Below are 72,089 nucleotides of genomic sequence, written 5' to 3' on the forward strand. Positions count from 1 at the left end.
CCATGAACATGACTTTTTTTTTTTTTTTTTTTTTTTTTTTTAAATAAATGATGGCTAGGCATAATTTTTCATGATTTGATTAATGAAAAGTACCTATTTTCTTAAGTAATCAGTCCCTACTCTCCAGCTTCACTACCAAAAATAGATATAAAGATCTTATACCTATAGACACCATGACCAGGCTTTTTTTTTTCATAAGAAATCTTTTTTAGTATGAGTTTTCATCAACTGGAAAAATATTTTGGTTAATAAAAGGCTTGAAACATGCAGTCAGCTGGATCATTAAAGGAAACAAACCCTCTGGAAAACTACATTTTATTGATTTATATTCCAAATTTCTCAGGACTTTTTCTTCCTCTTCAGCAATTGTTTTTAAAGTGGGCACAGTTTGTCTGTGGGGAAATAATTGGTTTGTTAAAGATTTTCCTGCTTGTGTACCCACTACTAAGTGACAAAATACCCAGTATGGTAATGTTTAACTATATATACCCATATGCAAATGTACATGGGCTGCAGACTCCCTTTACAGTAAATAGAAAGAAACATGTACTCATAGCATGCAAAATATATCACCACAAAATAGATGTCCGAAAAGGTTGCACAGATTACAACTAAAATTGTCCTTTTCTCACCGCTGATTGTGAAAATGTGGAGAAATATACACAGATGTGTACTACTTAAGTGACATATTTACTCGCTAATTTTTGAAAATGAAAAAGATCATAGCAAATAAATACCCACAATAATGAGCATTCAATGTTATTAATTTTTTTTTAAAGGCTATTTATACAAAGGATAAGGAAGCTGAGTAATTAAAATGCTATACTGGAAGAGGATTCCAATAGAATTCAGCCTGAAAATCTTCAGCTGTTGTTCCCTGTAAGGAAAAGAATTGAAAAGAATCCAGGCATAAATTTCAGCTTGGCACTCTCTGAGATATCCTCTTTGTTGTTTCCATAGTTGTTGCATTCTAAGTCATCATATCTACGGACTTCTTCAGTCAAAACTGGATATCTTATTTTAAATTATTCTACTTTATATCTTCAGTAATAATCTTTCAGAAAAACACAACTTTGTGACATCTATTTGCTTATACATGTGATATTGTTGTTTTTTTTTTTTTTTTTTTTCTGTTTGCAGAAAAATATATTGTTCCATGTTAGAAGGAAATACTACCTATTTCTTAATAATGTTTGTATTTCAAAAGAATCTCTTGAAACAAAATAAAGATTACAGAATGAACTGATACCACAAAAATCTATTGCCTATGATTTGCCAATACTTAGAAGTATATAGGCAACACAACTTGAATTTTAAAGTGAGAACATTTATCTAGACGTTATAGAGATGATTTCCATAAAACTGATGTAAACTTCATGATTCTTACAGGTCCCTTCCAATTTGGGATTTTCTGTGATTCCATGATTCCAAACTGATTACAGACGCACAAAAAAAAAAATGCATAGACAAGTTCGTTTTTGCCCTAAATTGTCCTAATGGGGAGATCAATCAGCAACTCGTTCAGTTTTTATTTCTGTTGTATTTAAGAAATGGTAAATGTTTCAGTGAAGCTGAATGCAAAACAATGACACAGTGGTGAGCAGCACATGGCATCTTTGCTGGGAATAAGGACTGGCCAGGGTTATTCTAGTGAGGTAATGCATGATTAAACACAAGGTTAAGTGCAAGGTTAGAATCACTATTGTATCTCACCCAGCTTCAGATGTCTGTGTCTGAGCTGGGCACTTCCTGTTTTCTTTCTATTAATGGGAAGAAACTGGCACCTCCAGAAGGTGATTCAATTGAACCATCCTGGTCATATCTTTGACGTGAAATGACCATACTTACGAGATGCTGGCATTTCTTCTGAAGGAAATCCAAGGTGACTCGATCAGGTTTGGGCAGCTGAAACTAGGGCAAATGGATCCTGCTTGAAGTTGTATTCATATATGTTTACTTATTTACTGTATCTGTGCATGGGATATGTACATTTTTGCTATTGACATGAAAGAGAGAAGCAAGTATCCAAGAATTTTCCAGCTGAGTCAATATCTGCATGTTAAGACTTAAAAGAGACTAAGACTTACATAAAAGAATAAATAAAGAAGTAATTACTCAACATAAGAAACTTAAATATTTAAGATATATCATGTGGTGTAGAAAGCATCTTACCAAATTTAATATGTCTATAATGTAGATATTGTACAACTAAATTACATGAGATTCCACAATAATAAATGGAAAGGAGTAAGTACAACATCTACTTGATTTTAGCTATCTGAAATGCTTTAGTTTGAGGTAATTTACATTCTAAATTTTTTTTTTTTGTTAATTCTTTATAATGTAGTTATTGTTCATTTTTCTACAATTTCTAGAACATAAAAAAGAGGCTTTGTGTGGCCTTGGAACAAGTTGCTTCAGCTCTCTTGACTTCAGTTTCTTTACCTGTAAATGAAAGCAAAATTAAATACATTTAAAAATGTAGTAATTCGCTGTTGGAGTGCCAGCCCAAATGTCTCTAAATGCCCAGCTTTAACTCTATAGTTTCACCATTACTGAAATGAAATTCTTTTGCCATACCCACCATAGTATGCCAGCTTTTTTATCTAACTAGAACACACACACGGGACAGTGCCCATACACTCAGATAAAAACATTGTGTTTATTGTATTTGAAAACAGGGAAATAGCAAAAAGATCCTGGCCAGAAGCATAAAGTTGTTGATGTTTTTATGTATTCTTGTAAAGATGTAAGGAATGGTAAAGGTCTCTTTAGAAAGACACTCTGAAGTCTGCTTCTCCCACCTTCCCAGCGATCTGCCAAATCACTGTTCTCAGAGTTCAGTCACCCCTTCACAGTTACTGAAATTGGCCTTTTCCCTCAAGACTTCTGATGATCATGAAGAGCTTGCCTTTTCCACAAAACCATACTTTGACAAATAGACCTTAATGCCAAGGCTCTCACATATGACTAGTCACAAGGTAAACTTAGACATTCTGGATACAAGAGCCTCTTACACTTATATCAGAAACACTGAACATATTTCTTCTTAAACAAACTTGTGCAGTTTGCCTTAGTACCTTAGTACTCTGCACCACTGATGCATCACTTCCCAAACTATTTATTTTTGGTGTTTTCTACCTGGACGTTCTCTGGCTTGAGAAGAATAAAGGACTTTCAAGAACACACATTTCTTCCAAGTTTCTTTCTAGGAAAATGAAGTCTCCCAGGACCTGTGAGTGGTGCAGAGGTGTTTACTACATCAGTGTGAATCACTTGAAAGCAATCTGTTTTGTTGGCCACAAAATTTCTTTCTTTCACACCTTTGTTGTTGTTTGTAAGTTTGTTTCATTTGAGAAGTTGTAAGAATTTTTTTCATTTGAAAAATAAAGCCAAAATTTTTATGTATTAATTACTCCAAGATCTTTGCTGTTGAATATGAAGGAGATACATATGTATTTATCATGTTGTAATATGTATTTCAGTGGTTGCAGAGTCTCCACCTTGGAGATTTTTGAAAGCTGGCATAGTCTTTGGCAATCTGCTCTGAGTGCTCCTGCTAGGTGGACTGAGAAGTCCCTTCCAATCTCAGCCATTCTCTGATCTTCTATGATCTTCCATCCTCAGACAATGCAAAGACTTCTGATGTCAGAGATGGTGTCTTTGCACTTGCCTTGATAAGTCTTTCTTCCTGAATTTGCCTCATCAGTTTTAGAGCATATGAAAATTTTCATCAGCAAAGAATGTGATGGAATAACTAAGATTTGCATGAAGAAAAATCACTTTTAGCATGTGTTTTACATACTACATCCTAATGGCAAAGAATAAGGAGAAATCTGATAAATCCTTCCCAATTCACCTTCTCTTTTTAACTCACAACTATCAGCTATTATCAGAATCACTTACACTATTTTGGAAGGATTTTTTTTTTTCATTTTCCCCAATGCTTAATGTCTTACCAAGACATTTTGTTCTTTATTCAGCAAGTTTGAAGCACGAGAAACTGCTATTTGCATTGAAGTGAAATTGAATGTCAAGGTCTTATTTATATATTTATTTAACTGTGGATTAATTAGTGAAGTTGTTCAGAGAAAGTCAAATTCAGTACAGTTTGATTCTTCATTAGTGATTATTTGGACAGGGGGTAGAAATCAGAGACTACATCTTATATTCGAGTCTTTTGTGTAGCTGGGCCTTTGAGAATTGTCAGAGCGTTGTGGAAGGTTAATAAGATTTTTTGAATTCTAAACAATGTGTGTCTTTTCACCTTATCTTCTGTATACAGTAGAGAGGTTCAAATTAATAGAAATGTGAGCAGAGCTATTACAATTGTCTGCTTTATTGTCTGCATTATCTCTCTGCAATGATCCGGAGCTGAAGAACTATACCATCTTCTCTGCTGTGCAGGACAGGGAAAGCAAGAGTGGGGTTGTTCTCGTGCAGACTGATGGGACAGCTCGTTTTTGCCCACTGCAGTACAGGGGTCCCCTTCTTGAAAATCTTACAGTAATAAGCAGATGCACAGGGAGCAGGCTGGGAGGTTAAGGAACATTCCTTTTCCACAGCTTCTCACGTGGTGGCTTTTGTTTCCACGTCTGCTACAAATTATAGTCTCAGTCAGCACGGTTTTATCTGATCTGCTTCTTCTACCAGAACTACAGAGATAAGGGTGCTTCAGGCAAAGCAAAAGTTGTGGACTTTCAGAACTCAATAAAAATAAAAACTTGTGATTTTTAGGATTTTTTTGACATAGCTGAAGGTCTACTCAGCCCAGCTGCTCTTGAAGCCCAAAGGAGGTAAAGCTTACCCCAGGTTAAGGTAGGATTGAAAGGGAAAAGTCTTGTAACATATGAGATTAATTTCTTCTGTATGCATTTTCTCCACTAGAACTTGTCACGTTTAATCACATTTATAGCCCTTTTTCATTTTAAAAGCTATTATGTGTTTCATATGTTATATGAAAAAGTCCACTGTCTGTTCCCATCTGAAAAGTATTGATTTACATTGGCAGATTTCTGGAACACACTAAAATAGAGGTACTGTTTTCCTCACTGTTCTAAATATTGAAATAAACTTCCTTTTATTAATCTATTAAAGGGACAAATTTATAAATAAAATAAAATGCATTTGAAAAAAGAGAAAAATATGTGTATGACATACTTAAGTGATACATAGGTCCCCTGCTATAGGGAAGGGAAGGCGAGGGAAGGGAAGGGAAGGGAAGGGAAGGGAAGGGAAGGGAAGGGAAGGGAAGGGAAGGCTTCATGAGACCCCATCTGACCTCAGCTCAGGAGCTTACATGAATTACTGAGCCTCAGAAGGTCCCATCTGGTTTGTACAAACATACTTGTCCTGGCTGATTCACTCCTTCCTTTTTCAAATGTAGTTTTTGACACTGCAAAACCATGCTTGCTTTACCACTAGAAGCAGTTCAGACCTGCGTTGTGCTCTCACTTTATTTAATATACTATTTGATGTCCTATTTCCCAAAACATATGCTCACACAAAAAACATTTAGGAGCTTTCATTATTCTCGTGTATCTCCATAGAGCTGGATGAATGGAGCAGGACAGGTCTATGAGAAGGATGTGAAGGCATTCAGGAATGGAGAAACACTTATCAGATACAACTGCATCTGAAGAGGAGCTACTAAAGTGGGCATCCCCAGAGGAAGGTTCCCTCAAACCAACCTGCAGACATAAGATTATTAGTGGAAAGAAGATTATACATTCATTAAAAAACTAAGATTATGCAGCTGCTAACAACACAGCAGGAGGTATGAGGAGTAAGGATGCAGGTTGACAACAATGGGTGAGCTAGTCTAAGTGCCCTTACAGAGAGCAATGACTGGCCTTGTTTCTCCTCAAGCTGTTTCTACTGCTAGTTTTGCATGAACTGGAGTGCTTGTCTGACCCCTCAGAAGGACAAATAAGCAGAATGTGGATAGTTTTTCATCAGACTGCTGAAAAACTTTCTGTACTTTCAGCACCAGTGAGCTGTTAGATGAAACAGGGAATTCCTGAACCAATATGCTATTATCCACCCAGTTAATTCTAGGCACTAGTATTCTATCAAGGTGAAAAGCATGTATCAGCCACATAGTAGAAAAGATTTTGACACTTTTCCTCTAAAGGGCATTCAGACTCACCAAAATTTCCACTCTGCTCCAGAAAACCAGAACCCTGGCAGTTTTTCAGCAAGGAGCCAAAAGCAGAAGTGAAGCATAAGCGGTGCGGAACAAAATTATAGAAAGTATTGCTTCAGCATCCCCCTTAGTTGCTGTCTTGTCATCAAGACTGATGGGCATCAGATAGGTTTTGTGTAGCCAGCAGCAAAGATCTAAATTGCACAGATCAATACATTAGTTGCCTTGCTTTGGATGGCAGATCTGTTATTCCTTTTATCATATTCCTACATATTGACTCTAATTCCCACTCAGTGTTTTCAGACCAGTGGCTGGTGTATACACAGCCTCTAGGGCTCCCAGTGTCCGATCAAAAGGTACTGTGGCCACATTGTTCATTGCATGGGAGTTCATTGTAAGAGAATTGGACTAGATGATCTTTACAGGTCCTTTTCAACTCAAATGATTCTATAATTATACGATTCTGTAATAAAAACACTGATTCTGTTAAACTCAATGGTTCAATGATGTTAAAACCGGCAGATTAACTTCAAGTCAGCAGGCTTTGTAGCCAATGAGATATCATCTGTCCACACCTTTCTGTTTCTGTTAGAACATGAACATGCATTTCTCATCTTTGCATACTGCATAAAAGCAACAACATCTATAACACCGGCTCAGCCTTCTCTGAGCAATTCATCAATGCTGAGACTAGGGATTCAAGCATGGAGCAGGTTAATGCTGTGATCAGTAAGGGGGTTGATTCAATAATGCAGTGATTGCTCTTGATAAAATTATGCCATAACATAATTTTAGCCTAGAAAGCCAATTACATACATGAATTTTTCTGCAAGGGTTCAGGGCTAGGGCTGGCACAGGGTGGCTTCGACTCGCTGCACATGCCGAGCTTAATCGAACTTTGTCCTCACTGAATTTCAGATTAAGGGCTGACATCCCACTCACAACTGAGTTCACCTGCGGGTGTATCTATCATATCATCAGCTGTGCTGAGAGGATATTAGGTATGCTGCTCCTGAGTTAAAAGTTGATTACTTACAGGGCTCAGAATCATTTTTCAGCCTGAGGCCATGCTCCTTTCATACATCTAAATGGGTGTTTAAGACTTATTTCCAGATATCATACCAAAAAAGGTGCGGGGGTATTTATCTTCAGCTAAAAAGCGTGTGGGAGCTCCTAGTCTGCTTCTCAATAAAGAGCCAAATTCTTACATTCCAATCAGAAATGTGTTTTCTTCTCACCTAATGACAAAAAATTAATTATAGATTGAAAGTGAATATTTTCCTTTTCCTTGCAATAAAATTTAAATACTTGGGTTTTGCATGGTTCTCATTGCAAGATAGGATTCTTCATCTATATCTTACCTATGACATGCTCAAATATCACCCTTCTGCTTCCATCACTGTTCTCCCTCTTCTGGGGGCCAGGCACCAGATTTGGCTCATGGTTAAGCCATCAAAAATACTGTTAGCTCCATCTGGAACTTGGGATGTGGAAAGGGAAGAAAAACCAACGCTTAGTCCTTCAGCTGCATGAAATACAAGCTCAGCAGGAGCTCAGGCAAATGTCTGAAACACAGTGCCTTGTGTAGTGCATAAGGGTGCTGATGCTAAACAACAGCAAGGAGCGAGTAGGGATCAAAGAGCATAATTTAAGCCTACTGGTTTGTTGAGTTGAATTTCCTGGCTGGATAATAGCCATCTTTCCTTACCCTCGTCAGTGCTCTCTCATTGTCAAAAGGTCCTTGTACTCATCTGCCTCAAGTAGCTATGTATTATTCTTCTATTTTTCTCTATACTTAATTTTTTCTCTCCATTAAAACTGGGCAACATGAATTGTCTCTCTGTTTATCCAACTTTTGTTTCTAAATGATTTTATACTTGGCTTTTAAAATAATTTCAATTAAAAGCACATTTTGATTTTCCCAATTTTTTCTCTGCTTAACATAGACAATTAAACCTCTAAAAAACCCACAGAATTCCTAAAAATTGCTAAGAAGTGATATTGAGACACACTATCTTCACAGTATCATCCAGATAACCCATTAATATTACCTGAAAGTTTGATTGCTTCATTCATTTCTTTGCTTCAGCAGCCTAAAATTGAAATTTCCAATATTATCTCCTAAATGTGAGTTAACTCTGGTCAAGAGCTATTTTTGCACTATTTGTAATTTGATTTGTTCTTTTTCCTTTGCTCATAATTACATCAGAAAATCATGAGTACTGTCCATGTAAACAATTTGGTATAGCAATTGCAATGATGCTGAAAAACTAATCCTAAAACCACAAGAAAAACAGCATCTGTATGTCAGGAAGATATCTCACTATTCTGTATTTGTGATGGTTTTCTTATCTGTAATTACTGACAACTCTACAAAGCACTTAAGAATTTTCTAATGAAAGCACATCTTAGGTCTTAAATATTGTTGTATTACTCTGCTTCACTGAAATCAATCCTTCAAGTGACCCAGTTGCAAATTTTTGTGTGGAGTTAAAACTCAGAGCCCCACGCTAGGTTGTTCCTGGAGCTTTCCTCTACAGGATCCAAATTCATGGTCATTTTTATTCTAGAATTAGATAAACCTGGGTAGGGCCACCAAATTACAGTATGTTTTTGGATATGGTAAGTGGTCTGCTACAACCATGCTGATCTTGTGGAAAGCCTAGCATTTGTCGGCCTTGAATAAAAAAGTCTTGACTCATTCTCAGATGTTGGGATTCATATGTGATAATGAGGTTTCAGTGCATGCAGCATGATGATGTCAATCCACTGGCAAAATTCAAGACAGTTCTCAGTCTAAAGTCTGACTTCAGCTTATACACAAACTTCAGTTAAAAATAAATGATGGTTCTGTTAGAGTTCTGTCACAGATATGGGTTGAATGTTGGGTGGTCATTTGTGTAGCCAGGAGTTGTCTGGTCCCTTCCAGCTCAGATATTCTAGAATTCCATGATGATGGTCTGAAGGAATGGAAAGTCTTATGAGGCATTATTAATGACAAGAATTTGGCCTGGATGCAGCACATCAGGTGTGACTATCTCATGTTTTGGTGACTCAATCATGCAGGGGAATAGGAACATATATTGTCTTACTTATGGTTGTTTATAGATGGAAAGGTTGATTTTCCAAATACTATCTGAATCACTGACAGTTAATTAAAGGAAGCCTCTGCTTATTGGTAGGTCAAGAAGGGCGGCATATGTTTCTCATCAGTCACATTTCTCATTCATAGTTTCTCATTCATATAGTTTCACAGAAGATTCTTCTGCTAACCAGCTGCTTCAGAAATGTGTCATATGACAAACGTCAAGACTTGTATTCTTTTTTTCTTTAACATTGAACATAAAATCTCTATTGAATATGAACAAAAGATATTGAATGCGTTTTTGTGTGTAGCTGTCTGCTTAAATATACATTTAAGTGCTATTCTGGTTCGCTCTGAGGCTTTGCCTCAAGCCTTTCTTAATCCCCACAGTTTTTCATTGAACATTAGAAAATACATATCATTATCCTCCGAGATGGCTTTCTTCTCATGTATAGCAGTTTTGTACTAGCCTCCACAGGAGGAACACTAAATGAAGTAGATTGCAAAGGTTTCCCAAACAGCCAGGAAGAAAGAAAATAAAAGAAATCAAACAAGCGGCATTTCTGTGATGAAATCTGTTTTACAAGCCTAGCATGGGAACAAGGAGAACCAGACAAACAGTAAACATCAGCCTGTGGTTAGAACTATTTCTGAAAATACAAGTCTTTTACCCTTGCTATTTCTGCTCCAAGAGCCCCCATCACAGGCACCGGCACTCAGAGATAATCTCCCTGAATATCTGAGGCGTAGAAACCAGCAGGATTAAAGCACCTCGTGCTCCTCAGCACGGTCATGTGATGACCTGCTGATCCCAGCAAAAGGCATCGTTTCCCAGCAGAGATCTCACTTAGTTTCCTAGGCATTGTTCCTGCCTTCCTGAGGTTCTCTGTAGTCATTATTCTTGTAGGGAAAAAATAAGAGATGAAAGCAACTGCAACAATGACAACAAAACTCCTGCAGTTTTAGTAGTAACAATGATAGCTAAAGAAAACTGCACAATTTAAGTGCAATTTGCCTACAAGTAAACCAACAGCTGTCTCTGCTTCAAGAGATAATTTCAAAGTAGGTATAACTTCTAATAGTTTTCGTATAGCTCCGCTATTGCAGATCAGGCTTTCTTAGAAGAAGAAAAAGGAGTGAGTTGTCTGGAGTAATGTACTGAGCAAAGCACATAGATTTGGTGCTTCCTGATGGGAGGAAGACAGAAGCCAAGGTTTGGTTTCCAGATCCTGATAAAAATACTGTTGTCAAATCTGATAACAAATTGTGTATATTCCAAAAAAACTGAAGAGATTTGGATGCAGATTTTGGCATGGAGTTATCTATTTAAATGCTAGACATAACAGGGGAATGAACATTATTTTTTCTTGACAATTTTTCACTTTGTAGAGTTACTTTGCCATATGCTGGTCTGGGAAAGTCAGCTTAAGCTGAAATATAAAAAAAGACCAAGCCAAATAATTTATTGTGCCCCCCTCCTATCTGCACACTAATAGTCATTTTCCCATTTTTTTGTTCACTGTCCTTACTTAACTGATCAAATTTTCTGGATCTTTTTTCAAACAATAATTTACACAAAAGTATATTATCAAACAATGTTGCCTAATAGCCAACTGTTGCTCCCGTGTCCAGATTTTAATCTTACTTCTTCTCCAACTGCAACAAGAAAGCAATCATGTGCTAGGCAGAAGATTAAAATTTTGCAATAATTGCCTTCATTTTGAAACCTTTAGGGGGTGGGGAAAAAAGTCAGTTGGCTTTCATCCACAACATGTGATAGTCAGATTAATCACAGAAGTATATTCTGCATGTAAATGCATCCAGGGTAGGAATGGGGAAGGACACTGCAGGGTGCACAGTAGCAGAAGTCAGTGGTGAAGCATTCCCAGTTGGGTGGAGAAGTTTCTTTCACACTCAGGTCATTGGAACAGTCAGAGAGAACTCTCCATGCACTGAAGCATAACGCTGATGCTCTCCTGCTGCTCTGTAAGGATGTTTCTGTTTGCCATGGGCTCACTGCTGGTCATCCTTCAGCCTTCTACTGGGCAGTTCCCCAGAGTCTGTGCGAACACACAAAGCTTGCTGAGGAAGGAGTGCTGTCCTCCCTGGGCTGGAGATGGGTCCCCTTGTGGGGAGCGTTCCAACAGAGGAACCTGCCAGCACATCCTTCTCTCTCAAGCTCCTCTGGGACCACAGTTTCCTTTCTCAGGAGTGGATGATAGAGAGGATTGGCCTTCTGTGTTTTACAACCGGACATGCAGATGCAGAGGCAATTTCATGGGGTACAACTGTGGGGAGTGCAAGTTTGGCTTCTCGGGACAAAACTGCACTGAAAGGCGACTCAGAACGAGAAGAAACATCTTCCAGCTCACCGTCAGTGAGAAGGACAAGTTCCTTGCCTACCTTAACCTAGCAAAGAATATCCCTAGCAAGGACTATGTCATTGCTACTGGCACATATGCTCAGATGAACAACGGCTCCAACCCCATGTTCAGAAATATCAACGTGTATGATCTCTTCGTCTGGATGCATTATTATGCCTCTCGAGACACACTTTTAGGTGGCTCCAAAGTGTGGAGGGACATTGATTTTGCCCATGAAGCTCCTGGTTTTCTGCCTTGGCATCGTGCTTTTCTGCTGCTGTGGGAACGTGAGATACAGAAGATAACGGGTGATGAGAACTTCACCATACCCTACTGGGACTGGCGAGATGCAGAGGACTGTGTAATCTGCACTGATGAATACATGGGTGGCCAACACCCCACCAACCCTAATTTACTCAGCCCAGCATCATTTTTCTCCTCATGGCAGGTAAGGACAGGCAAAGGGATGAAGGTAAGGGGAGGGTGAGAGGATAGGGCAGAACTAGGGAAAGGGAAAAGCTGATCAAGCTCCAACTATCCAACCTGACTTCAGGTACTTAAGAGAGGTGCAGAATCTGGAGAGAAAGTAAACTGCTTTCCAGATTTTATGTGGATCTTCATTTAGAGTATTCATTCATCTCTCTAGACTGTAGAACATATTTCATTATGAATAAAAATCAGTCTAGAGGGATGAAAGTCATGCTTTTGTTTCCAGGCATGAGCTTTAACAGACTGAATAGGACTGTGTGTGCTGGAGCAGCCAGCTGAGTTAAAGAAATGTTTATGTATGCAAATAGCTAGCAAACAATCACTGCAAAATGGTTGGTGACTGAATGAAGTAAATGGTTCTAAGAAGATCTACTCCTCTCTGTGACTTTCTACATCAAGAGTTAAAACTAGCCAATTAGTCTTGTCTGCTTTCAACATAAATAAGCAAATAAATAAGTAAATAATCCTTAGAGCGTGGAAGAAACATCTGTGCTGTTCACCTCAGTAGTTCAAAAGAAAAATAAGAAGCGATCTTTGTTGCTCAAAGGAAATAAGTAAGTTCGAGAGCTATGCCTTCCACTTACAAACACCGTGAGTTAGTTTGTAAGCCAAGATTACATATTTACCTAGGTGATACAGTCTCATATATTCAAACTATACTGTGCTGTTCTAACACTGAGAGCTTCTAGAGTTTATTTGGCTCTTGCTCATTATTATCACAGTGCCTAAAATACAGCAGCAGAGGTCTGTTGGCTTCTACAGATGTACTCCATAATGACAATAACAACAGTCCCTTCTGGCACTGAAGTCTATGATTATGTTGGTGTAAATCGAGCTCTGTTCTATTTATTTCTGTACCAACAACCCAAATGAAGATTGAGCAGTGCTAGTGATTTAATGGGAAGTGAAAGAGATACAAGCCAGCAGCTCACTGATATTCTGGCCTTACAGAACAACGACTAACTGGGGCTAGTGGGCTGGTTTTGTGTACTTAATCTTGACTTGTGCCCTCTAAATAATGTGGTCTACGTCTAGTCCTGTAAACTCAAGCATTTCCATCTACTATAACAGACCTATTTGAGGATGTTCTCTGGCACAAATTTTGTATGCATTATATAAATACATATGTGTCTAAACATACATACTATGTTAAATGTATGTGTATAATTATATTTAGTTGTCCCCCCTCATAGGTACTTTTCAGGGACGATTTCTAGTTGGCTGTTTGAAGTTACATTCTTCAGGAAACTAAGATGTTGTGTTTTATTTTTAGCATAGCTATGGATTATTTCATGCTGTTTGGTCTGATTTTGGACTTGGAGCAAGGAAATGGACTCAATGATCCTTATAGGTCCCTTCCAATTTGACATATTCTGCAATGCTGTAATTTGGTCTCAGTGCCCAGGAACATTCCTAGCCACATATATTTTATCCATAGACATAAAATAAATAGAGTCAAAAAACACGTATTTTGATTTAATATATAAAGATTACCCTTATTTCTAATAGTAGGAATCAAGATGAACTCTACTGACTAAATTGGACTGCATTATCAGAATGAAGTGGATCTGATCCCGGTCTGTGCGCAACTAAATAGAGAGTTACAGGAAATGGTACAAGTGTTAACGTGGAATAAATGAAACTAGAATTGAGCTGGCTATATTTGTCAAGTGGAGCTTTTAGTGCAGTGTACTGGATGAGACAACCAAAGCCGTAGGAGGTAGGTTGTATAAAGGAATCAGCAAGCTGCTAGCAACATTTTCTAAAAGCCCTGGAGGGATCGGATAGTTAGATTTAGCTCCCTTTTTCAAAGATATTATTAACCATATCCAAATTCTTAGAACTTCTCTATCCTAGAGATAAGAACCCAAACGCTTTGTCAGTCGCAGTGAATATATTTAAGAATTAGTCAGTTTATAAGTTTTCATTTAAGGTTATTGTCGTAGAGATATCATGGAAACAAACACATTTTATGAAATCAGTGGCTTTAAAAACACATATATTTTATAACTTCAGTAGGCACAACAATGAATATTGTTCTATATTTAAAATGCATTCAGTGTCAGTATCTATGACTGCAATCACCTAAGTTCTTTGATGAAGCTTTCCAAGTCATTTCTGAAAGTGAATGTTTATCACTTATATTTTTCAGTCACTTCTGGAAACGTTATACTTTCCAAAATAGCTTCCAGTTTCCAAAATAGCACAATTTCAAATTCAAAGGGGGTTATTTAACTTTAACATCCACTACCAGCTGCCTTATCCAGGAAAGAATGACCGAGATTGAACAGAGTGACATTTTCAGTCAGTGAGCATGGGGTGAAGATGCAAAACTAACTGATATTTCTTTATTGGCATTGAATCCAATTTTTAACACTTGCTGACGATGGAATAACTTAGTTGATACAGTTGCTTTAAATAGCAAAAAATAAGAGATTAGAATCTCACTCCAGAAAATTGAGAGGAAACAAACACAGCCTTAACGTCAACCACAAAGCATAGATCTGCTGCAGAATATGTTGATTATCTAAGCTCTGTAGATAAACAAGAGGATTTAAAAAAAAAAAAAAAAAAAAAAAAAAAAAAAAAAGAGAGAAAGAGAGAGAGGGAGAAGAGGAAGATCCAGAAATGTGGAGGAATTTAGGTTTTTCATAAGCATACAGATCAAAAAGAGCAAGAGAAACCTCTTGAATAACGTGTTTGAAATGTAGTGTCCTTTTACAATATTAAGTCTGTTTCTAAAGCATAACGAAACAATGTCTGCTACAGGAGGAAATTCTTCTCAAGATACAGTTATGGAATTGTTTTTAAAAGGCAAAGTGTCTATTTGCAGAACAGCATCTATCTTTTTTTTTTTAATCCCTAAAGAAAGGAGAAAATACTTTATTCCATTGAGAAGTTGCCATGGCAACATGGATACCCATGAATACATGCTGAAATTCTTGCTTTCCCCTTACTTTTATTTGGCACACTGCTGTTACCACTAAGCTGAGTGAATTATCAGTCTACATTTTCCTGATGTTTACCATCTAAGTGAAACTTTTGATTCCTGCCTCTGCTTTAGCCAGAAAGTTTACCAGGGATCTTTAGTAGTTTTGTTTGCTTGCTTCTTTCATACTTCAGAGTGGGTAGAAAGGATTTTCCTATGCTTTCAGACACTTGCTTTTGGTGATTCAAATGTTGCATTTAGATTTATTTAGGAGTGCATGGCACCTTTACCAAGTTTTATAATTCCACACCAATTTATCAGAGGGCAAGGTGGGAAATGCAGCTCTTCCATGACATTTTGAGAGTTTTACTGTTTATGTCTATAATTATTCAAGCTAATGAATTTGCTAAAGAAATAATTATGATGCCTTGCTTAAATAGAAGTGGGTGAAATTCCACTATCCTCTTCACCAGAGACAATTTGGGCTGCCCAGAGAGGTTGTGGATGCCCTGTCCCTGGAGGTGTTTAAGGCCAGGTTGGATGGGGCCCTGGGCAGCCTGGTTTATCATTAAACGTGGAGGTTGGTGGCCCTGCATGTGGCAGGGGAGTTGAAGATTCGTGATCCTTGAGGTCCCTTCCAACCCTGGCCATTCTATGATTCTGTGGGGAACTTACTGAAGTCAATGGAGCTACAAATATAAATATAAATAAATAAATACCTAAATAAATTTTAAAAGCCTTCTGCAATTAAAAGCAGAATATTTCTGCTGGGATTTAGCATCAGATTTCTGGGTTTTATCCCCCATGTGCTAGACAATCAATGAGGAAAATAATGCAGGAGAATATAAATGCTGTTTTAGATTTGTAGTTGTGCAACCAGGCTACACCACTGACTTCATCCTCCATCCCTTGAATTTTCTCTCTCCTAACACAAAAGTTATTTGTGAGAAGTAATTGCATAGCGTGGAGGGCTGCCTACTCTCAGCTGTGGTGGTGCAAGCCTAGAGCCAACTTTTTGATGCAAGCAGTAAGAATTTCCCTTAGCACTTCTTTCTGTATCGTCCTGTAGAACTACAAATGGAAAGATACTACAAATGGGAAATACACTCCAAAAATACCAAATGGATACAAGGCTCTTGAACTAATAATGGCAGTACTTTAGATCCATTACTTGGAAATATGACTTGATAAGAAATAATAATTTCTGTTATTCAGGCACTGTTACTTAATTCTAAGCACAGCTTATCACGGAACTGTACTGCTAGTTGAATAATCTGAGGGAAGAATTCGAAGCACTGTTTTCTGTCCACCTTTAAAAAATGGAAATTGTAGAATGGCTTAGGTTGGAGAGGACCTTAAAGATCAGCACTTCCAATCCCATGCCACATGCTAACAGCCACTGGATCAAGCTGCCCTGAGCCTCATCCAATACAGCCTAGAATGCCTCCAAAGATGGGGCATGAACAACTCTCTGGGCAGCCTGTCCCAGCACCTCACCATTCTCTGAGTAAAACATTTTTTCCTAACATCTAACTTAAATCTACCTTATTTTAATTTAAAGCCATTTTCTCTTGTCCTATCACTTTTGGACTGTGTGAAAAGTCGGTTCCCCTCTTGCTAGCAAGCATCCTTCAAGTACTGGTAGGCCACAATGAGGTCTCCACAGAACCTTCTCCTCTCCAAGACAAACAGGCCCAACTCCATCAACCTTTCTTCATAGGATAGCTGCTTTCGTGCTCTGATCATCCTCTGGACCTGCTCCAACACCTCCACATCCTTCCTGTACTGGGCACCCAAGACCAATACTCCAGCTGGGGCCTCACGAGGGCAGAGGAGAATGGGACAATCACCTATCTCTGATGGTCTGTTGATGCAGCCCAGGATGCAGTTGGCCTTCTGGGCTGTAAGGGCACACTGCTGGCTCATGTCTAGCTTTTTGTCTATCGGGAGTCCCTAGTCCATCTCTGCAGAACTGCTCACAATGAGTTCTTCTCCTATCTGGGATTGCTCCAACCCAAGCGCAACACTCAGCAGTTGGTCTTGTTAAACCACATTAGATATCTGTGTGCCCACTTTTCAAGCATGTGCAGGTGATTTCTTGACTCATCATCCTGATTTCTTTTGCTGGAGGATGGAGAGCTCTTGTGCTCTCAGAAAGGCATCCTTAGGGTGCCGCCAGCTATGTTATGTTTCTTTGTCCCCATGTAGAGTTTTCCAGGAGATTTCATCCAACAACTCTTTATACAACCTGAAGTTTGCTCTCCTGAAGTTCAGAGTCCTGATTCCACTCTTTGCCAAGCCTGAGTTCCTTGAGATCACAGGTTTGACCAGGACATGGTCACTGCAGCCTGGGCTACCTCCAAGCTTAATATCTTTAAAATTCTCCTCTACGTTGGTGAGCAATAGGTCCAGCAGTTCTTCACCTCTTGTTGGTCTGTCCAATACTTGAACTAGAAAGTTATCATTAATGGACTTCTGGGCATTCTGCTCCCTCATAGGAAGCAGAGAGGCGACAGGAAAGCAAGAGGGAGCAAGGGAAAGGGTCTGCTCCAGAGGGCTATTGGGATGGAACAGCAGGCACGGCCCCAAACGGCTGGAGTTCAAGGAGTATTTGGACAGCACTCTCAGACATTGGGTTTGGGTTTGATTCCTTTGTGGAACCCACAGTTGGACATGATAATCCTTGTGGGTTACTTCCCATTTGGGACATTCTACAGTTCTGTGGAAGAACAAACAAACAAACAAACAAACAAACAAAAAAATACTCAAAATTATAGAAATTAACAGCTACTGAATTTCACAAAAAAATGCATTTTCTTTCTTTTTATTTATTTGTAATTCACTAGAAAAAAATCCTGCCTATAGAAAGATGGGTCTGAGAATTTGTGGTGGATACAGATACAGCAACACAGAGAGGGCACAACTTGGAGACAGAGAGATCAGGGAATCACAGTCTATCAAGCCAGAAAGACTTTATGAATATTGCAGCCCTAATTGATACCAGAGTTTTCTACTCCTCCCCAGCAACATTTTGAAGTGTTGAGTGCAATGTAAGTTATCCACCAGTTTTGGGCTGCCTCTGAGCAAATAGACAAAACTCATCAACTTCTTCTGGAGGCTGAGAAAATACCTTGCAGGGCCTGGGTTTGTTTTAGAGCTGTCACTTTACATTTGTCTCATCTATTTGTAGCCTTCAGTCTCATAGCTCTTCCAGTTAATGCTTATGCTGGAAGGGTCACAGAGATAATTAATGACCTTTCACTTGCATAAAGAATGCATATAAAGGTTTTTAGAGTTTCTTCACAAAGTTTTAGTTCACAAATTTTCTCTTTTCTTTGTCTGTTTTATCTTCTCACATTCAGGAGTACATTAAGAATTAAGTATAAATATACACGATCTCTTAGAAACCATTTGGGCTGCTATAGACACAGCACCTGCTAAAGTGCTGCCTATAAAAGTAAGCTCCCAAAGTACAGTTTGTTCTATTGTAGATTTGGGGATTTCCGTGTATTTTTCCTCTTTGGTGAAGAAAATGCCTGAGCTTTGCCATTTAATTAAGATTAGATTATGTCTTACAATTATGCCTACTAACCATGTCTCTCAATGCCACATCTCCACATTTTCGGAACACCTCCAGAGTCAGTGACTTCACTACCTCCATGGGCAGCCTGTGCCAGTGCGTAAACAGTCTTCCTGAGAAGAAATTTTTCCTAATGTTCAACCTGAACCTCTCCTGGTGCAACTTGAGGCCACTACCTCTAGTCCTATCTCTAGTTACATGGGAGAAGAGGCCAATCCCCACCTCACCACAACTTTCCTTCAGCTGGTGGTAGAGAGTGATAAGGTCTCTCCTCAGATTCCTCTCCTCTGGACTGAACAATCCCAGTTCCCTCAGTTGTTTCCCATAAGATTTGTGCTCCAGACCCCTCACAGCTTTGCTGCCCTTCTCTGGACACACTCCAGGTCCTCAATGTCTTTCTTGTAATGAGGGACCCAAAACTGAACACAGTACTGGAGGTGTGGCCTCACCAGAGCTGAGTACAGAAGGATGACCAAATGCACCAAAGGACGGCTTGGAAATGCCCATTTCTCACCCCTGAGAGAGGCATGATGTGCCTCACAGGCAAATGGTTGCTCTGGCTGCACTCCAAAGTGTTATTTTATGCTGTATTAACCTGTAGCATAGAACCACAAAAATGTTCTGATACATCTTCCAGACAAGGGTAGATCTGTGGTTTGTGGGCTCATAGGAGGAACAGAGTTAGGAACTGGCTCTCTGAGGAAGCAATATGCAGAGGTGCAGATTCAATTCTTACAGCTGCACTTCCTCAGCAACCAAAGGAATTTCAGACCACTTTTTCAGTGAGCAGCCATTTCAATACCCAATAAAATTATTCACCAGCTTTTCCAGGTGTATGTTACTTTTCAGGTACATGTCTCTATGTAATAAGCAAAAATAATTTGTCACTCAAAACTCCAAAGCTTTGAATTTAAAAGTGGTAGATAAAAGACTGAACTTTGCCAAAAGCAATTCCTTTTACTTCAGCCCAGGGGCTGGCCTGTGCAAGCAGGAGCAAACTCAACAGCAGCAATGCTTCTGCACATTTACAGCCTGTTTTCTAAGAAATGATACAAAGAGCTGTGCAGAAGATCTCAGCTGCAGTGCATCAAGGGATTTTTTTTTCTTTTTTTCTTTCTTTTTTTTTTTTGACACGAAGCCCATGAATGTTGCTGTGCATTCTGGACTGCCATCTACTGGTGTTTGCTCTGCTTATTGCTTACATAAGTTGTTCCTCAGAGAATCTTTGTAACAATGTCTGTGTAGCCAGTGGATTTGTGCATACAGACGCTGGGTGCAGTTTGAATGTGAGGCTTTTTCAGAGTGAACAGAGAAATTTGCTCAGAACTGTTCGAAAATGGAATACAAAATGTGTTTAAAGAGCATTTTGTTAGTAGAAAGACCTCATACTGAAAGGGAAAAAAAAGGCAATGCTATGACCTATTTTGTGTAAACGTTATGCAGATTAAATCCAGAAGGATAAAAAAAGATGCTTTTGACTGCCCTATGTGCTGTTACTACTAACACTTCACCTGACTGATAAAACAGCAAATAATATTTTCAGGATAGAACTATAACTTGTAACACCTAAATCACACCCTTATGGAAAAGCACCCAAGCTCATTTTACAGCCAGACTTCAATGTTTGGTTCAGGGCAGGCAAGGCACAGTTACTTTCACTTACAGGCACTTTAATTCCTGCCCCTAATGTGGGCATTTCATGATCATTCACTACCAGATACGTTACAGCATCTTGCTTCTGTTCACTTGGTCAGTTAAAAAGGGCTACACAGAGACACAAATTGAATAAAAAAATAACACTTTAGGCATTTATAAGCCTCCTAACATTGAGTGTAATTAAATCACACTAAAAACAAACAAACAAAACAACGGGGCCATGTTCTTTCGTTTAGATATATTTGAACTCATGCTTGAAGGCTCCCTGAGTGTCTGAGATGCCAGTTGTGAAAGCAATGCATGATTCCTCTTTATGATGAGTGGGGTTATATCTCTGGGTAGTGGGCAGAGGATGAAAAGACAAGAGATGACAAGGCAGCAAAGCCAGGAGAACTCTACAAAAGGACTGGGGAAAACCAAGCTAGAAAGAAAGCTTTTGTGATTGCAGTTTCTGAGCCAAGTGCTGACTGGGAAAAAGAGTTGAGGCCCACCAGGCAAGGCTCACCAGTTTTCTTCACTAGTGCATTTATAGGGACTTGAGATTGTGCATTCTCTATAAGCAAAAAAAAACACTATAACATCTCCCACATGAATCATCCCCCTGCTTTCCTTTTAACTTCAGTTGAACTTCATTAGAGTAATGAGAAAACAGTCATCAAAACAGCTGTGTAGCTATGCTTTGTGTTTTCAAGTGTAGGTCTCTCTATCTTGCTACCCCTTCCTTCTTGGTGAAATCTGAAAATAAATTTCTTGGAAGCACAATCCTTGGGAGATCTGCCAAAAGAAATTGAGTTCTGTGCATGTTAAACCCTGCTGGACAATCACCTTCATCCTCCAAAGGCACCTTAGCAGTTTTAATATACCAGGGCAAATTTCAGTTATCAGAGCAGTCTCAATGGATAAATTTCTCTGATAAGCTTTCTTATCTCAAAAAAAAAAAAAAAAAAAAAAAGAAAAAAAGAAAGGAAGAGGAATTTATTCATGAGATTCATATGATTCATATTCATAAGCAGCTTATCATTTAAGAACTCCAGATCCTTAAGAAATCTAGGTTATATCACCAGTCCTGTCACACATTTTCTACGTGGACAACTCACTTGGGAAATTATTCTTCTCTTCTCATCTCCTTCCAGTATTCCAAAAGTTTGTTAGGCTGTGAAGCAGGTTGCTTTTGACTCTGTCTTAAGTGACTTCAGAGGCATATCCATGCCTCCAGGGTGCGATTCATCCCACCCTAATGCAGGAACAGAACATTAAGCAGAACATTTAATTTTGCTTTCCTTTCTAACTGCAGTCCAGAGACTGTTCCTACATTGATTTTTTTTACACATTTTCTTTCACTATCTTAATCAATGGAGAGAGCTTGGCACCCCTGGAAGTAAGTACATCTCAGTTACCAGACATCTGGTTTGGGAGGGCTGAATCACACTCTGGAGATGCTTCTCTCTATTGATCGCACAGGTTGCCCTAAAGTGTTTCTTCATTCCTGGCAATTTGTACACAATTAGCAGTGGCAAAGTAAATCTCCCATTCACTTCTTTCCATCATGGAGAACCTCACGTTCCTCCACCTCATTCAATGCAAATATGGTGCTTTCACACACATTCTCCATTGTTTCAGTTGATGAAACAAGGATACACTCCCAGGATGAAAAACTTTTGAATGTTAATACTTTTCCAATATCCATGAACACAGCACCTCAGATTTTGATATATGTGCATCTTCTTGTGAAGAACATGGTATTTTCTCATTTTGTACATAAAAAATCATCAAGATACAGTGAAACTAAGTGATTTGTCCATTTAGTTTGACAAAGCACAGATAGATATTTTCAGACCAAATTACAATTGTTTTCATGTTCCAAGTCAACAATTTTCTCCTTTACTGCATACGTAGACAAGTCCATGATTATGGCTTTGTTCAGGAGCCTGTTGAAGCCAAAAGCCTCATTTTTGCAACTGCAGCAAAAGGTTTAACTCTGTTTGAATCCTGCTGCACTGATTGATAACACTGAATTTAGCTTTCATGAGTTTCCAAGTGCAAAAAAGGGTGATAACATTATCCCACATGGACAGTCATTGGTGCATTATTTCAAAATTTGCACCATAGTAGGGTGATGTTTTCCATGAAACATCTTCTTATATTAAAATATTACATAGACAATTTTAAATATATATTCTTGCAACAACCTTACTATATCATATATTTCCTTCACTTCTTCCTAACATAGTAATCAAAGTATCTCTTTGTTTGTTTTCAGTTTTTTTTTTAACTGCAACTTTGCTAATAGAAAGTGTTTTGTACAGGTAATCTGCACTCGATCTGAAGAGTACAACAGCCAACAGGCTTTATGCAACGCCACTACTGAAGGGCCTATACTTCGAAATCCTGGAAACAATGACAAATCAAGGACCCCAAGGCTCCCATCTTCATCAGAAGTTGAATTTTGCCTGTCACTCACTCACTATGAATCTGGATCCATGGATAAAATGGCCAATTACAGCTTCCGAAACACTTTGGAAGGTAACGCTTCACTCTGCTATGACATTTCTGTCAGTAACCTGATTGTCTCTAGGATTAGAGCTTTTAAATTTTAGATGTTTTTAGCTAATTTCGTTATGCACAACTCATAATTATATAGCATAACATACTATAATGTAAAATTGTATAAATATATATTGTATTATGCCATATATAATTATAAAATAATTATTATTATTAAATAAGTATTATAAATAATACTTACTCCTATCAACATACAGGAAGTACCATGTTAAAAATATCGAAAGCACAGACTAGACCAGACCCTAAATCCATCTACTATGAGACATTGTTTCAACAATAGTTAGTACCAGGCACAGAAATGTATCTGCATAAAAACAGATAAAAACAGATAATCTAATAACCTACTTTCCCATGATTGCAACCAAGTCCATGCAGACTGCAGGATTATCCTGAGTCTGTCTTCCAGGGACTGTGCTGAATGTCAAGGGTGAAAGAAGATGCTGCCACTTGGCTTGTGTATATGCATTCAGCAACTCGTAGTAGCTTCACCCCAGAATCCAAGGATTAAGGATGACATTATACCTTGAACATTAATCATACAATCACAGAATGGTTTGGATTGGAAGAGACCTTTAAGATCATGTAGTTCCAATCTTCTGCTACAACACCTCCCTCTAGACCAGGTTGCTCACAGTTCCATCCAGCCTGGCCTTGAATGTTCCAGGGAGGGGGCATCCACAACCTCACTGGGCAACCTGTTCCAGTGTCTCATCACTCTCACAGTAAAGAATTTCTTCCTGAAATCTAGTCTAACTTCAGCATCTTTTGCTGAAGTGTTTAGTTATTCATCTCAGTTATCTAATTAGCCAATCCACTATAAAGGTTCCTAATTTGCTGATAAACGAGGATTCTTTTGTAAATAGAATTGTTATTCTTAATTATCTATTGACCCAATCTCTTTCAAAACTTGCTAAATTGCTAGTAAACAAGGCTAGCACATTATAGTTACCAAATACCATTACTTCCCTGCTGTATTATTTATCTGCTGAATCAAATTGGCCGTATTTTCATTGATATGCCAGAGCTTTTACTTGCAGGGAAGCCACAAGGACCAAAAAATACAGTATAGACTTTGGTGTGAGGATAACAAAGCAAAGCTTTTAATTGTCTGGTATTACTCTTGATGCAATATGCAATGCCATAAAGGGGAAGGAAAAAAAAGAATCTGTTTCAGTACTAAAAAAAGGTTAAAAAAAAGTGAAATATGCATTCTGAAAACAAAAGAAAATAAAGATATTTATTATTGACTCCAGCTCTGAACAGTTTTTGTTGACAGTTGTGGTTTTTACATTTGAGAAAAAAAAAAAAGTTCAGGAAACAAAAAGGTGGCATAACTTTCTACACATTTTTCTCCACAACATATGTGAATAAATGTGAAGAGTAAAAATGGAAAAGTAGAGAAAAGGGAAATGAAATAAACAAGACAAAAAATCATGAGTGTTGCTGTTAGTATTGTAAACAAAGCCAAAGGCACAGTGTATAGAGCCATAGAATCAAAATGGACCCTTCACTTTCAAAGGCTTAATTTCAGTGTTGTGACAACTCATTAAATTGTACCTTGACCTGAGGAAGCACATAACTCTCCCAAAGAGGAAGCCAGGAATTTATTTAAATTCTAAAACCAGGATCAGGGTTTTTGTCTGATTAATTTATCATTCTTTTCTCTGTTGTCTCTGTCACATTAATGTCATGGCAGTCATGGCTGATCTTTATTAATATACTAGAGTCACCAGCCAAGCACACTATGAAGAGATCATGTTTTATCTGAACTGTGGCAATGTCTCTACATCCTGAAGAAACTCTTGTAGATCAAATTTTCCTCCAAGTGAGCTTTCCTGTTCTGTGTAACAAATCTCTAGAATCGGAAGAATGTTCGTATTTCTACTAAGATTGTGAAGCTCCAGCTTATTATCACTAGGCTAGGCACCAATGAGCTCTCATGGATTTAACGTGATTTAGATAACACCTATAAGCTTGGGACAAAACGACACGTCCTTGAGGATGAACACAAGCCAGATATGATCCAGAAGCTTAGGTAGTTACAGAAGTAGCATATATTATCTTGGACATAGCGTTGCATGACCTCTGGCTGCATCCATTTAGCCTATAGCCAGGATAGAGTGAATTTATATCTGGTTTTTTTTTATCGAGATGTGCATGCATAATAGCCTTTTTAGAGTGCCTGAATGATTCCCCCAGTGTAGTTCAAAGAGCGAAGGAGAGAGATGGAGCAATGGGGAAGCAATGGGGAAGGCCCTTTGCAAGTCCTAGGATCAATGTGGAGGAAGGCTAAGAGGATGCACTACAGTAAGAAAAAGCTCAGTGGGAACAGATTGAGACAATAAATGTCCTGTCCTTGGACATTCCATAGATGTGAAACCAAAAGCAAAACTCCAACTCAGTACTACAATTCTCTCTCTACCAGGGGAAATCCTGTTAAGAAAGTAATGTTTCCTGTAGTCCAACTCCCAGTGCCCTTACCATATTGTTTTATAACTTTAATAGCCTAGCTGAAGGAGCTCTATCTACGGTTCTCCAGAGCTGTTATGAAAGAAAATGAAGTTCAATAGAGTGCAGAAATAGCTCCTCCTTGTAGCCTGAACTATCTATAAAACCAGCTAGTCCTAAAATCTGTTCGCTGTTTGTTTCATAAAAGGCATTTTTAACTCATTCTCCTGAAAATTATTACAAAAAATTGCTGAAGAATAGGACATTCCTTTCCCATACAACTATCATTACTCTCTTTAGTGCTTCCACAATGAAAATTGTTTCAGACCATAGATTTTAGTTTTTAATTAAGATTCTGCTTCAAGAGCACCTTCAGGTTTTCCTCTGAGTGTATTCCTCATTCTCTTAAAATGCATTAAAATTGAAAAGTAACAGTAATTAAAAAACTGAGAGTTCCAGAATAATACCCAGATCTTGCCCATCAAATTGAGTTACTGCCTTCCTGCCTGCGAAAGTTGAATAGGATATGTAATACAAGACTTCTGAATACTCTGAGAACTTTTCTATTCCAATATGGAGTTAACTTGTTTTAAGACACTTTTTTTTTCCCCATTGAGATTATTTTTAATCTGAATTATTTCGACACTTAAGTTTACACCTCAGGACCATAAACTTTTCAGTTTATTCAACTAAAGACAGTGAAGTGCAGTACCTCGTCAAAAATACATGCTAAGATTGAAACAGACAGTAGGAAGTCCTTTACTAAAAAAAAAAAAATAAAAATCACCACCACCACCAAAAAACTCACAATGAATAAATAAAGATACATTTTGGTAGCTCTTTTCTTACAAATGATCTGCTTCACTTTTTGTTACATACAGATGCCAAAATGAGACTGCTAATTTGCTTCCGTTGTGCTATACTGTAATGGCATTCTCACATATTTGCTAACAGTTCATAGATCCTAGCATTTATTTCCTTCTTTTAAATCCTTCTTCACTGGTTTACCCAAGTTTGTGCCAATACAACTAAGGTCAAATTCTAATTTCTTCTAGATCCAAAGTAAATCCAAAGTAACTCCCTTTACTTAGTGGTGCTACTTTAGATTTACAAAAGATGAGCAGAACCAAGCTAATGATTCTAATGGAGTGGCTCTTGATTTACACCCATGTGAGATTTACTCCTCAACTTTATTTCTGTAATGGAAAAGAGCTGTGATCACTTAGAAGATGAAGCCAGAGTATTCCAGATTTAGAAATCATGCACTTCTGGACAAAACTTCATGCCCTTCCATGTCTGAGCATCCATGTGAACTGGAATAAGCACATTTTGACCATCTAAGAGGTAGTCATCAGCACCACACTGAATCCATGTTTGCCTGAGAGATAACACTGCTATGCAGACACAACTGATGTCAATTATGAGTAACCACAACAAAAATGATCAGCTAAGGTCAATATAGTCTGTTAAAACAACCACCTAGTAGAACTGAACACTCAGGATGTCCTCTTACTCTGAAACAGTAGTTTCTCCTTTGAAAAACAGTGGATTAAAAGCAGGTGGCCTATTTTTCCTTGGAGGTAAATATTTTACTTAGGATTTGTTGAACAAAGGTCCTAACTGGAAAACACTACTGACTTCATCAGACGCATCTTGGATACAAGAAGAGTACAGAAAATCAGTTGATATTATAAGCAATAGGTGAGGATCAGCTGACTGTAAATTAAGATTTGGGCTTCTTTGTGTAGGTCAGCTTTAATGTGACACGTTCTAAGAATTAGAGGTAGTAAAAAAAATACTTTTTTTCCACATGTAAGATGAGTATATTCATGGCAATTTCAAATGAAGATCAGTGCCTCTTAAATTTTCCACAAATGGACAAAATAATATTCTTCAGATTCTAAAACTCTATATCACTTTGATTATTCATGAATTAACTCAGGACACATAGTATCAAGTGCCATAGCAGTCCGTTGTCTGATACAATTATGTATTGTTACTCTTGTCCTGTCATGAAATAATGGAACAGAACATCAAGCACTTCAAAATGTAATTTCAGTTTAATAGAACATCCTGTAAGATCCTATCCCATGAGATATTTTCATCTGGAAAACTTTTCTCAATATTCTCACTGTAATCCATATAGCTAACAAAAAATGGTTTCTCAAAATGAAGTTTTCCAGCAGAAAACTTCTAATTAAAAAAGTTTTAGCCTACAGCCAACATCTCTCATCCGGCTTAAATTCTCAACCTCTGAGTAAAGCTGGGCTGCACACTGAGAAAGTGCTGTCAAGTCACAGAGGGTCCTGAACAGATAACCAGAAAGACTGTTCATCTCAGATCACAGTGAAGTTCTGCAAGAATCATTATAAGTAAAAACCCTAGGTGGTGGTGTGGTCTAAATTAGATAATCACAAACTTTCATTTGCTACAGCCCTTTAGGCCAAATTCTGCAGATCTTGCAGTTGCTTCACTTTAGAGTGGTTACAATAATAACATTGCTTGAGAAAATATGTTTCCAATGGCTGAAAGTCTCCACCACTGTAAGTCAGAAGAACACCACTAGCTTCAAAGACCTGTAAGGGTATGGCCTTAAAATTTTTATACCTGTATCTTCTTTCCTGTTTTATGGCATGTGCATCTGTCTGTCCTGAGCTTCACCCAAATGTAGAAACCTTATTAAAATGTCATGCCTGTCCAGAGTGGCACTATGTGTAATCAGTCAGCTGCACTTGGATATGCAATATGCAGAGCAGAATTTGGCCTTTAAAGTCCCTGATGCCCCAATAACAGGCCTAGAAAGTCATACAAAACTAAATTATATTTTTTAAGAAAGTTTTGAGGTTTAAAAACAAAACAACAATAAATATTTCACAGACATCAGTAGTATCACAGAGGTTTGGCAGTCCATTAAAATAATCAGAGGAGAAAGGACTTCTGGAATGGTTCATCTGTTTCTGTAGCACTGAAGGCTTCTAATGCTCTCCAAGGTCTGCATACCCTTCACTAAACATACTTACAGCACTTCAGACAGTGGCAAATGAGCACTTGAGGGAAACAGTACCTGCTTGAAATACATAATGTTTGATAGATTATACAGGAACGTCTGTGGACTCTGACATTAGACAGTAAAATCTAAAGTTAGTATAGTTAAATTCTCTGTTAAAAGACATATACTTAACTTACTGCATTTTTAATGAGAACCACCTATATATCATCCTAAAAGAGTTAGGCAGCCTTAACTGTGAGTGACATGATTAGCTCCTCCTATAATAAACTTTGGGCTAAATTCTCATCTGATTTAATTTAGCCTGGTTCTATTGAAGTTGCTTCAACTTCATTGAATCATTGTTACTGATCTACAAGGTTATAAGTAGGAGCAGAATCACATTTATAATCACTTACAAATATGATTCTTCTCTCACTAAAATCACTGGTAACACTTAAGTCTCTTCAGTGATGTATGCCCTACTGGCTATTTCTAATACTCCATAATTAAATGAGAACGTAGAAGGATGTCTGAGTGATTCAGCTTTCTATACTGGCTGGATGATTTAATAGCTCACTACCTCCTAATTCTCTGTGCAATTTCCTCAGTCCTCTAGCCAGTCACTCTCACCACCTTTTGGTACTGAGAATCGTTGCATAAGATACTGCATGAGTATTCTGTCAGTTCAGTGAGTTAACTCAGTTCACGGAAGGGTTAAGAACAGCTGCATTCAGTACATGGGAGAGGATGGGCACACACACCATAATGCAAAACAGGTGGAAGGAGCTGCCCTGTTCACAGGCAGTGATATCAGTTTGCCTGAAAGAAAAGATTAATATCCAGACAAATAAAATGAATTAATATCAAAACTACAGTTTTATTCCTGCTAGCTTTAATGTTTGTATGGACTTTCCTAACTTCTCATGGTGCACCTTTGAGAATGACTTAATGCACCCCAATTAACTGGGAGATGGGATGTTGGGGTTATTAAAAGCATCCCAGTTACTTGTGAGCATATGATCATTGCAATAAATTGCTGAAATTCATGAGTTTCATGAAAGTTGACTAGAGACAGAATGTTCTGTATATTTTTTTCTAAAATATTAGATAAAGTATTTGCAGTGCATTGAGAAATTTTTGAAAGTATCTAATGTCTGGTATGAAACATATAATCATAGAACGGCTTAGGTTGGAAAGAACCTTAAAGATCATCAAAATCAAGTTGGAAGTTGGAAGCTGATGATCTTTGGAGTCCCTCGCAGTTAGTTTGGAAGGGACCCCAAGGATCATCAAGTTCCGACTTGAGCTTGATGATCTTTAAGGTCCTTTCTGACCTATGCCATTCTATGATTCTATGATCAAATTCTAGGATCTATGATCAAATTCTATGATCAACCCTGCAATGGGTTGCCAACCACTAGATCTGTCCTTCTGCCTAGACCCTGCACAAATCTATCTTACCTTCAGTATATTATAATGCAGCTGAATATAAGTAAAAGAGTAGTTTCAGAATGATATACATATGTATCTTTTTCAGTTAAGATTCACAGAGATTCCCTGGTAAGGAGTATTGTTAAATCAACTAACTCCACTCCAGTGGTCACACACTATGGCTACCTGTAAGGAAGGCCAAAATTGTTGCAATCAATTCCTATCAATTCTGGTCAAAATGTCAACATGCATTATTCTTCACAGAACCTTTAGAAATATATTTTATTCTGTTTTTTTTTTTTTTTTTTTTTTTTTGGCTAGGTGGCAGCTAGGTAGTATAACATTCCCTATCAGGCAACTTCCTGTGGGCAAGATTTTCCCTTTGAGAAATTCTGCCCATGTTTATACTCCCATGCATCATCTTCAATAATCCTGTTCCACTTTGGATGTACTTGACACTTGCAGTTATCTGTAAGCATTAACAGGATTGTTGCTCTCTCCTAAATCCAGATTTACCTTACCTTGAAATCTTTTCATCATCAGCCGACTCTACTTCTTCCAACTCTCCTGATTATGTTTTCTTCTCTGAATTACTTCGAATTTCTTGAAATGTTTTTCATAATATTGCCGTGAAAAAGATAGACAGTTATTATTATATATTGATTCTTAGGTGTCACAGGGTGTATTTGACCCTTAGTGTAATAGATAGGCTTCATTTAGTATATAGTGTAGTATTGAAAAATGCTGCCCTGAGATATGATGGATCCCCATTCCTGGAAGCATTCAAGGTCAGACTGGACAAGGCTCTGAGGAACCTGATCAAGCTGTAGGTGTCTGTTCATTGCAGGGGGTTGGACTAAATGGCCTTTAAAAATCCTTTCTCACTCAAATGCTTCTACGATTCTATGAAAATTCTCCAGGACTTTTCACCAAAAGATTTTGCTTAAAGAGGTTGCTAGACAAGGCAAAGCCTCATAAGGGAATTTAGAAGCACGAAGAGGTGAAAATAGCCCACCAGCAGATCATTCTCAGTGGTGTCTAATAGTCAAGTTTGCAAACTGACAGAATGTTATTTAGTAACAAAACATCAATGGCCACATGTCAATCAATACCTTCTGTGAATCAAGAATTTCCCAGAGAGTTTTCTCTTTTTCCCATCTTTGATAAAATGTGACAATATTGGGAAAACACAGAGCAGCAGCACAATATGCATACTGCTCAAAGCCCTTTTTATTGGATTATTGATTTTTTAAGATGTTTCAATATCCCTACATTATGTTTTCTCATCTTACAACATACAGAAATTGTGTTAATATGACACCTTTGTGAACCAGAGATGGCAGTAGGGCTAGCATCAGGTTAAGATGTTTTCTTACAGAAAACCAGAGAAGTTCCACGTAGTTTAGCTGACTTTGATTTTGAGTCCTTAAAATTAGGGAGGAGGCTTGTCTGTTACGATGCTCAGAAAAGGTTACCAGCACCAAAGCTGGTGTGTGGGGAGGCTACCACACCAGATCAGAAATTCAGGGTTTGCTCTGTGTGACCTACTTGTAAAGCCTGTATTCTAGGAGAGATTCAAAATAACAGCAGTCCACAGACTTTCATGCTCAAGAGGAAAGGTGAAAGAAGATCATCAATTGATTATTAACCATATACACATGCATTAATATTTTACTAATTATTTACAAACCCCTTTTGTGAAGATAATAGCATGTATTGCATTGTCTCCTTTGAATTAAAGAATGAGTTCTGTAGAGATAAGTGATATTAAATGGCTGCATATATGATGAGATACACTAGCCTGTTGTACCTTAGAAATACCTAAGGACAGAGAAAAAAATGAAAAGAAAAAAAAGAGTAAGTTTAATGTGAATAAACATACATGCATAAACACCTGCAGGAATTAGGTTTCCTTTTTACAGTCACACAGGATGGATGTAGAAATTTAAAAATATAAACCAATTAAGCAGTACATTTGCTGACATGCTGCATTAGCTACATGGCAGGAGTTTTAATTTAGCTTACTCTAATTTCGTCTTTGCTATGCCTTTGAAATTTATTAATACTCCTTTACATGTTTTCTGAAGCTCTTGTCTAAAATGCTGAAAGTAAATGAGTTGAAATTAGGTGCTTTGATCTTCAGTGTTACTGGTGAAAGAATTCTCTGCACTGTAGTATCAGCATGTGATTTTCTCTGGAATATACAGGCTTTGCTGATCCACACACTGCGATATCAAACATATCTCAAAGTGGTTTGCATAATGCCCTTCACATCTACATGAATGGCTCCATGTCCCAAGTACAAGGCTCTGCGAATGATCCTATCTTCATCCTACACCATGCTTTTGTTGACAGGTGAGTTTAATTCTACTTGGTAAACCTAATTTATTTTGTGTTTCTACAGTGCAGTTTTCACTTACGCTTCAAAACTGCAAATATTTTACATGCACAGCATTTTCAGACATATAAAATCATCTTAGCTATTATTTGAGATCAAGTGTCTCTCCTGACCTGTCTTTACATTCATTGGATTAAGCATCATTTGAAAAGTTGACAAATGTAATCAGCTTTTATTACCAAGGTAAAAATAGTCCTTCAATGATGTCATAGTAATTGATATATATGGATGCGTATGTCAAGAAGTTTGGACTGAAAGTGTATGACTCATTTTAACAAGACTATAATCAGTTGGAGTAGTTCCTTAATATTCTAAATGTCAGTGCTCTTTTAATTTCTATTCCATAAGGAAAACCCAAGTGTACAATCCATAAAGAATAACAAATTGGTATTTCAGTGTGACAAACAAAATTGTGACTGTCTCTTGCTGAAAGAGAAGACTGCAGCTGTGCAGGTGGAAAGAGAAGTAAACAGAAAGGTACCATGTTTATTAATAAGAGAGGGTAGGGGAACAGAGCTCTGCAAGAAGAGATTGAAATTACTATGGAAAGGAGGACATTCCAAGATTTGATGGTGACCTTAACATTTTCAGTATGTCCCTATAAAGTATGCGAATGGCTACAATTTACTGTGTACTGTACTACACATAACTGTGAAAACTGAAGAGCAATAAAAAAGAAATACAAACTGCAAAATCCATAAAAAAAAAAATCTTTAAAAGTATGTGAAAAGATTCTTCTAAGTCAGGTGGCTGCCCAGATAATTTCGAGCAGCAGTAATGAAACAAGAACATTCTCTTCAGACCCTTTTATATCTGTCCTGTGCACCCTATGAGGGCAGCAGTGAAACCCCCATTTAAAATACATAATGCAACTGCAACAAACAAAAGGAAGACAGATTGACATTAGTCCAAAATCTAGACCCAGAAAAGTTCTTCAATTTATTTCATTTTTTAACTAGCAGCACTCCTTTTCTTCAAAACCTCGAGCTGTTCTCCTAGAAAAAGATTCTTATATGTGTGGAAGATTGGCTTGTTCTAACCCTTCCTTTTTGACTCATCCTGCATTTACTAAATCACTCCGTCAAGTAACTACATCATGAGGTTGTGTGTTACTTGTCTTTCCAACCTTCTTTTACTCTCCCACTGTGCGCTGACCATGACTTGGCAACGGCAATACTTAGATTAATGATGACTCAAGACAAACTCTTGTGAGTCTTTCATGAACACATGTGCTCAGAACTCTACTGATTGAGCCCCTGCCTGCAGGATGATAGACAGACATTCAACCAAAAACCAAAACGGTTTCTTTATCCAGGTTTCCAAGGCATGCAGCACAAAAGGGATGCAGATTATATTCTCAAACATCATCTTGCAGGGAACTTCTTTAGTTCTAGACAGTTTATACTAACGCACTTACATAAAACTTTATCAAACTTGAACAAAAGGCTGTATATATGGAAGATAAAGTTTGTTTTTTCCACTCAGGTTACATAATTAATGAACCTAATGGCTGTGTTCTTCATTGTTCATCCAATTAAAAACAAGCATCAAGTCTAGGCAGGTCACCGAGGCATCACTGGATTAGTTCCTTTGTAGGGTGACCCTGCTTTGTTCTACTCCTAATATGTAGGTTGTAACTAGACTTCTGGAGGTGTCAGTTTTGAAACTTTGCCAAAAACTTTCCTCAGAACGTTTTAAAAGTTAAACAGCATAACTTAGCTATGATTATATCCGCCCATTGACTGCTTTACAGGGTGGATGCACCCTGGGTTTCAGGTGCAGTTACAAATTTCAAGTTTGGCACCTGGAAATTAACTTTCCAGTGTCTAGGCTTTTAAAAATGGCTTAGTTGAACACTCAGAGAAAGGGAACACAGAAGGGAACACATTATTCTCTGCAATATCAAAAGACATTGTTTTCCTTAGACATTCACACTTGTATAAGGCCTACGCATCTCTTAGCTCCCACGCAGTGCAGAGCTTAAGTAGCACCTTGGCCTTCATGCTGACCCCTCCCGCAGAGGAACTTCACTTATAGTCATTATAAGGCCCTGGAAATACTTTTCATAACTGCAATTGTCATCCATTTTAGAAGGCAAAATTATTTGCAAAAGATAACATCATTAAATCCTACTGGTACCAAGAAAGTAAATCACTGCACCAGCACTGCGGGGACAATGCAGAAATCCATGATGCAACCTCATCTTATCTGTGGCAGAAAGAACTCTACCAGTCCTCTGCAGCTGCTGTGTATACGGGTTTCAGTACACACGGATATGAAAACTGATGATAATGCTGCCTTTGTGTAAGTGACAGAAATGAATTAGCATGATTAGGGTTACTTAGCAGCCTTATCCATGACAGATTAATCATGCTTTTAGTTATAATTTATAAGTAGGTGACTGATAGGTACGTACAGTACATTTAAAAGAATTCTGTTTCTCTCCTACATAGACATTGATTATGAAAGATTGCAAAGAAGTTTTGAGATGCAGGGAAGAATATAAAGCACAGAGGAAATGGGAGAAAAAGCATACAGGAGCAGAAGCAGTCTTTTAACTATCTAATATTTACACTAAATCTGCAGAAGACAATATCCCCTCTAGAACGTGCTGAGGACGTGGAGGGTTGTGAGACAGGAGGTTACTGGCAAAGGGTGAAGAAAAACTGCAGGCAGCAACCACAGCTCTGCTGGATCTTACAAAACAACTCTGTGTCAAAAAAAAACAAAATGGCCTGGAGCTTTGAGCATCAGTTTAGGATCCAGAAGGGGGATTCCTCACACCACTACAAGTTGCCTGAGTGAAACTGAGCATGTAGTTTGCTTTCCCAAGCTCACTTCTCCTGGAGATGTGTTTTCTTCCCATTGAATTCAACAAGACATACCCAAAGACTTTTGAGGATCTGTTGATCTGAGCTTCAGCTAGCCCATCTGTAAAGTGGGTGATACTAAATGCCCACGCAGCAGGGATGCTGTCAGTGTAAATGCATTAACGACTGTGAAATGCTCAGTTATGACCATAATAGGAATGATAGAAGTAAGGCAATAGATCATTGAGACTGCTTTTCCATGGAAACATATGGTACAGAGGAGGATAAACAAGTGTATACGGAGTCTGCTGACAGGTGTGAGCCAAATGTCAGGAGCTGCTTTCCAAACTGAGCAACAGCCAGTTCCCATCTGCTGCCCTCAGCCCTTCCTACCCAGGCCTGGTGCCTGACAGGAGGGAGGGATGGAGGGAGCAGAGATGTGGAAAGCACCTTTCTCAGGAGGAAAGCGAAGTTTGGCTTATAAATGCTCTTCTTTTTATGTCATTCTCTTTCATCAATGAAGAAGTATGAATGTATTCAGGCAACATCTTTCTTAGTACTGATAAATCAGACTCCTCGCCTTCTTATTTGCTGGGAAAGATCAAACCCCAAGGTTTAGTAAAAATAGGTGACCACTGTGAGAATTATTAATTATCAATCATTGATTGTTAGTTGAATCACTTAGAAAGAGAGAAAGAAAGAGAGAGAGCGAGAGAGAGCGAGAGAGAGCGAGAAAGGAAGAAAGGAAGGAAGGAAGGAAGGAAGGAAGGAAGGAAGGAAGGAAGGAAGGAAGGAAGGAAGGAAGGAAGGAAGGAAGGAAGAAAGGAAATAAAGAAAAAGAAAAAAAGAAAAAAAGAAAAAGGAAAAGGAAAAAAGATGCAAATAAGCTATATATTCAGCAAAAAATGAGATTTTTTTTTAGCTGTGTGAAGCATTTCTCCTAATTGCAAATCTCTTTGCCATTCAGATATGCTCTACAGTCAGCACGAGGCAATAACAAGGGAGGAGTCAGCCCACTCAAGCTGCAAGGAGCAGCTGCACAGTCAGTGAAAGCATGGGCCCACAGTTGCATTTGAGCTCACAGGGGTGTTTTCTGAGCTCTGAAAAGGCATTCTTTCCTCTGTGATGACTCTTTCAACCCCTTCATCCTTACCTCTCCACAGTATCTTCATCCGTTCTCCCTGCACCGTTGTCCTTTTAATGTTTTTGGCTTCTTCTCATTTCTGTACTTCTGTACTTTCGTACTTGTCCAGTCCTTGAATTCCATAACCTACCCCAATAATGTCCTTTGCAAAGAGCTAAGAAACCCTAAATATCAATGGGAAAAATAAATTGCAACTGAAGATCTCCATGCTGCTTTATACTCTTACAGCTACTAACGCAGTAGGGCTCCAATTCTCATCTCATTTCTGAGTTCCGTAATACCGGGCAAGGTTTATCACAATAACATGGGTGACTTTCAAAGGCACTAATTATATCATGAGCAATTTAGAACTGATTTTCCAGAGGCACACAGTATAATACAGACTTTTGGTCTCCTGCTTCTGTAAAGTTTAGTCTCCTCTTTGGGAACTTTTCAAACTATGCATCCATGGCTTCAGTCACTGCTCTTTCCTTTACTGTGACAGTGGTAGAAAAGCTAAGACATCAGTAAGCTGAAACCTTCACCATCTCACTGGTGAATCACTGTGGCATCATTGCATAGCTGCTTAGTTCTTTTTTGCATGTCTGCATCCATCTGTTGTCCCTTGTCCCATGTGTAAATTATAAGCTATGTCATTAAGGGACCGTCTAATTGCTCTAGTCTGTGCTGTGCCTGGCATATACTTAGCCTCTGACTATGCTTCTCAGGTGAGAATATGAGCAACGTGAGCAATTGCTTCATTTACAATTCTGTGAGATGGCAATGACAAGAGACAGCTGGGCATCTCTGCATTGATCTTGTTGGTTCAGTAGTGACTATTGCTTGCTACCTCACAGGGCAAAATATTTGCATTCAAAGAGACAAAATTTCAGCTCTTCAATTGGGTACTTTTGGACAGGTGCACTCTGCCAAAAGCAATCCAAGTCATGTATAAGATCACACAGGGAATGGAGAGACTTTAACTTATTTATATACATGCATGCTTCCAAGCAGGAGTAACTGCCATATATCAGTTTCAGCACTATGTGAAAATGCCACTAATTCTACCTGTCCAAATGTCCCCATGCTGCTCAGCAACATCAGCTGCCACAGACTCCTTTGCAGGATGGAGAACTGAGAGCATTAGGAAATGCCATACTTTGGCTCATGTCAGGATCTAACAATAAAATGTTCCTTATCACATTGATTATCAGTGAAGTGACAAATTAACAAGTGCATCTGAAGCAATCTGTTCAAAAGTATATTAGTAGTCAAAATCTGCACATCATGAATTGCATGCCAGCAATAGCCCACTGCAGGCACTTTCAGCCCCTTTAGGCTCAATATACTCACCTTCATGTCAGTTTTGCCTTAATTCTCCTCAAAAAGTTAACACTGCATCAGAAGTGATTTTGTTGGAAAATACTTAACAAGAGGAAATGTGCTTTTCTCTCCCAGGATATGTCAAAATAAAAGCCTCTTATTTTAATTCTGTTTTATAAACAACATTTTCATTTTCTCTTAAATGTCACCTCAGGCTTCGGAAACAAGCAAACAAATAAACAAAAAAACAGAATGAGAAAACCCAAGTTCTTCTCTTGTTTTGAAATGTTGACAGGAAACAAGATTTTTTTAGCTCTTAAAAACTATTTGCTTTGAGAGTTTGGAGAATTTTGAGTGAAATCATTCAAAAAGAATCATTGGAAATTCCTGTATGGCAAAATTAGGTTTCCAGACATAACATGAAATAAGAGAAATCATTCTTTATCCTGAAGTGTCTCCAGTGCAAGACACCGTGAGCAAAACATGAAGCCAAAGAAGCAGTATCCCCATTAAAAATGGAGGAGTCATTGCATAAATGCAAAATGTATGATTAATTTTCTCTTTTGATATCAATACAGCAAAACTCATTGCCTTCTAAGGTATGTTTACAGAAAACAAACAAACAAACAAACAAAAAGCAGATGGCATAGGGTAAAAGTTGCCCTGGTAAAAGTTTTTCTGGAACTGAGTAAACTATGGCATGGAGTTGTGTAAAAGCTAATAGACAAAGAGAGGTCAAGAGGTTTGCATTAGCAATACACCTCCTCCCAAAGTCCTTCTGCATCATGTCAGCTCAGGATGGGAAGCTATCTGTGCCCAGCACTTATCTTCCAAAGTGTCTCTGTGTAGGCAGTGGAAGAAGTTAAGTGTTCTCTGCAGTTGTCCCTGACATGAAAGAGAAATGTGGTAAAGTCCTTCCATTTAGGGAAAGCACAAGCATTGCTGGGCTACTGTTACCCTCAGAGTAAGAATCACTGAATCATAGCATATCCCAAGTTGGAAGGGATCCCCAGGGATTACCCAGTCCAACTCCTGGCTCCACCCAGGATCACTCCAAATTTAAACCCTGTGTCTGAGATCACTGTCCAGAAGAATCTTAAACTACAGCAGCTTGGGGCTGTGTGGTTTCAGTGGCAGCATACGAGTGAGCAAGATGGGGAAAGAAGGGGGTGACAAAGTTATCTCCCAACCTTCAAAGCTCTCAGGGAAATTAACTGCACTTCTGTGATATACCTTGGGTGGTTGCTGCCTATTGGGCTTCTCATACCTGCCTTGCATGTATTACACAGACACTGCTGTATGGAGACCTCATCAGAATGCCCTTACATGGGTGATGAGATCCCTTCCTTACCAGTGTTGGAAGCCACCACTTCACAGAAAACATCTGAGTTTAACCTGGTGAGGCATCAAAGGGAAAAAAGTGCTGCCCATTAATCTTTTTTTACACTTTTTCAGTGGTTAGACTAAATGTTCTTAGAGGTCTTTTCCAATCTCAATGTTTCTGTGATCCTATGACCTTGGTCTCTCCTTTTATTGGCACACACAGATTCCCATGACAGGGATGAGATACAGAGCAGATCAGTACTGAGAGGGTGGGACATTCATGCAAGTATTTTAGAAATGATAGCAGGGAAGGAGTTGTCTTAATTCGTCCTCCCCTTGGGGACATCTGCAAATCAGCAGGAGACAGGGTCCCTCTGTTGCCACAAGCCATGTAGCTGCCATGTCATGAGCTGGCATTGCACTGGAGCTATTAAACCTCCCCTCTAAACTCTTAGGCTTAGCACCACTTAAACCAGAGCTATTTGTTTGATGGAGCTGACTCACTCAAAGTGGGCTTAGTATGTGGGTAGAGTGAGTTCGCATCTACTGCAAAATACCGTATAAATATATCCATGGAAAGTAGAGTGTAAGTGGGAAGCTTGGGGTGTTGCTGAGAAACACTGATCCCCAGTATCTCTCATTTGATATCGCTGTGTTCTGGCCTGAAAGGCAAATCATATACCAAGATACTGAACATGTATTCTATCTTTGGTTTGGTAAAGAAATTGTGCAATCCCTGTTACTCAATTGCGAAACACCCAAAGGGACCCAGGAACAACTCTGTAGAGTTACACCACATCTAATCTGCTTTGCTCACTGGGTAGACAAGAACTGAGTCTATAATACACTTGAGGAAGCTGCTTGGAGTTCCAGAGGACATTCTTAAGTCCTCTGGAAATCCGCAAGTAGACCCTATAGAATTAGAGGCAGGGAAAGATAGGAACAAGCAATAGGCTCTGTAGATAAATGCTCTTGGTCTTGATTAAACATATATAAAATCTATAGTGCTGCTGACCTAGCTTGCTTTGGGTAACAGTGAGAGGAAGGTAGAGCATGCATCTTTGGAATATACGTGGAAAATAGTTGGAGATCTCACTTTCTGAGTCATGATTCAGGTTGGATGTTTCTAATGACCCATCCTGCTCTTAAAAATCAGTAATCTAAGAGGTTCCGTTCAAGTAGTTCAATTTAAAATGCATGTTTCCTATCATTTTTACTGCAAGATTTCAGTTCAGCCAATGCTGTTATAGAATTGATCACTTCTATACGCTATATATTATGCAAGCTATTAGTGGTTTTTAAAAATAAAGGTTACTATGCCCTGAAACTTGGCAAGAACCACCTGGTTGGTCTTTGTCTTCACCTATTCTTGTAACACTAGAGGAGGAAAAAGCTCTCTTTGTGTCACAATGATCAAGACAAACTCTGATGCAGACAAGTAACATAGCACTGAATTTGCTTCCTGCAGCACTTTGGCAATAATAGCAGCCATAATTGTTCAAATTGTAAAAAATCACAGGATAACATGGTACTTTTCTCACCCACGTGTAGCTGCCTTCTATTCATCCAAAGAAATTATCACTTTGCTGCCGTAGATGTGATTTATATATTACATGCCCTTGTGAACCTCAGTAATGACGATCTCAAAAGAAATGAATTCCAAGAGAACAGGAGCGGGTTACAGTCAGTCCAGCCACTGCCACAGCAGTCCATTTTAATCTGCTTGTTATCGTTCTCTTCAGGAGAAACTAGTTATTAAACTTTAGAGCAGCTAGCATTTGTAATATCTTTTACTTCAAGTGATGTTTTTCTGTTAGCTGCAAACAGTAACAATGATGAACCCAAGAAAGACAGGGGAGGAAATATATTCCAGAAAATATTATCTTTTTTCTTTCCCCATGCAACACACACTTGCATTTCTATTTCCTTTTTTTTTTTTTTTCATAGAATCATCAAGGTTGGAAAAAACCTCTAAGATCTTCCAGTCTAACCATTCCCCTATCACCCATATTTCCCTCTTAACCGTGTCTCTCAGTACAACATCTAAACATTTCTTGAAAACTTCTAGGGTCAGTGACTCCACCACCTCCCCGGGCAGCTTGTTCCAGCATGTAACTAGTCTTTTGGAGAAGAATTTTTTCCTAGTATCAAACTTGAATCTCCCCTGGCACGACTTGAAGACATTTTCTCTCATCCTATCCCTGTTATCTGTGAGAAGAGGTTGACACCCACCTCACCACAGCCTCCCTTCAGGGAGCTGTAGGGAATGATAAGATCTGCCTTAAGCCTCCTCTTCTCCAGACTGAACAATCCCAGCTCCCTCAGCTGCTCCCTGTAAGACTTGTGCTCCAGAGCCCTCACAGCTTTGTTGCCCTTCTCTGGACATGCTCCAGGTCTTTCTTGCAGTGAGGGACCCAAAGCTGAACACAGTACTTGAGGTGCGGCCTTACCAGTGCTGAGTACAATGGTCAAGGGACACCATCATTTCTCATTTATCTCTTGTTTTTAACAGTGCTGAGAAACACTGGAGACCTAAACATGAATGAGAAATATATTAATTTTAGTCAAAAATTAACATGGATTGACAGCAAGGGGTGAAAGAACACCACTATTTTAAAGTAACAAGAATTTCCCTCCTGCAACTAGGTGGAGGCATTGCTGACTCTCACTGGTATTAGGAGACTGGCTTGACTAAGAAAAGTAGGAACAGTTTAGATCATTTTTTTGCTCAAATCTGAGCCCACCAATGTCCAACCAAAACTCGCTATTTTTTCCAGCCAAGCAAGTATCTGTAGGAGTTAGTTTGCTCTATCAATAAACAAGTTACAATGAGGCACTACCTAGTCCTGTACTAGCCAGTATTCACATTCACATTCCTCTGCTCAGATTCCTACTCAAATTCCAACACTCAGCTCCTGCTTTTATTGTCATAAGCAATATGTCATGCTCAGCTTATCCATTATCTCTTTCTCCAGTAGGAATAAAGCTGTTTATGTTGCAATCCATCAGCAACCCACCAAATATAAACTGGGCTCAGCAGTTGTTGGTTCAGCCTACAGCATTTTCTACAAAGAGAGAAAACAAGAATCAGTCAGTGAGATTCATTGAGTGGCAAAATGGGTTGCCAACAGGTTAGGCTTTGTTGTTTGTTTGAGAGCCGTGCTTCAAGGCTTAACTGCAATGGAGTTGAAGCCTCAAGCAGCTTTCCTCTTAGAGGAGTAGTACTTACACCTACACTGCCAGCAGCCAGCTCTGCTCAGGACTGTTTTGTCTTAATCCTCATTTGGACTCAGGTCCCTGAGCAGCTTTTTCTCATGATAAACTTTGGAGAAGCTTCTGCATTTTGTGTTCTAGAAGAGGAACACTTGGAGCACTGCCTAATTACAGGGGCAAGGACTGAAAGCCGTGCAGCCCTGAGGCAGATCTTTGTATTCTCCTAATCACATAAAGGTGTTGAGGGCATCATAAAGATAAGGGAAAAGCTGTTCTAAATCACATTAGCAGATGGGATATTAAAATATCACATATGCCCAGCAATACAACCACCTTGATTTTTTCATAAAGTGGGACATGGACAAAGAAAGTGGTGTTGATTGTCTTGCAGATGGGGATGATCATGTTGCATTATACCTTTACTGTCTCTCTCTCTCTTGTTTCCTCAGTCTGACACTCTCCAAGTACCCAGGTTTTGCAGTGCCATAAATGAAAGCAAAGAAAGTGGAAGAAAGTACAGATTCTTGTAGTGGGATGGTAAAGCAGAGCTATGCCAAGATCCTCTGGCACCACACAGCTCTCCCAGCCCTGGTGGTACTTTGTAACAAGTGGGAAGGTGTCAGCCTGGTGCACATAGCCTTGGCTCAGCCAGAGAACAGTCTCTGGGGAGGCAGCCTGTACTTCAGCTGGATAACTAAGGGGCTTTGTGTCACCTGTATGTTGCTACTTGGTGTTGCAGGTGGCCTGGTCCACGGTGAACTAAACAAACTCTTTTGGTCAGAAAGCAGAATAAAGGGAAACAACAAAACAGGACAGATCTTCACTGAAAATGAATATTCATATTTCAGAGGCATATGATTGATCTAAATGAGATTCTGTGTTTCAAGATAAAATTCAGAAGAACAGCTTTGCACGAAGGAACAGCTCCATTGGGCCAAAACATCCTCTTTCATCTGTTTTGTGTAAGTTATGTGTTTAAAATGAGAGGCTGTCATATCTGCTAGCCCAGTAATGTTAAGACTACCACAGCTCCATGTTCTCAGGTCCAAACTGTACTGAGACTGAATATATTCTGATAGGTTCGTATACACACAGTACATATGTATATGTATATGTACATACGACCATACACATCAACAAAGAAAATGCACCATTCACAAATGCTAACAGTATGAACAATTTAATCCTCTTATTCTCTGTGCACGATCAGGATGAAAGCCTATTAATGAAAAATAGAGCTATATATATACATATATAGAATCTGAATCCCCTAGTTACTGGCTGTAAATACCCAATCTGTCTCTGATTCTTTTCCCCAGGCTGAATAGACCCAGGTTACTCAGCCTTTCCTCATAAAGGAGATGCTCCAGGCTCTTTGTTGTCTCTGTGGACCTCTGCTGGACTCCTTCCAGGATATCCCTGTCTTTTTTGAACTGGGGAGCCCAGAACTGGACACTATAATCTACATTTGACCTCACCAGGGCAGAGTAGAGGGGGAGGATCATTTCCCTCAACCTGCTGGTCACACTCTTTTTAATTAACCCAAAAAAACTCATACATGCACACATGGTTCTCTCCACTAGCTAGTCTGGAAACTGATCTAGAGGTAATTTGGCAGTGGTACCACAAGGACAAGCACTGAAACCCAGGGCAGTCCTCAGCACTGGCTCAATATGAGGAATCACAGCTTTGGCTGCGTTTCTTACAATAATTGAGGTCAGCAAGTTAATTTTTAATCAGACACTTGCATTTTGACAGGTTCAATTTGTTTACAACCAGCCTGAGTCCCTGTACTGTCTTTAGCCAACTTAAAAGAAAAGAATGACACTGCAATATAACTGCATACATTGGCAAAGAGGACAGTGCCTTGACTTTACAACCTCTGCATTAGCAGCTCTTCCAGTAGCAGAGTACCAATGTTTCTCCTAAATGCTTGGGGTGGGAATTACCTGAAGTGACTTTGTATTATCAGGTGGATAGTGCCAACTTTTAAAGTGATGACTACTCTGTAATCACAGTTCTCATACTGGCATTTCAGCTTTGCTCAGTTTGTTTTCTTTTCCCTTTCTTTCCAAATGCAAATATATGTTGCTTGCCAGATTTATTTTACAGAATGTCAGATCTCATGATTGTGAAACGAACTGTATAGACGTGCTCTAAGTAACAACATTCTGCCTTCCTTCTGCTGTAGTGAGCCTGACCTTGTCTCAGTCTTGCAAACATAAATCAGGAATAAAAGATACTGTTTCAAGTTTGGTGCAACCAGTGACATGGGTATGTATTTGAGTGTGACATAGTTATTAGTGGCTTGCCAGGTTGCTATGTAACAGCTAAACTTTTAGTATGCATCCATACAGTTTAGCAGAGGTGTATGGATGTATCAGGCTGAAAAAGAAAGGGCACAGCTCCACAGTTACTTTACATCAGCATAACTGCTATATAACCACCATAGCTAATCTCTCAATGCTACGTGGAGGTGCTCACCTCTGTTCCTCTGTTGTACTGGCCATCAAGTAAAAGCATAACGCATCAGGTGCAGGACTTTATCTCACCTCATCTAACCTGAAATAAATGGAAATAAATGAGAAGTTAGTATTTAAACCAAATCAGCTCCTTAATCCTGGTTATGACAAGGTTGCACAATCACATATGAGGAGGTTGAGGACAAGAAAGTAGGGGGAAAGCAAGAATGTATTTTGAGACATAGATTGACTATGGACCTTCACCACAAGGCCAACACTGTCCTTCCATTGGGGATACACATGTTTGTGGTGGCATGGAATGTATGAGGAGGTACTGAATCCTCTTCTTCCTCCTTTCCCTCTCTCCAGCTGTCCTTAATTGCAAGGTAAAGCACGTGACTTGAACCTCTCCTAGGAAAGCTTCCCAAACATCCAGTTAGGCTTACACTACGTGTCACTTCTCGGTGGTGGTACAGTACAAAGAAATGGCTAATAGCAGATATTGGTCTGGTTTCTCTTCCTATGCTGCAATCCAGCATAGCTCTGTGCATGACTGTGGAGGCAGACTGACAGGAAATGGCTCTTCAAAATTATGAAGGATATACCAATTCTTGTTGTTTTACTTTACTTCTTTTTTTCTTTTTTTCTTTTTTTTTTTCCCAGGCTTTAAGATCTCCTTATTGTGAGCAGTATCTTTTTTTTCAGAGCACACGTTATAGCTAGAACAGAATGAAGTTATGAAGCCTACATACGGCAGTACTGCTTATACTCTGCTTGATATTTCCCACTGGCAAAATAAACCCATTTGTTTCTTGACTCATCCTTTCATCAGCTATAATCCCATTGCATATATTATTCATAGAATAATATGAATCCAGAAATACATGTTGGTGCCCTTTTTAAAATCATCCTCAAATCAATCTCATTCCCCCCAATTCTTCTTTTAAACCATGTTTTTTTCAAATTAATTTTCTTCTATGGCTCATTTCATTTCATTTTATATTACCTAGTATGTATGGAGCAGAATAAGGAAAATAATCAGGTCTCTTTATACACAATCAAATTGAAGTGATATATCCATGTCTTTTACGGATGCCTTTAAATTTCTCTGTAAAAGCACCCTACCACACTAAAATGCTTTGTGAAAGCAAAGTGTATTTCGTCAGACTGAAAATTTAAGCTACCAAAGCAGCAACATGCCTGGTGGGTATCTTTATTATTTGTTAACATGTGCCAGCATTTACAGTAGCAGCACTGGGACTCAAAGGTATTAAACTCTGACTGATCCAAAGAGTTTAACTGATAATTTATCATGACCTTAGATCAATTATTTCAGTGAGAACACAGAGCTTTCTTTTAGCCTAAATATATCTGAATAAAACTATCCTGTAACATTAAAATACTGTTTATAAATGACAAAAATAATCTTTGCATTGAATATTGATCACCATAATCTAGCAGTTCTAAAATCTTAAATATTTACTGTTACAAAAATCCCTCTTGAAAATAATTTCTACTCTGGAAATGCAGTACAGAGAGACAGAGCCTCTTTGGGCTTTGAACATGAAATAGAACCTCTTTCAAAATTCATATTATTTTTCTATCCTTTTTTTGTTCCTTAACCTCTTTGGACATGCAATTTGGGCACTTTGATTTCCTCAACAGAAGGGAGCAGCGTTCCAGATAGAAATAGTCTTTGCTGCGATCTACATACAATTATTTCTAAAGCCTTTAAATAAAAGCTACTATTCCAAGTTACTTTTGCTTGCCACTGAAGACATGCGAAGGGCATTAAGGTTATCGCAAGATTGATTTCCATTCCAGTTAGTCCATTTCCATATTTTAAATTTCTATTTCCTAAATCCTGATTGCCCATGACCTTCCTAGATAAGAGCTGTCACCCTCATTCCCTGCCATTACAGGAGATGCTTACGTGTTGCATGAGCAAACTGCCCTTCAGTAAGGCACCAAGATGTATAAAGTGAAGGGAATTTGCTTGATCCACAAGCCACAGTGGTTAAAGTGGGTTGGGGAATATGCAACTTGGGGAAGATGAAACTAAGAATTAGATACCATTTTTATATCAGAGGGCTGGAGCACCTGTCCTACAAAGAAGAGAGCTGGGCCTGTTCAGCCTGGAGAAGAGAAGGCTCCAGGAAGACCTCACTGACATCTTATGGGAGTTACAAACTGGAAAGAGACTGACTTTTTACATGGTCTGAAGGGGATAGGCAAAACAGAAAACTGTTTTAAACTAAAAGAGGAAAGATATTAGATATTAGGAGGAAATTATTTACTCATTGGTGGTGAACCACTGGCACAGACTACACAGAGAAGCTGAAGATAGCCCATTTTTAGAGCTTCTCAAGGCCAGGCTGGATGGAGCCCTAGGCAGTCTGATCCAGTGGGGGAAAGCCCTGCCCACAACAGAGGGTTGGAATGGAATGATCTTTCAGGTCTCTTCCAGTCCAAGCCATTCTATGATTCAGTGCAAGAAGGAGCCCACTCTGCTCAATTTGCTCACTCTTCCAAATTTTTTGTGACGGTCAAGTTCAAGCTCTGAGTGATTTCAAATAAGATCAGAAGTTAATTGACTTAGATAAAGAGATATTTCTTTGCAAGGCCCATGTATTTGTCCATTTCCTGTAGATAAAGAGATGATGACCCATGTATTCCACACAGAAACTTTCTTTCCTTTCCCTCTCCCTTCTCTACATGCTAGTGAGGATTTATGGTTTATCTCCAGATTTTGATCCCAGGTTTGGTCCTCCTAATTTCTATTCTCTAAATAAAATTCCCAACTGCTTTAGACATTCTTCTCTTAATCCCGCTTTGTGCATCCCGCCACTCTCTCATCCCATCTGTTCTTTTCAGCACTGCCAGCATCTCCCAAATGATGCCAATCTAGCTGGGAATGCAATGCTAAAAATGTCTCCGTGTCTGGAAAATGCCACTGTGACCTGTGCAACTAAATAATTATCTGCTTCTCCTCTGTGTCTACATACTGAGGAGGAAAGTAGCCAAACAGGCTGTTATAGAAGTTGGACAGACTTTCCCTTCATTGAACTTCTGTCCACTACATTTTGGGAATAGAAAAAATACAGAGATTGGCTATCACAGAGTCCTGACTCGTTAGCTTTCTTTTTGGTACCATTATTTTCATAATGCCAAGCAATGGAAATGATGCAGAATTAAAAGGCCTTTCAGTTTTCATTTTCTTGCTTTGTTAAGCTCTCGGGGACAAAGTAATGTGAAGAGGTTGATAAGCAGTAATTTTGCCAAGATAATCAAGAAATCTAAGGAGTTCAGATCTGTCACTCTGCCACCAATCTGGTTTTTACATCATCACCTCACAAAGGGACCAGCTAATTATATCAGCACTTTGTCTCTCTGCATGAGGATTTCCTTCTGCAGCCCTAAGCTCTTCCAAGTTTGCAGCTACTGAACGAAACATGCAAAATGAGCACATATTTTCAGGGTGTAAGAAAATATTCTACAACACAGCAGTTTTAAGGAAAGAAAACAAAACCTTTTCTCCATAGAAAATGGATCTGATGACCAAATATTCTTTACCCAGGATGTACAAAATTCAGTGGTCCCAGTATTCTGAAACAGAAGACCGGTCATTATTTTACTTTACATATAGCTGTAGAATCCCAAAGGCCTTTCAGTTAAAACAAACCCCGGAAGATAGGGGGCACTGTGCCTAACCAATGGCAGAAGCATTAGTCTACATCAAGACTCCAGTTTTCCTTAAAAATGCATGAAAGCAATTAACAGCATCAGTCTGGGAATCATGAAACGTAACTGTTCAAAAACAGCTCAGTGAATTATCCAGCATGCTTGTGCATCAGCACAACTCAACATATTAGTAATTGGAGATATATGATTGCATCTAAATCTAAAAATCAGCTATAAGAGTCAGTAATTCAGTGCTCCTGCTACAGCTAAGAGAAGCTTGCTATTTAATGTGGGAGCCATGCTGCAAATGAAGGATTCCAAAGCATATGCGTTCATTTCCATGGAAATGCTTTGCATTTGCATTCTATTTAAAAGATTACTGGCCTAAGAATTCTTGAAACTGCTTATGAAATTGCAACATTCAAGTCATCCAGAGAGAATGCTGCATTCCAGGGCATGTCCTACAGAGTTATTTCAGGAGAATGACAACTTCTAGCACTGAACTGTGTGCTCATCAATTCTCCAGATTTTCAAAATATGACTGCTCAGCATTTTCAAAAAAGCAGACCCCAAGAAGTACTTTAGACTGGGCATTCAAAAGTTAGGGCATGGATCATGATGAGACATTGAAAATATGAACGAAGTTCTATCTCTGCCATCACCTTAAAATGTTAATATTAAAAAATATATATTACTGTGTCCCTACATTCAGACCACATCTGTGCCTCTACTAGTCCTGTGATGCAGAGAAGAGTTGTCTCAGCTCCCACCTAGCTGCGTTTTTTCCTACAACTGCTAGGAAAAAAATGCATTGATAGTGAGGGGGCCTTGACCAAAACAGAAGCATAAGGCAGACAGTGTAGGGATGGCAGTCCCATGCCCTACTTCCCCTCAGGCTAGACTAACGGCCTGATTTCCTTTATATTATTTGCCTTTTTAAATGATTACTGAAATTTTCTGTGGCATTCTCCAAAGATGTAATGAGATTACAGACTTTCTGTTCAAAAATTCTCAATATAACTGCAGCTGAAGACTTGATATCACTGTTCAAATTTGTCTATCTGAAAACTTCAGCTGAATATTGTTATTCTGAGAGTTTTTCTAGACAGAGCTGATGAAATTTAACTGGAAAGCTACAAATGAAGATTCTAATCAATCTGCATTGTTAAAGGTTGACAAGGTGGATGAACATAGTGGTGCTTTCATCTACTAAATCTTTTGATCTTAATAAAGAACCAAATTTCTGGCCCAAGCTCTGTTTTCATGATGAAGAGAGAGCATTAATTTTGGTGAGATAAACATAGCGTTTCTCAACATTTCTGCCCAGTGACAGGAGGTAAAATTCTACCTGCAGAGTTCTCACATGCTACACAGAGATTGCACTCAGGTTCTATGTTTTCAAGACAACTTGAGCCCCTGTACAGTCAATTACAAGATGGGAGGAAAGTCTGTGTCCTCCAAGTAGTGGTTAGCCATGGGGAATAGTAAGAGTAGAAATAGACAGAGAAAATGATAGTAATTATGACAACTATATACATGTATATATTTATATATATGAATGTATATAACAAGTGATGCACAAGCAATTTCTCACCATCCTCCTACTGATGCACAGCTAGTCCTCTGAGCAGTGTAAGAGCAAGATGAACTCTTACCCCCTTCAAAACTCCTCCCTTATGATACCATGTGGTCTGGAATACCCCTTTGGCCAGTTTAAGTCAGCTGTCCTGATTCTGTTCCCTTCCAGCTCCTTGTGCCCTTCACTGAGAATGGCCTTGGTTCTGCACAACACTGCTTAGCAGCATCTATAAACATTGGCGCGTTATTAATACTGAATTTTTCCTAGAACCAAAACATAACATCATACCAGACACTCTGAGAAAAACAATTCCATTCCAGATGACACTAAGAGGATCTGAGGATTGAAACAAGGTGAAGAATTAAGAAGACAAAGCTCAGGCAGAAAAGGAGATCTGAGAATGTTTTGGAGGGCTGTTGATTTTGCTTTCCAAATATATCCAGCAGTTCACTTGAAAATGCCAACATAAACTGTTCTGCCCCCATAGTGCAGTATGTGAGCTTTCTCCCTCCCTTTTAAAATATTCAGAACTGTATTAGGAGGTAGATGAACAGATGAACCAGTGGCAGAGATAAAAGGAAAAGCGCAGCTGAGGTCAGAGGTGCTGATAACACCCACAGCTGGAGAAAGCTTCTTTCCTGACTACTTATCTACTTTATCAAGCTTTTGGTTTCATATTGCCTATCCTTTCTTCCTAAGATATTTGTGGTGTTACATCAGCCTCTTTGTGGTTTTACATCAGCCATGGTATATCCATACCTTAATGCAGGAGTGAAAGCCTCTAGTTACAGCAGAGGAAAAATAAGGGAAGGGTCATGGGACATAGCAGCATGGGACAAAACCACCCAAAAATAGCCTTAAACATGAGTGACAAGGAAGGATTGAGGTCTTTAATCCTGCTTTCTATATCTCACAATCTTGCAAATTACTGAGCAAAAAACTTCAGTCAGGTCATAGTGACACAGTTTTGCATTTGTGGAATTTAAAAGCCGCTCTGTAGCCCTGAAGTCTTTTGCTTTTCACATGCTTGCACAAGAACTCAGTACTGAAGAAGCTAACCCCAAACTACTTGGAAAGTATAATATATACGAACTCAAGTAATTGAATTCTACTTTGTCTCTAGAGTTCAAGAGGAAAAAGGACCAGCTTCTTTTCTTTTTATCTTCAAGAGGAAAATTTCTGCCAGGCTCCTCCATTAATAGACACACTTTTTCTTTTAAAGCATTTTTGAGCAATGGTTAAGAAGACACAGACCCATGCTAGAAGTTTACCCAGCAGCCAATGCACCCATTGGGCACAATCGAGAAAATTATATGGTTCCCTTCATCCCTCTCTACAGAAATGGAGAATTTTTTATACCATCAAGGGAGCTGGGGTATGACTATGAGTATCTGCAAGAACCAGGTAACTCTGCAATTTTAAGTAAATATCAAATTTGTTGTTTAACTCATGGAATACGTCTGCAGAATGACAATATGTTTCAATACTGCCTATGTATATGTAATACAGATATAAATCCTTCTATTTCATATTGTTTCATATTTTAGTTACAATCTGTACCTGCATGTTTTCACATTTCTCGTCTGGTCATACACAGAGCCAACCTGACTCTATTAGAAAAGTCCCAGTCAAAAAGGAATCACTGACATCAGTCGTATCTATCCTAGCCTCATTATGATCAGAATGTGGTCCGAAGGATCAGATTATGAACAGAACAGGGGAGAAAAATTGATGGATTTTGAATCTGCTGTTTGCCCAGCTCAGCTTATATTGTGTAACACAAAATGGCCTGGGTTGAAAAGGACCACAATGATCATCTAGATTCAACTCCCCTGCTATGTTCGCCAAGCACCAGATCAGGCTGCCCAGAGCCACATCCAGCCTGACCTTCCAGGAACTGATCCCCTTTCTCTCCCATTCCCTACTGCATGAGGAGGATCCACAGGGCAGCGGTGGACACTCAGCAGCTCCAGTGGGATTTTCAGGTTCTGGATGTCCACTGGTTTAACAGCGGACAGAACCAGAGCTCTCCTGGCTTACAAAAGTAATAAAATTGATCTCTTAAAGGCTCAGAGAAAAATTCGTCTCAGTACCAAAGGCCAACGCAGTGTTTATGCAGCACTTTAAACAGCAATCTATTGGCACTGTGCTTGTCGTGTGGTCATTTATACAGAGCACAACAGAATCATTCATAATGTTAATTTCACTTACTCAGATGGATTTTGCTGTCATTGATAATATTTATGACTTCCATTTCTACTCAGAAGTGGTTTTGACTTGGGTGTCTTGGCCACTCTCAAGTATATAGAGGGGGAAGAGACCTTTGGGGAACCTCCAGTAGAGCAGGTCATGCGCTTAGGGCACGAGATTTTGTGGTTTTTAGTCTCCTTATTGTTTAATGAAAGAGCTACATTCTGCTAAAGATATAAAATTACTTAGTATCCAAGAGATAATATCCACTCATGCTGTGGGATGCACTAATCTTTGCAACACATTGGCCACAGGACAAATAGGTCACTACACATGTTTGGTTTTCCTGTTTTAGGCAGAACAATTTCTCTTAATTTAAAAGGCAATTAAGGGTAAGAAGTCCAATAATTATATAGCAAAAGCGCCAGGGACATTTTAACAGTGCTAGTGTTCCACTTTTTTTCTTGTTGTCTTTATCAAAGCACTATCAGTTATCACACTCTGTATAATAATACATGATGATAACTATCAGTTATCATCTCTGTATTTCAATACAGTTTGCTTACTAGTGGAGATGTACAGTTTTGCATACTGTGTTAAACTGTGACATCATTAATTTATTTTGTTTATTCAATTCTCAAGTAAAATCTAGCTCATGATTTACAATCATCCAGCAAATGCATTTTTGGCTATTTTATAACTACGGAATCTTCTCTCCTAGATTATTGTTAAGGTCTTCTATTAATATACTACTAAGACGAAAGTCGTTATTTCCCGTAATACTCTGTAACAAAATTTGGCCAACTCTATTTATTCAGAAAGAAAACAATCTAATACGTGTTTCGTATATAGTCTCAAAGTTATTACGTATTTTTGTCTGATTATAAGCATTTCTATGCTTTTGTTCATGCCACCATAATTTAATTCCTGACCATCAAGACTATAAATATATATATATATACAAATGAAAACCACTAGTTTCTGAAAACCACATTATTCCTAGAATCGTACATCTGAAAACGTGCCACGTACTGTGACAGCCAGAAATATTGAGTTCTGCATGGGTATTGCACAAAGAAGCAAATTGTAAATTATTTACCACTTAGCAATTCATTTCTGTTGCCTTCTGATCTCTTGCCTTTTCCCAGGGGAGCACTTTCCTTAGAAAATGAAATTCTTATTAAATTTGGTCTCTGTTTCTAATACAGAAGCAAGGAAAGCAGCTTCCTAATTATTTTGAAAGATCAACACAAAGAGTGAAATTCAAACTCATTTGGAAAGCCCAGATAATCCCCAGACGTTGCTCAACCCCTTATTAATCTCACTGAGAAGATGAGAGCTAAAGCTATTTCTCATCTGAAGGAAGGCACTAGTTACAAGTGGAAAATGGCCCAGAATCTCAAAATACAGAGATGGATTTTCTTAGTATTTCAACGTTTACACCCGGATTGTTCTCTAGAGAGGAATGACAGGTTCTGGTTAAGAGACATAAAAGTGAACAGGAATTTCTTAGAGGAAGTGAAGTGAGAAAGCCTGCTGGCTCCCTCAAAATCTCTTGTATACTCAAGGATGTACGGAAAGTGTATGGCTTGGAAGCCAGGAGTTACTAGACAGACAGGAAAAAAATACAAAGGAAAAAAGATTATTAGCAATGAAAATCTGTGTAGTCAGTAAAAGGTAGCAGATCCTCAAAATGAGGAGAAAGAGGAAAAAAACAGAGGAATGGGAACAGGGCAGAGTAAGCTGATTTCAGTAAAAGCTGAAGCAAACACCCAACTTTGCTTGACATGAGTACCATGAGCTGCAAAACTACCACAGCTGGCATGGCTTACTGGAAATGAGCACTCGTTACTATCCACAAAAAAGATTTGGAAGAATAAGAATTTTCCCATCAGAAAGAGCAAACTGAAGTGATATTGCTGCTATTAGTCATTAATGGAAGTCTAGATATCATGCATCAGCACAACTTCCCTTCCTCTGGCTTTGTCATGAACATAAAGGATAGCTGTAACTGATGTTCATGGCACTTTCCTGGGATGATTATCTTTTAACTTCAAACAGCAACACAAAAGGAACAGAATTGGCATTGGCTAATATCTCTCATTGCTTTTGTCTCCCCCCTACTCCTACTCCCCTGACACTTTTCCCAGGTAGTTGTCAGCAAATACAGCACTTTTGGGTCTTTCACAGTTAGAGAGATTAAAGCTTTATGGAAATGGACTCCCTGAAATGCCATTTTGCAGGATTTCTGCTGGGCAGCCAGGACAGTCCTACATTTATGGTTGTGTCACATTCACAGGTTACAGATTGCAGGGTGACTCCATACTCTGACACTCAAGAGTTAACATGACAACTTTATGATAAAGAACCCAAGCATCTTATGTGCAGCAAAAGTAGTAGGAAAAGGTAGTGGATGTCAAGAAGTGGCTGTTGGCTTTGAGCTAGTTACAGAAACTGTGCAGACTGCGGCTGAATGCTGGAGGAAGGCATGTTTAACTGACTATTGGTATTTAAGAAAATAATTAGTTTCTCCTGGTATGAGAAGTGACATCTCTTCATCTCAAAGTCATGCTGTGTGTTACCAGGGAGAAGGTAGCTTAGGTACCTTGTGGGAGAGAAAGACTGTTGTTTCTGTTTCACAAAGATGATCAGAGGGCCGGGACACCTCCCCTGCAAAGACAGGCTTAGGCTTGTTCAGCCTGGAGAAAAGAAGGCTGCGGGGTGACCTCATTGCAGCTTTCCAGTACTTAAAGGGAGACTACAAACAGGAGGGGAATCAACTATTTGAAAGGGTAGATAACAGCAGGACAAGGGGAAATGGTTTTAAGTTGAAGGAGGGGAGATTTAGGTTGGATGTCAGGGGGAAGTTCTTCACTATGAGAGTGGTGAGGTGCTGGAACAGCTGCACAGAGAGGTTGTGAATGCCCTGTTTATCCCTGGAGGTGTTCAAGGCCAGTTTGGATGGCGCTCTGGGCAGCCTGGTCTAGTATTGAATGCAGAAGTTGGTGGCCCTGCACGTGGCAGGGGTTTGGAACTTCATGATCCTTGAGGTCCCTTCCAACCCTGGCCATTCTATGTTCTGTTGAAAGACAACATACAGGTATAGGAAGCCACACAGAAATCTATATCACAGACAATTTCAGATAGGTGGGGAATCTTGTGATATTTTCCTTTTTTCCTTATCACAAAAAACATATCTGTTATGTATCAAGCTTCTTCTGTGATATGCATCCTCCAGTATGAATACCCAAATTATTTCTAATTTGGTCTTGTTTGCAATATGAACATAAAAGAGTTGTATTAAAAAGCACTGGGATTATGGAGTAAAGCAGACAGTTAGGAACTATCAGAATTGAAGTCGTGCTTTTAAAGTGAAAACACCCTCCAGCCCTGTATGTATGCATTACACACCACTTTCTCCCTAGTTCCCCACCTCACTCACAACCTAGCCAGAATTTGCTAAAAGCAGATTCCCAAACCTTTTTGCTGTTGGTTGTCTTGTTCTCAGTTAGAGAAGTATGTAGCCTAATGTAAGATTAACTGCACACTCTTAAAATGTTATCTTGAAAATGTGTTCTTTAAAAATTTGTTGCCAGTCACCATAGCAGCTGTGTTCTACAGAAAATACTGATTTGTATTCACAATATGGAGGATTCTGTGAATGGCATTGTCCCTCCTTGTTGGACAGAGCAGAATTGAGGGATTAAAAAGAAACTGTATGTCATACACAGAGGTTTGTGGAGTTCATTCTGAACCATCAATAACTTTTCTTTTCTAAAAAAATTCTTCGTGTTATATAGCATGCATATATGTCTAATGGGGTCAGAAGTCTGAACATGCATGCTCTTACAAATCCAACCTCAGAATACGAAGTGGGATTCAAAGAAAAGTACGGACTTGAGAAGTAACACCAGAAGTGTTCCCCAAAGTGAAGCTGAGTTGAAAGGAAACCAACTGTGTTCTGCCTAAACTCAGCCTGAATTGAAATATATCTAAGAATTTGATTGAGGCATCAAATGCTGAGTATAGTTCAGCATTAATAGTTCTAGAAACTAAAATATTTTCATAGCAGTTACTAAACATCATGTGTTCAAAAGCACCAAGAAGATACATGGGATTACTTCTATGGGCACCAGTGAAACTGGAAGATGGTAGAAAAATATAATGTCTGGAGGTGTACCAGAATTACTGTAGGATGAGTATCACTTCATGAAGGACTGTGATAGGTTTAATCTGTTCTTAAACTCCTCCTTGTACTCAGCCTCAGTTACCGTTACCAACAGGATGCTGACCTAGCAGGACCTTTGCCCATGCTGTATGAGATCTGACAAACCCTTGAGAAGGGTCTGCTGCGATAGGACAAGGAGAAATGGTTTCTAAACTAAACTAAACTAAAAGAGGAGAGATTTAAACTGAATATAAGACAATAGTTTTTTACAATATGGGTTTTGAGGCACTGGAACATGTTGCCCTGAGAGGTGGTGGATGTCCCATGCCTGGAGACACCCAAGGTCAGGCTGGATGGGGCTCTGAGCACCGGATGGAGCTGTAGGTGTCCCTGTTCATTGCAGGGGAGTTGGACTAGGTGGCCTTTAAGACGATCTTTGAACTCAAACTATTCAGTGATTCAACAGTTCTTGCTTTCTATTCTTACAGTTTTCACAAAACCATAAATAGCACTGGAAATAGTAAACTCAATTGCTGTCAATTTCAACACAAAAATGGGGAAACTTTAGGGACTGGTAGAATTTGCTTAGAATTGTTTGTAACTTTCAGACGATTTTCTTCACTTTAATAATCATTTTTTGTTCTGAACCTTCGAATATTATCTGTTACACAATCTGTATACACTGGAACTGCATTGCATCATTAAAAGGACCTCTGTTTTTCTCCTTTCTAGCACTTGGTTCTTTCCAGGACTTCTTAATCCCCTACCTCGAGCAAGCCCGTCAGATCTGGCCCTGGCTGGTCGGCGCAGCTGTGATCGGAGGCATAGTGACTGCTGTGCTCTCTGGGCTCATCCTGGCCTGCAGAAAGAAAAGAGCAGGAACTTCTCCAGAAATACAACCCTTACTCACAGAAAGTGAGGATTACAACAATATGTCTTATCAATCCCATTTCTGAAGACCTCCAGTATCTCAGTGATGTTTCTAAGGTGCTAGTCAAGCATGCAGTGTTTATGTTTACAATGACCTTGTTGAGCTGTGCTATATAAGCTGGCTGGGCTGTCCTACTCCTTGTGCCTCTTGTAACATCCAGTGTTATAGTACCTTATCAGCTCCAGTACTCCAAGATCTCTCGTATTCAACATGTTACCATGCCACCCAAGGAACAGAGTGTATTTCCAATGCTTGATTAAACAATGCTCCTGTTAATCCGACTGGCTTCTGTGTTGCTTACTAAAATGTGTAACTCTCTGATCTTTTTTACTCTGTTATACCCATAGGCTCCAATCCCACAGCCCAATTCATGTGAAGAAATTCACGGGGCACACATAGGTGTAGGGATTTAGTGACAGGAACTCGATTGCAAGATCAGTGCTACATTCACCCTGGTGTTCAGAGCCCTTTAGTTTTAGTGAGAGAAATGTGTTGTCTCTGAGCAGAGTGAATGATCCATGGACACATTTTTCTTTCAGGGTATAAAGATTTTCCCTCCAGCTACAGTAATGCACTGTTTGTCCATGATGGAATGCCATCAACAGCAGCAAGTGGGCTCTAAGGAGCCACTTCTCACTTGTCTCAAACGTTCCAGTTATTCTTCTGCTAAACCATTTTCCATTTGTTTGGGGTGCAGAGGGTTTTTTTCAGAGATGAAACCTAGCCTCACTATGTACACCTCTCTTCAGTTTGACTTAGGGATGCTCAGCTTATGGCTGACTTATGATTTCTCAATAGGCACAAACTTCATACAGACAATCCATACATGGCGAAACAAGGTATGTAACTACATGACAAGTTTTAAACTAAAATAAATATTAGTTTTCAGAGATGGTGACTCCAACTGACTTTAGTTCCAAAGCTTTTCTCAAGCAAAATGTAAGTCACGCAGTAATCTCTGAGATTTGGCACTGATAGCTAGACATGTTCTGATTCCCATGTGATGCCATCCATCCCTACCTGATCTTGTGTGGGTTTCCCACAAGCTGTAGCTCTCCCAGCATTGCTCCAGCATGTCTCCATCCCACGGGCCCACCTTTCAGGCAGTGCTCCAGTAGTTTGCAGATGACACCAAGTTGGCTGGAAGTGTCAAGCTGCCTGGGGGTAGCGAGGCCCTACAGAGGGATCTGGACAGGCTAGATAGCTGGACTGAAGCCAATGGGATGAGGTTCAACAAGACCAAATGCCAGGTCCTGCACTTTGGCCACAACAACCCCAGGCAACACTACAGGCCTGGGGCAGAGTGACTGGTAGACTGCGTAGAGGAAATGGACCTGGGGGTATTGATTGATGCTCAGCTGAACATGAGCCCACAGTGTGCCCAGGTGGCCAAGAGGGCCAATGGCATCCTGGCTTGCATCAGGAACAGTGCTGCCAGCAGGAGCAGGGCAGTGATTGTCCCCCTGTACTCAGCTCTGGTGAGGCCGCACCTCGAGTTCTGTGTCAGTTTTGGGCCCCTCACTACAAGAAAGACATTGAGGCCCTGGAGCAGGTTCAAAGAAGGGCAACAGAGCTGGTGGAGGGGTCTGGAACACAGGCCATATGAGGAGCGGCTGAAGGAGCTGGGAATGTTCAGCCTGGAGAAGAGGAGGCTCAGGGGAGACCTCATTGCTCTCTATAACTTCCTGAAGGGAGGTTGCAGTGAGCTGGGGGTCGGCCTCTTCTCTCGTGTAGCTGGTGATAGAACTAGAGGGAATGGCTTTAAGCTGTGCCAGGGGAGATTTAGGCTGGATGTTAGGAAATACTGCTTTTCTGAAAGAGTGGTCAGGCACTAGAAGGGGCTGCCCAGGGAGGTGGTGGAGTCACCAACCCTAGAGGTGCTCAAGGAATGTTTGGGCGTTGTGTTGAGGAACATGGTGTAGTGAGAACTATTGGTGATATGTGGATGGTTGGACTGGATGATTTTGTAGGTCTTTTCCAACCTTGGTGATACTGTGATTCTGTATCCATGGGCTGTGTCATCTCCAGGCCTCATCCACTGCTGCACTGTGGGCTCCTCCATGGCTGCACACACAGACCTGCTCCCTGTGGTGCCCATGGGTTACAGGGAACAGCTGCTCAGAGTAAACATTATATTTATACGGATCACTAAGGAAATCAGGAAAAGGAAAGGCTCATAATTTTTCTCAAAGAGACAATACAAGCAGAACCAGCAAATGCATTTATGAATCAGAAGATTTTATTCTGAGAAAGCAGGTGGTGTAGATATTCACTTGTCCAGAGCTGTGGGGAGTTTCCATCTGTCTGTGAAGCCATGGTGAGTTACAGTCTGGGTCTGTGTTACCTTGTCCTTAGGTTCATGCCTTCACAGATGGCTGCAAAAACCTCAGTCAGAGTGGCTGAAGAGGCTGTGGGCAGAAGGGGCCTGTGGCTTTCAAAAACAAGAAAATCTGAACCAAGATAAGGAGCAGTAACCCTCCATTCCCATGGGTAGCCCTTACCTCAGTCCGAGAATATCAATTCTATGTCTCCCGGCAGCCAGAGGACACGTGTTCTAACATAGGCTACCACCAGCTGGCTGCTTACTGTAACACGGGCACTGCTGCTATTTTGATTACTTAGCTTTATATGAATGCCATGTAAAGTGGAACACCTCTGTAGCTGAATGGCTAAGAACAAGAAGGTTTCATGCTTTGGCAATGTTCTCCTCAGGGTCTCCAGCCTTCAAAGACACAGAAAGAGAGAGCACAACCCATTCCATGACAACCACACATGCTTCCTAAACCCAGAGTCCAGCCCTATATTTCCCTCCCTCTCTGTGCTTCCTGTCTTCTTATCACAGCATTTCACCATCCACCAAAACTCCAATGACCTGGGCTGGCAAACAACTGAAGCTGTTTCTATGATCACACTATGCTGGCCATGACACCAATGCATGAGTGATGAAGGGAACTGCCACACATCTGCCTGTTCTGACAAGACCACGGCACCACTGTGACAGTTGCCAGCAGCTCATGCCCAAAGTCCAGCCAGGCTGGTAATATTTTGATTACATACCATTGTACTGATGTCTCTGTGGGAAGTGGAACATATCTCCAGCTGAGCAGCAAAAAACAAGAGGTTCCTTGGTCTGGTCACAGAATCACAGAATCACAGAAATCACAGAATCACAGAATCGCAGAACAGCCAGGGTTGGAAGGGACCTCAAGGATCATGAATTTTCAACCCCACTGCCACATGCAGGGCCACCAACCTCTACATTCAATACTAGACCAGGCTGCCTAGGGCCCCATCCAGTCTGGCCTAGAACACCTCCAGGGACGAGGCATCCGCAACCTCTCCAGGCAGCCAGCACCTCACCACTCTCATAGTAAAGAATTTCCCCCTGACATCCAACCTAAGTCTTCCCTTCTTCAGCTTAAAACCATTTCCCCTTGTCCTGCTGTTATCTACCCTTTCAAAGTGTTGACTCCTCTCCTGTTTGTAGGCTTTAGGTATTGAAATGCTGGCTTCAACAGATGAAGAGAAAGCTGAGGTGCTGAATGAGTTCTTCACCTCAGTCTTCACTGGTGGCCAGGATTCTAGTCTTTTTCACGTCCCTGAGCCCTGCATCCCCAAACCTCTATGTGGGGACCAAGGAGGTAAATCCCTCCCCACTGTAAGGGCAGAGCAAGTCCGAGAGTGCCTCCTTAGACTGAATGAATACAAGTCTATGGGGCCGGATGGTGTGCATCCCAGAGTCCTGAAGGAGCTGGCTGAGGTGGTTGCCGAGCCGCTCTCCATCATATTTGAGAAGTCGTGGCTGTCAGGTGAGGTCCCGGATGACTGGAGGAAGGGTCACGTCACTCCCATATACAAGAAGGGGAGCAGGGAGGACCCTGGGAACTACAGGCCAGTGAGTCTCACCTCCATGCCTGGGAAGATCATGGAACAGATCCTCCTGGACAACATGCTCGATCACATAAAGAATGAGAATGTGATCTGAGACAGCCAGCATGGCTTCACCAAAGGAAGGTCGTGCCAAACTAATCTTGTGGCCTTCTATGATGGAGTGACGGCATTGGTGGATGAAGGGAAGGCGACCGATGTCATTTACCTGGACCTGAGCAAGGCCTTTGACATGGTCCCCCACCACATCCTCATCTCCAAATTGGAGGGAAGTGGATTTGATGGGTGGACGACCCGATGGATAAACAATTGGTTGAAAGGCCGCAGACAGAGGGTGGTCATCAATAGCTCTGTGTCCAGGTGGAGGCCGGTAACAAGTGGTGTCCCCCAAGGGTCTGTCTTGGGACCGGTGCTCTTCAACATCTTTATTAATGACATCGATGACGGAATTGAGTGCACCTTCAGCAAGTTTGCTGACGACACCAAGCTGAGTGGTGCGGTTGATACGGTGGAAGGAAGGGATGCCATTCAGAGGGACCTCAACAGGCTTGAAAGATGGGCCCAGGTGAACCTGATGAGGTTCAACACGGCAAAGTGCAAGGTTTTGCATTTGGGCCGGAAGAACCCCGGGCACCCGTACAGGCTGGGAGGAGTGGTCCTTGAGAGCAGCTCGGCAGAGAAGGACCTGGGGGTCCTGATGGACGAGAGACTGAACATGAGCCAGCAGTGCGCTCTGGCAGCTCGAAAGGCAAATGGGATCCTGGGCTCCATCAGGAGAGGGGTGGTCAGCAGGGACAGGAAGATGATTGTCCCCCTCTACTGTGCTCTTGTGAGGCCCCATCTGGAGTACTGTGTCCAGGTGTGGAGCCCTCAGTACAAGAAAGACATTGAGATTTTGGAAAGGGTCCAGAGGAGGGCAACTAAGATGATCAGGGGGCTGGAGCACCTCCCCTATGAGGACAGGCTGAGGGAGTTGGGCTTGTTCAGCCTGGAGAAGAGAAGGCTGCGTGGTGACCTCATTGCAGCCTATCAATACCTGAAGGGAACCTACACCCACGAGGGGAGTAAACTCTTCAAAAGGGCTGACAACAGCAGGACTAGGGGAAATGGATCCAAGTTGAGGGAGGGAAGATTTAGGTTGGATGTTAGGGGGAAGTTCTTTACAAGGAGAGTGGTTAGGCCCTGGAACGGGCTGCCCAGGGAGGTTGTGGATGCCCCGTCCTTGGACGTGTTTAAGGCCAAGTTGGACGGGGTCCTGGGCAACCTGATCTGAATGTGTATGTTTGGTGGCCCTGCTAAGCAGGGGGGTTGGAACTACATGATCCTTGAGGTCCCTTCCAACCCGGGTGATTCTGTGATACTGTGATTCTGTGATTCTGTGATTCTGTGAAATGCTGCAATGAGGTCACCCCGCAGCCTTCTTTTCTCCAGGCTGAACAAGCCCAGCTCCCTCAGCCTGTCTTCATAGGGGAGGTGCTCCAGTCCCCTGATCATCTTTGTGGTTCTCCTCTGGACCCTCTCCAACAGCTCTCTGTCTTTCTTGTACTGGGGGCTCCAGACCTGGACACAATACTCCAGATGGGGCAAGAGCACAGTAGAGGGGGACAATCATCTTCCTGTCCCTGCTGGCCACCCCTCTTCTGATAGAGCCCAGGATACCATTTGCCTTCTGATCTGCAAGAGCGCACTGCTGGCTCATGTTAAGTTTTTCATCTATCAAGACCCCCGGATCCTTCTCTGCAGGGCTGCTCTCAAGGGCCGCTCCTTCCAGTCTGTAGGGATGCCTGAGATTCCTTCCAGAAATGGAGTGCAAAAAGTGCACTCCCAAGTGCAAAACTCTGCACTTTGCTGTGTTGAACCTCATCAGGTTCACCTGGGCCCATCTTTCAAGCCTGTTGAGGTCCCTCTGAATGGCATCCCTTCCTTCCACCGTGTCAACCACACCACTCAGCTTGGTGTCGTCAGCAAACTTGCTGAAGGTGCACTCGATTCCGTCATCGATGTCACTGATAAAGATATTAAAGAGCACCGGTCCCAAGACAGAGCCCTGGGGGATGCTGCTCGTTACCAGCCTCCACCTGGACACAGAGCTATTGATGACTACCCTCTGTCTGCGGCCTTTCAACCAATTGCTTATCCATCGGGTCGTCCACCCATCAAATCCACTTCCCTCCAATTTGGAGATGAGGATGTGGTGGGGGACCATGTCAAAGGCCTTGCTCAATCCAGGTAAACGACATCATTCGCCTTTCTCTTGTCCACCAATGCCATCACTGCATCATAGAAGGCCACAAGATTGGTCAAGCATGACCTTCCTTTGGTGAAACCGTGCTGGCTGTCTCAGGTAACGCGCTCATTCCTCATGTGGTGAAGCATGTCATCCAGGATGATCTGTTCCATGATCTTTCCAGGCACAGAGGTGAGACTCACCAGCCTGTAGTTCCCAGGGTCCTTCTTGCTCCCTTTGTTGTAAATAGGAGTGATGTGACCCTTCCTCCAGTCATCCGGGACCTCACGTGACAGCCACGACTTTTCAAATATGACGGAGATGGTCATTCCCCTCTGGGCATTTGGACCTCAAAGACAGAGAAGGAAGACAAATCCTCTCTTGAATCACAGCCAACTCTGCCTCCCTGCCCAGGACAAAGCCATCCCTTGCACATCAACAGTACTGCCCTCTCAACTCAGACTTTACTAATAAACTTCATATCCTCTGTCAGGGATGGCAGAGAGGGAAGTAGTGTATATGATCTCCCTACAACCAATATGTTGCCAATTCCTGTGTGACACAGTAAATTGCAAATGGTCTGCATGATGGGATATGACCATGGCATTACCAAGGCAGTCATCAGAAGCTGGCACCCATATTACAGCCATGCTGGTGTTAATGTTGCTTACTTATAATTCAACTGATGTCTCTATGGAAGGTGAAAGATTTGACAGCTGAGCCACGTAGGAAATAAATGCAGCACGTTATGGAAAAATTTTCCTCAAGACCTCTGGCTCTACAAGACGAAGGAGGAAGACACAAATTCAGTTCCGTCAAAACAACATCTGTCAGACTCTTCAGAGACCAGCCCTTCCCTTCCGTGCCCTCTATCCTGCCATCTTACATCAGCAATTGCACGATATTCTCCTCTCAATTTCCCTGGGCTGGAACAGAGCAGCAGCTCTTTCCACAATTTCCATATGCATCCCATGCCTCCAATTCCTGCGTGACACAGGGAACAGACAAGATTTTTCCTCCGGTGACTTGCCCATGGCATCACCAAAGAAGTTGCCACTAGTGGGTGCATAATTTGCTGCAATGCTGGTGTAACTTTGATTGCATATCTTTGTATTGATGTCCATGTAGACGATGGAACATCTCTGAAGCTGTTCAGCAGAGGACAGGAAGTTCCATGGTCTGGCCATATTCTCATCTGGGCCTTTGTCTCTCCAAGGCAAAGGAGGAAGACACAAAATCAGTTGCATCACAACAACTGCTATCAACCTTTTGTTTTTACCAGACAACGCGCCATGCCCTCTTGCCTGCCCTCTTACCTCAGCCTCTGTACGCCATCCTCCACTTCTCTGCCTTGGGCTGACACAGGGCTGCAGCGCTTCCTATGCTGTCCCTTTGAGCCCACGACACCAACACCTGTGTGACACATGGATCTGTCAGCATTCTGCCTCCTGTGACATGCCCATGGCATCACCAAGGCACCTGCCAGTAGCTGGTGCCCAAGTTGCTGCAATGCTGGTGTAATTTTGATTACATATCTTTGTACTGATGTCCGTGTTGACGATGGAACATCTCTGCAGCTGTGCAGCAGAGGACAGGAGGTTCCATGGTCTGGCCATTTTCCTAACTGGGCCTCAGGCTCTCCAAGACAAAAAAGATGGACACAAAATCAGTTGTATCACAACAACTGCTGTCATCCTGTTGTTTTTACCGGCCAAATCCTGCCATGCCCTCTGGCCTGCCCTCTCACCTCAGGCTCTCACACCATCCTTCTCTCCTCTTTCTTGGGCTTGCACAGGGCTGCAGTGCTTTCTATGATCATCAGAATTGGTGCAAGTAGATGATTGAAGGCCTCTCCTGCTAGTGCTTTTTGAGATGGAACTGTAAACTTAACATTTGGTCAATTTCTGTGGGTTGGAGTACAGATATAACTCAGAGCCATTCGGAAATGGCTGACTATGAAAGCTTTCTGACACTCCATTTTTTTTGGGCAGAGCATCCTACCCAACAGTGCGGTCTCACCACAGCCCCTGATCACCTCATCTTGGCCTTTCCCCACCTTGTGGTGGCTTTTACCTTGTTGCTAGGGCTGGGGGGGGGGGGGGGGAGACCAGCATGAGGGTACCAGCATGTGAGCATTTCCTTCAGTTAGGAAGTGCTCATACATAAGAATATGGAGAGAGCTTTGTACTCAAAGAAAAACGAGTTTACAAATATCCGTACTTGTATTTATCTACACAGATCAGTAAGTTAGTCAGGTCCATAAGAAAAGCTTCCCAAGTTTTCTCAATGAGAACACAAAGCAGGAGACCAGCCAATATGTTTATGAATCAGAAAATTTTATTGTGAGATGGATTGTGTAGAGCTTCCTTTGACCATAGCTGTGGGGAGTTCCAGCTCTCTGTGATGTCACTGTTGTACAGTCTGGGGCTGTTTCCTTGTTCTTATGTCAGCAACTTCACAGTTGGCTACAAAACTTTGGCTCTGGCTCAGGCCAATGCTGTCAATGCAGTATCTGCAGTCTCCTGTCATCCACGAGACACTGATCTTCCATACAATAAAAAACAAAATATCTGACTAGACATTTGTAGGGGGGATATGCTTCAATACTTTCTCACATCAAAGTGTTATTATTCTTCTCCCACTGTGGCAATCTTGCTTTCAGGTCACATGCAACATCTGCCATCTCCCAGATGTCCATGACTGAACGCTAACAAATGGAAGTTGAGAATCCCTTTAATGAAAGAAGGAAAGGTGACTGATGACATCCTCAAATCCAACCGTATCACATCCCCAAGAGATAACTGAGTGACTGACCTGTGCCCACTGAAGCTCCCCTGACTGAGGAGCACTTTGACAGAAACTGCCCTCCGCAAAGTGCAGGCCTTCTGTTGAATGAAGGTGTTTTCTTGTGTGAAGGATCTGGGTGGCAGATCCAAAGGAGCTGCTTATTTTCCAAACGCTTCTAATGAGCTATTAGTAGATGAATGCTCTTCCAGTATTTTAGAAAGTGTTAAACAGACGTAATAGGATCTTAAGTGCTCCTTGGCACTGAGGCACAAGGAGGAGGAAAGGGATGATAGTACGATAATATTTCAAATGTTCAGTTCAGTCATTCAGTTTATATGTTATATAACCCTGAGTACTGGTAGAAATCCTCATGAATTCTACAAGCAGTAACTATTGGTTTCGCTGGAATACTTCAGCTAAGTAAAATGCAAAAAATTGACAAGAAAACACCCTTTGGTGCTCAGTAATTCCTCTTGAAACCTCGCTTGGTACATTTAGTAACCATGGTTTGGCTAAAATACGTAGGTGCTGGCACAGGCTGCCCAGAGAGATTATGGATGCCCCATCCCTGGGGATGTTCGAGGCCAGGTTGGATGGGGCCCTGGCCAGCTTGATCTAACATTAGATATGGAGGTTGGTGGCCCTGCCTGTGGCAGGGGGGTTGGAGCTTGATGGTCCTTGAGATCCCTTCCAACCCAGGCCATTCTGTGATTCTACAATTCTATGATTATGGCATTTTTACTCTGAAAAATTCTTCTGAACAAATACAAAAAAGGTAACAAAATATTTTGTAAGGAAAAACTTAAGGAGCATGAAAGGTGAGACAAGCCCCACAAGTGAAAGTAAAAAGGCTTCACAGCGACTGAGAATGAAGGGGAAGAAGGGGAATAGATAGAGACAGTTTATAGAAGCAAGAATGTAGAGCTTGTTAGAAAATAAGGGATGGCAGACACTGTGTCTGGGATAGTGAGGGGGATGAAGGCCATAAAGGTAAGGGTTTGAGAACAGCCCAAGGACATTTGGCAGGGAGGTGATGAGATGTCCACAGACTGGTGTGGGGTGATGCCACCCCAAAAGGCCAGGAAACGGCCTTTCAGCGAAAACGATCAGAAGCCTTCACGAGGAAAACAACAAACCTTCATCCCACCACCCACTACACACACGCAAGAGGGGAGGGTCTGCATGCTAACGAACTCTCAGGGGTGTGTAATGAATATGTATCCGAATTCTGGGAAAACTACTGATTATGTATTAGTTCAGCCTATATCTGTAACGATTTTTCTAGACAGTGTGCAAGTTAGGCAGATCCATCTCCATTGCACCCGATGTCTGCGCAGCACTGAATAAACCGTACCTGCTTTGTAATCTTACTTGGGTTACAGAGTTTGATTCCGCATGTCAGGCAGGAAGGTTGTAATTAAAATTGCCTTTTTAAGCTATAGCTAACTGTTCACAGTACTCTAAGCAGCACAACAGCCTAGGAATGACAGCTCCCATTCAGTCTTAGTGGGCAACAGGAGATCTGGGAATGCACAAATAGTGGAAGTCACAATGAAGTTGAGAACTACAGACTTCAGGGATTTATAGAAGTGGAGTGGAAATCCCACGGCCTTCACAAGTGGAGAGGTGTCTTCCGTAGGAATCCTGGAGCTGGCAAACTCCTCACGTCCCCAGTCCTGAAGGACTGTGTCTGGGTTACGTGCCTTGAAAATCTCAAATGTTTGGCTTTGAGACAAGTCTTAGGCTTGGATGGTCTGAGAGACTGAGGAGGGTTGTGATCCCTAGTCAGGTGAATGTCATGGTGGTTGATTGGGAGTTTGTTGAAAACAATGCTGTTCTACACAATATTTGTGTCAGTACAGTATTGTCTTTGTTTGGAAAGTTGTTATAGAACAGTCCTAACTGTATTGAGCAAGTTTATCTCCAGATTCCATGCAATATTCCAAGGCCAAATTAAATCTCAGATGCCACTACTTCACTTTCACATCTGTCAAGGTCATTTCTACCATGTTATCCTCCTGTGAAGGTCATAGCCAAGCAGTCATTTCTCATCTAGTTCCCGTCTTTCCCACTGAAGATCTTCACCAGTGTTCCTTGGGCCTCCCAGCCCTACCCACAGAATTTCATGTGCATGGAAGTGAAGCTTTGGTTCATCATCTCTTCTAAATCCCCCCCCTTTTTATCTTTGCCAACCCTTGATCATCTCTCCTTGCCAAAAGCACTGAATTCATAATTTATATTCTGTGATCAAACCTTGTGACCAACAAGTAAAGTTCTCTGAATATAAGTGATTAAAGGGAGTCTGTATCCCTTTCATACTTGTAGCCATACCCTCCAGCATTTCCCCTCTTTAATTCCCAATCCCTGTATGACCTGGAGACCACGTATGGCAACCATTAAGTCTCTGTATAACCTGGAGACCACGTCTGCTTTGAGAAGGAGCATGCTAGCCCTGTTTCAGTAGTAAGCATGTTCTGTAGTAAGCACTGAACAGTACAACGTATACTGATCTATGTAACTAGGACAAAATTCTTTTCATTGCTGCGGGGCTGACATTTAAACCACTGCCTTCATGATAATTTGGATTCAAAGCTCTCTGTAAGCTCTGCTCTGGGCACATGAAAACTCAGCTGTTCTCTCATCAAGCTGTTCAGGTTCTTTTAAAGTGAAAAAACAACACGGTGAGGTAGAGATTCACTGCACCAGTGAAAAGCAATTTGGGGGGGGACAGTAAACTGTCCTGCAAACATGCCTAATCCTTCCCACAGGCTTTCTGGGGGACCTTAGCTTCAACCAGACACTGAATTGTTACAAGGCTAAGGAGGGAGAGGCTGCAAGGCAACAATTGGTACCTATCCTTTTTGGCCATGTTCAGGCTTATATTTACTGTTCGGTATTGAAGAATGTCTCCTCCTTGCAGATGCTTTACTGAAATGGGAGCTGGAGCTTCTGCCTTTTTTTTTTTTTTTTTTCCCCAGTGCGAATAATATTATGCTATGAGGCTGTGCACGATGTTTACCTCACCAAATTAGAGCTTAAACAAAATTCTGCCTTATCTTTTCCCAGCCAAGGTGACTCCCCACAGTGTATCCCTCCTGAGGGGAGAAATTCCTCATCAGCACAACAGCTCACTCAGGCTAGGGAGTCCATTCTCAGAAGATGTGAGAGGTGCCACAACTGGGGCATTATAGTTCTTCACACCCATGTAAAATCTAGATCCTGTGTACATAGTCCACGAGACCACATGCTACTCCTACCTCTCAGAGTACTCAAGTTAGGCTTGTCCAAAAGTACTTATCGCTTGGGGATCCCACCAGCTTCAGCATCTGGGGACATATCAGCCCCATCTTGCTTTTCATAATGAACCAAATACACTGCATGCCTGCCATGCAGAAAATTGTAGTGTGCTTGTCAGGCAGCTTCATTATAGCGTAACTCAGTACTGAAGGAGACTCTTATCTATGTGAAGTCTTTAATTTTTTGACCTCATCTCCTTCTCCTTGACTGTTAGAGTTACATTTCATCAAGGCAGCACAGTGAGCAGCTGCTCATCTTTTTTTTTCTGTTCTCCCTTTCACATTTTCCCCAAATCTGTATTTTTAGCACCTGTCCACTCCATTGAGTTAAATCTGTTAATTCACCATCTGTGTATACAAATGTGTGTAGGGATGCAAGTCGCTCTGAATCAGTCTCCAATGATGAGCTGAAGAACTGGCAGAAAATGAGACCTTGTCATTAAAAAAATGGTATTTTCCTGTAATTTTTGTAATAAGCTCTGAATTAGAAATGAAGTTGCTAATATAACTACGGAAAACCAACTTCCACATGTCCATCTCACAGCCATTAAGGTAATACCCCATTTTATACACTGACAGATCCATGTAAGTCTGCCTGTTGCTTCCTTCTTTTGAAGCATCAGGAATTCAGAATTCACATGATGCTAAGAAGTTCTGGGCCTTGCTGGATTAGGGTAAGTAAAAGGAGACTAACTCTTCCCCTGCACACTGAAAAAATCTCCTTTGGAACACGAACAACTCAGAAATAAATAAATAAATAAAAATAATAAATTAATTATAGACCTTAATGGTGTCCTTTTGCCACGTCCCTTCATGCACTTTGGTTCAGCCTACATGGCCTCCCCTCTTCTCTCACCCCATGGCACCGATGCGTTCCTTGTGAGAACACTTCCAAGGGCTCACTGGTGGGATTGCCCCGTGGGGCATCAGCAATGCAACAGCCTGTATGGCTGGCACCAATGCTGCTGAGTGTGACATACAGGTTTTAATGGAATTTGAATGTAAGAAAACACCTTCCTGATTTTTCACATTGTTTTCAAGTAAAAGAACCATGCTCAGATAACGGTAAATAAGGGTAAGCGAGTAAGGTATTTTCAGGCATATTATGTATTGTGGACACATTTTTCACAGATTTTTCTGCAATCATCATGATATTAAAAAGTTTCTGGATTGAATTGCTTCTTGGAAAATGTAAGCGCTCCTGACATCAGTGTCATAAATACGAATAAAGTCTGCAGAGCCTCTCCACTCAGAGCAAAGCCATGCACCAGCCCTTTCCTCCCTTGCATACCAATACAACCCTCCTTGCAAACAGATTCAGTATTTCTCCACCAGCTTTTTATTACAACATTAAGGATATTACTCACCTTCATTCTTCTCTGCAAGCAACCATAAATAAATTGCCTGTACATCCCAACAAAAGAAAAGGTATTTCTGGAGAACATGCTAAAAACTTATACTCTATTCAGACAAGAACACTGCAAAAATGTGCTGGCTATTTAGTCAGAGAGCTGAATGTGTCAAGAAGAGATGCTAATAAGGACCTGAAGGTCTGGATTGTCTTCTATAAATTTACTGGGAGATTGGCAGAATGGAAAATACTAGTCCATTAATGGTGCTCTGTTAAATTTACTGTGGACTGATTTCATTGTCAGATGACCTGACTGTATAGAATGGAATATACATACAGTTAGATAGCTAGAAAAATATCATACTACTGAGATCATGACAGTATCTGTGTACAGAAAATTTTATTGTTGTAATAATGGAAAAAAATGTCCTTCTGCTTTGTAACTGAAGCACAACACACATCCCAGTGTGATAAAGCTACAGCCATTAGCTGATAGCAAAATATAGACGTTCATGGGGACAAAGGGGTGCCATATAACTGCATTCTCACTGTAGGAACAACTTGTAAGTATGTACATGTGCATGCAGCTGTGCATGGGTAGACATGCCCTATAAGGACTCTCCTGCTGTCCTTTCATATGGATGGCATGAAGACATCTGTTTCAAGAGAAAGTGAACCTATGATTCACCAAGTCAGAACAGCAGCACTTTGTCTTCACTTTGGTCTTGTTGATTAATGTCACAGTGCCCACATAAGATACAAAAATAAAGAATCTAGGTCCACATCCTCTTTTAGCTTTGAGCTAACAAAATTCATTTTTAGGAAAAGCAGAAGAATGTTTTCTGGGACACAGTTGGTGGTTATTCAGACCATCAGTCATCAGTTGACGATGCACAATTTCAGATTAGAAAGTGAGGTTATTAAGCTCAGACTGAGGTTCATGCATATGTTAAAGAAGATAACATAAAGAGTAATGACAAATGACGGAGCCATTACGTTTACGAGAATTAAATCTAGGAGGAGTTGGAAAGAGGAAACAGATGAAAAATGCAGATTATGTTAAGTCATCTCACACAAAAAAGAGATGATGGTTTTTCAGGAAACAATCCAAGTGGCACTGATTACAAATTATTCTGGTGTGCCGCTCCACAGCCCTCCTGCAACATCCGAGTGGATGTAAAGCCCTCTGGGGCACATACAAGATTAAGCACAGGTTCTGTGCACCAAACAGGGCTTTGATCCATGCACGGAATGCATGGTTGTTCTCAGTTTTTAGGAGGCTGGTGTGACCAGAACTGGGGTACCAATCCATTCGCCCCAGAGTTCAGATAAGGGGCAGGTAAGAGACCACTTGCATATGCTCCTTGGATGCTCTCGGTTTTGTAACATGCACTCCTTTTTCAGCTGATTCTCTGCCTGAGACTTTTTAGGATGCAGGAGCCATTTCACACCTAAAGATTTTGTACGCTGAAATGCAAAAATCCATGCCAGGTGAACCAGACTCCCTGCAGGTCTTCAAAGGCTTTTGTATTTCCCTAGTGGTCATACAAGAAAGGTGTTCATTTACTTCAGCAGACTTTGTACATCAAGTAATTGAAATTCATGAGTCTGGTGCCTGCACTGGGCAGACAGCTGCTCTCAGCCCTTTGCTGCTGTTTT

General features: G+C 40.4%; 1 protein-coding gene across 1 annotated transcript; it reads left to right on the plus strand.

Annotated features, from left to right (window-relative positions):
- Positions 1-11,222: 11,222 nt before the first annotated feature.
- TYR (tyrosinase) lies at positions 11,223-56,906 on the plus strand. The gene is made up of 5 exons (XM_042839847.1): positions 11,223-12,041; positions 22,554-22,770; positions 31,888-32,035; positions 50,815-50,996; positions 56,683-56,906. Exons 1-5 carry the CDS (start codon positions 11,223-11,225, stop codon positions 56,904-56,906), a joined length of 1,590 nt encoding a protein of 529 aa, XP_042695781.1.
- Positions 56,907-72,089: the final 15,183 nt, after the last annotated feature.

The sequence above is a fragment of the Centrocercus urophasianus genome, unplaced genomic scaffold (genome assembly GCF_019232065.1).
Source record: "Centrocercus urophasianus isolate 14NV4802_14NV808 unplaced genomic scaffold, USGS_Curo_1.0 seq_1, whole genome shotgun sequence".
NCBI lineage: Eukaryota > Metazoa > Chordata > Aves > Galliformes > Phasianidae > Centrocercus > Centrocercus urophasianus.

Coding starts and splice junctions, on each gene's coding strand:
- TYR (XM_042839847.1), top strand. CDS start 11,223: ATGTTTCTGTTTGCCATGGGCTCACTGCTGGTCATCCTTCAGCCTTCT. Junction 12,042..22,553: donor CATTTTTCTCCTCATGGCAG/GTAAGGACAGGC, acceptor TGTTTTGTACAG/GTAATCTGCACTCGATCTGA. Junction 22,771..31,887: donor CTTCCGAAACACTTTGGAAG/GTAACGCTTCAC, acceptor TGGAATATACAG/GCTTTGCTGATCCACACACT.